We start from the raw sequence: 72,089 nt of genomic DNA on the forward strand, positions 1-72,089 counted from the left end.
GCGCCCAGCTCGTGGGCATGCCGTTGCTGCTCGGCTGAATATACTGCTGCTGCTGAAGTCTACTGTAGCTACTAGCAAGCTTTTGTATTTCTACAATGACTAGCCCTCTAAACAGCCCCTGAACAGCGATAAGGCAAGTCCTAACATGGGTAAAAATTATATGAGTGGAAAGTAGACGTAACAATCTTCATTTTGTTCCATTGGACCTGCTTCAGATAATGCATAGATTAATTCCTATGAAAGTCACAAAAGGCTATCTTTTCTTAATAGAAAACAGAATTTACCCCTAGCATTGTGTGTGCGGGTGTGTGTTCTGTGTGTGTGAGGCTGGCCCCATGTTCAATTAGTTTAAGGTTAATTACTAGTTAGAGTAACTACTAGCCTATGGCAGGTGGACCCCCTCCTCTAAATTTACACTTAAAAAGAAAATGCTAAAATATGTTTGAATGACACCTGGGTCCCACCGGTCCCATTGACCAGTCAAACTACTGACTCGGATAACCCAGTCAATGACATGCGGGTCCCCTGGGCCCTTTGACTAGTCAACGGTCTTAGTTGACTGCTTACTAGGCAGTCAACTGGACCCACCTTACAACCACTAAAACCACTCCTGTGTACAGTTAGCAATTAAGTATTAATTTATTTTTGAATTAAAATAATTCCAGAAAATTAAAAATCATTTAAAACTTTAAAAAAATTATAGTAAATTATCCGTAACACGGATGAAAAAGTTTTCTATATGAAAGTTGCTCAGAACGACGAGACGAATCCGTATACGCGATCCATTCTCCTGCCACACATCCCTACCATAGCGAACATGAAACATTCCCCCTCTGGTCTTCTGTCTCACACATGTCCGGAACCGGGAAAGCATTCTCGATTGCAATGCCCCTTCACCCATATCGTGTAGCCATACGTTAGGTCACACCCGGCACACCATATTCCCATGTTATGCTTGTGATTCATTTGTTTGCTTATATTTATCATTTCTCCCCCCTCCTCTCTCCGGTAGACTTCGAGACTGCCGCTGATGCTGCCCTGTGTTCGACTATATCATCGAAGACCCTCCTTCTCTTCTGAGCAACCAGGCAAGCCCCCCCCCCCTTTGATCATCCTGATATCGCCCATTCCATTCTCTCATGCTTGCATTAGATTTTGCTACTGTTATTGTTTGCTACTATTCTGATGCATAGCCTGCTTTTGTAACTTCCTCATTGTACCTTACCTGCTTATCCTAAACTGCTTAGTATAGGTTGGTTAGTGATCCATCAGTGACCCCCACCTTGTCCTAGTTGCCCCGTTTTATGTTCGATGACTCGATCAACGTGATCGATGTCCAGGCCCCAACACCGCATATCACCCCCCTAGTTGTACGACTCTACAGAGTTACTATCGAGTACCGAGGGTGACACCTCATACATCACTCCTGATGAGATCTCTGTAGTGTAGCTATTCGGTCGTGGTCATCGAGGGTGATTTCCTCCTTAACCACTTTCGATATGACTCTGTTGTGCAACCCCTCAAGTGTGAACCTCGAGGGTGGTTCCTCTTATGTTCACCTTGATGATTACATTGAGTGGAATCCATCGAGGGTGGTTCCTCAGGGTTTCCCTTGGTGTTAGACACACAGTTACTATGGTTACTATGACTTTACACTAAACCATGTTACTAAAGACGGGTCGACCCTGAGGGGTGCCCGCGCGAGCTTAATTGCGAGTGATGTGGAGTCGGGTTGACCTGGAGGGTGCCCGCGAGATAACTACGAGGCCTGGTCGGGCATTCTTAGCCCTTGCCGCAAGTCCTCGAGACGGGGCGATGGGGTCATATCTTTCGTGAGTCTCTGCTTGTTACCGCGCGTTCCTAATCCACTATGATTTGGATATTTGATCCGAGGGGCCTCTAGCCTGATAGCACTAACCATCACGTGGGCATTGTATGGGCGTTCTGCGTCGTATGCATCAGCCGAAGCTTAATAGACGCCAGTGACTGATACGTCTCCAATGTATCTATAATTTATGAAGTATTCATGCTATTATATTATATGTTTTAGATGTTTATGTGCTTTACTAAACACTTTTATATTATTTTTGGACTAACCTATTAACCGGAGGCCCAGCCCAAATTGTTGTTTTCTTGCCTATTTCAGTGTTTAGAAGAAAAGGAATATTAAATGGAGTCCAAATGGAATGAAACCATCGAGAGAGTTATTTTTGGAACGGAAGCAATCCAGGAGACTTGGAGTAGATGCCAGGGAAGCTTCCAGGAAGCCACGAGGCAGGGAGGCGCGCCCTACCCTCTGGGCACGCCCCCACCCTCGTGGCTCCCCTGACCGACTTCTTTCGCCTATATATGTCCATATACCCTAAAAACATCAGAGAGCAGAATAGATCGGGAGTTCTGCCGCCAGAAGCCTCCGTAGCCACTAAAAACCAATCTAGACCCGTTCCGGCACCCTGCCGGAGGAGGGAATCCCTCACCGGTGGCCATCTTCATCATCCCGGCACTCTCCATGAGGAGGAGGGAGTAGTTCACCCTCGGGGCCGAGGGTATGTACTAGTAGTTATGTGTTTGATCTCTCTCTCTCTCTCGTGTTCTTGAGATGGTACGATCTTGATGTATTGCGAGCTTTGCTATTATAGTTGGATCTTATAATGTTTCTCCCCCTCTACTCTCTTGTAATGGATTGAGTTTTCCCTTTGAAGTGATCTTATCGGATTGACTCTTTAAGGATTTGAGAACACTTGATGTATGTTTTGGTTATCAACTTGCGGGTTCCGCTCGTGAACTTATGCATAGGGGTTGGCACACGTTTTCGTTTTGACTCTCCGGTAGAAACTTTGGGGCACTCTTTGAAGTACTTTGTGTTGGTTCAATAGATGAATCTGAGATTGTGTGATGCATATTGTATAATCATACCCACGGATACTTGAGGTGACATTGGAGTATCTAGGTGACATTAGGGTTTTGGTTGATTTGCGTCTTAAGGTGTTATTTTACTACGAACTCTAGGGCTGTTTGTGACACTTATAGGAATAGCCCAATGATACGTCTCTGTCGTATCTATAATTTTTATTGTTCCATGCCAATATTCTACAACTTTCATATACTTTTGGCAACTTTTTATACTATTTTTGGGACTAACATATTGATCCAGTGACTAGTGCCAGTTCCTGTTTGTTGCATGTTTTTCGTTTTGCAGAAAATCCATATCAAACGGAATCCAAACGGGATAAAAACGGACGGAGATTTTTTTGGAATATATATGATTTTTGGGAAGTGAAATCAACGCGAGACGATGCTCGAGGGGCCCACGAGGCAGGGGGCGCGCCCCCGACCCTCGTGGCCACCCCGTAAGGCGGTTGATGCCCTTCTTTTTCCGCAAGAAATCTAATATCCAGATAGAGATCGTGTTAAAATTTCAGCCCAATCGAAGTTATAGATCTCCGGGAATATAAGAAACGGTGAAAGGGTAGAATCTGAGAACGTAGAAACAAAGAGAGACAGAGAGACAGATCCAATCTCGGAGGGGCTCTCGCCCCTCCCACGCCATGGAGGCCAAGGACTAGAGGGGAAACCCTTCTCCCATCTAGGGAGGAGGTCAAGGAAGAAGAATAAGAAGGGGGGCCCTCTCCCCCTCGCTTCCGGTGACACCGGAGTGCCATTGGGGGCCATCATCATCACCACAATCTTCACCAACAACTTCACCGCCATCATCACCAACTCTTTCCCCCCTCTATGCAGTGGTGTAACCTCTCTTTTACCTGTTGTAATCTCTACTTAAACATGGTGCTCAACGCTATATATTATTTCCCAATAATGTATGGCTATCCTATGATGTTTGAGTAGATCCGTTTTGTCCTATGGGTTAATTGATGATCGTGATTGGTTTGAGTTGCATGTTTTATTATTGGTGCTGTCCTATGGTGCTCTCCGTGTCGCGCAAGCGTGAGGTATTCCCGATGTAGGGTTTGCAATATGTTCATGATTTGCTTATGGTGGGTGGCGTGAGTGACAGAAGCACATACCCGAGTAAGTAGGTTGTTTGCATATGGGATAAAGAGGACTTGATACTTTAATGATATGGTTGGGTTTTACCTTAATGATCTTTAGTAGTTGCGGATGCTTGCAGAGTTCCAATCATAAGTGCATATGATCCAAGTAGAGAAAGTATGTTATCTTATGCCTCTCCCTCAAATAAAATTGCAATAATGATTACCGGTCTAGTTATCGATTGCCTAGGGACAAATAACTTTCTCGTAACAAAAAGCTCTTTACTAAAACTAACTTAGTTATGTCTTTATCTAAACAGCCCCTACTTTTTATTTACATGCTCTTTATTACCTTGCAAACCTATCCAACAACACCTACAAAGTACTTCTAGTTTCATACTTGTTCTAGGTAAAGCGAACGTCAAGCGTGCGTATAGTTGTATCAGTGGTCGATAGAACTTGAGGGAATATTTGTTCTACCTTTAGCTCCTCGTTGGGTTCGACACTCTTACTTATCAAAAACTGTTGCGATCCCCTATACTTGTGGGTTATCACCCAACGGATTGATCGGAAAGAATAATTTTCAGGTGGTTTCATACCTTACCATAATCTCTTCGTTTGTTCTCCGCTATTAGTGACTTTGGAGTGACTCTTTGTTGCATGTTGAGGGATAGTTATATGATCCAATTGTGTTATTATTGTTGAGAGAACTTGCACTAGTGAAAGTATGAACCCTAGGCCTTGTTTCCTAGCATTGCAATACCGTTTATGCTCACCTTTACCACTTGCCACCTTGTTGTTTTTATATTTTCAGATTACAAAAACATATATCTACCATACATATTGGGCTTGTATCACCATCTCTTCACCGAACTAGTGCACCTATACAATTTACCATTGTATTGGGTGTGTTGGGGACACAAGAGACTCTTTGTTATTTGGTTGCAGGGTTGTTTGAGAGAGACCATCTTCATCCTACGCCTCCCACGGATTGATAAACCTTAGGTCATCCACTTGAGGGAAATTTGCTACTGTCCAACAAACCTCTGCACTTGGAGGCCCAACAACGTCTACAAGAAGAAGGTTGTGTAGTATGCATCAAGCTCTTTTCCAGCGTTGTTGTCGGGGAGGTGAGTGCTTGAAGGTATATCTTTAGATATTGCAATCGAATCTTTTTGTTTCTTGTTTTATCACTAGTTTAGTTTAGAAAAGAAAACTACAAAAAAATGGAATTGTGGGTACCTCATATGCTTCATATTTTTAATATCTTTCATGAAAATAAGGATTTCGATAATTGTGCCAAAGTGTTAGAAGAAGAATGCATTAGAATGTTTGGCACTAAATCTTTGAATGATGAGCATGATTGCAATGTTATTAGTATGAACTCTTTGAATATCCATAGTATTAATGATGATTGCACTAGTCAGGATGAAAATGTCTCTTATAAGCATGTCAACTTTTGTGAAATACATAGAGCTTGCAAGCACACACCAAATAGGGAAGATAGATTTTGCAAGAGGCATAAGTATTTGGAAACTAAATGGTTGCAAGAAAGGCTAGATGATTGTGCTGAAAGATTCAATATTTATTGCCATCCTTGTGAACTTTGCAATGAACATGGTCATTTAAAGCTCCAATGCTATTTGTTTCATGATCAAATCGTGTCCAAAAATTGTGATAACTTGATTACCCTTGAGCATCATAAAGAGCTTAGTCTTCATTTGGGGTATGAAGAAATGGAACGTAGAACTGAGGGTATTCCAAAATTTAATCTTGATAGATTTCTGGATTTTGATCTAGAAGAATTTTTTATGTATTGTGCAGTGAATTGCATTGAAAATCCTTATATTGTCAATTACGTAAAGACAAGAAAACAAATAGAAGATGAAGATAATACTAACGAAAGGGAAGAGACTTCCCAATATCCTCCTATTATTTCTTATGATGAATCAGGTAACGAGGAGGAGCTTTCTATTCAACCAATCTCATTAATAAGGAGCCCAAAAAAGAGGGTTAAACCCACACATGATGTGAATAAGAAAAAGAAAAGACGGAGAAGCAAAGGTAGAAAGGTATCCCTCCCAAATGATGTTTCTCCTATTGCTCATTGTGATGATGATAATTGCTATACCATTGGTGCTATCCATTTTATTAATGATGAGAGTGATTATGCTTATGATATGAAAAGGCCCAAGCTTGGTGATGCTATGTTTGATGAGAATGACATGTTTGAGAATTATTTGCTGCAATTAATGTTTGTCCCAAGCTTGGGGATGCTATGTTTAATGAAGATGATATTTTTAGCCTCCCAAGTTTTGATATGCAAATTTGTTATGATGATAGCATGCCCCCTACTTATGATGATTATATTGATGAAAGTGGGTTTGGAAGAGTGTCAACTTTAGGAAGTAATGATCTCACTATTTTGGAGGGTGTTGAATCTTATTGTGATAATTATTAAAGTGTATTTGGAGAGGTCATGACTTTATTTAGTAATGATTCCACTATCTTGGAAGAGGTTTCAATCGATTATGATGAGAACAAAGTTGCTACTTATGATGATTATTGTGATGATACTTATGCTATAAAAAGTAGTGATGATTATATTTATAAAACTTGTCATGGTTATGATTACCCTTTTTCTGAACATTACTCCTTTAATGTGGAAACAATTTATAGTATTCGAGTTTCTTATGATACTCCCACTATTCCGAACGAGAAGAATTTTGCTTATGTGGAGAGTAATAAAATTTCTATGCTTGTAGATCATGAAAAGAATTCTTTATGTGAAAGTTATATTGTTGAATTCATTCATGATGCTACTGAAAATTATTATGAGGGAGGAACATATGCTTGTAGGAGTTGCAATGATATAAAGTTCCTCTCTATGTGCTTAAAGTTCTAAAGTTATGTTTGTTTTGCCTTCCTATGATAGTTGATTATTGTTCCCATAAATTGTTTGCTCACAAAATCCCTTTGCATAGGAAGCGGGTTAGACTTATATGTGCTAGTCATATTCTTCATGATGCTCTCTTTATGTTTCAGTTCTTATCTTTTATGTGAGCATCATTGAAATCATCATGCCTAGCTAGGGGCGTTAAACGATAGTGCTTGTTGGGAGGCAACCCAACTTCATTTTTGTTCCTTGCTTTTTTCTCCTGTTTAGTAATAAATAATTCATCTAGACTCTGTTTAGATGTGGTTTTATGTTTTAATTAGTTGTGCCAAGTAGAACCTTTGGGAAGACTTGGGTGAAGTCTTTGCGATCTTGCTGTAAAAAACAAAAACTTTAGCGCTCACGAGTTTTGCTGCCATTTTTTACTGGAGAGTGCGATTAGGTTGATTCTTTTTGCAGATGATTAATAGACAAATTACTCACGTCCACCAATTTATTTCAGAATTTTTGGGGTTATAGAAGTATACGTTTGATCCAGATTACTACAGACTGTTCTATTTTTGACAGATTCTGTTTTCATTGTGTTGTTTGCTTATTTTGATGAATCTATGAGTAGTATCGGAGGGTATGAACCATAGAGAAGTTGGAATACAGTAGATATTACACCAATATGAATTTATAATGAGTTAACAACAGTACCTAAGTGGTGATTTATTTTCTTATACTAACGGAGCTTACGAGTTTTCTGTTAAGTTTTGTGTTGTGAAGTTTTCAAGTTTTGGGTAAAGATTCGATGGACCATGGAATAAGGAGTGGAAACAGCCTAAGCTTGGTGATGCCCAAGGCACCCCAAGGTAATATTCAAGGACAACCAAGAGCCTAAGCTTGGGGATCCCCGGAAGGCATCTCCTCTTTCGTCTGCGTTCATCGGTAACTTTACTTGGAGCTATATTTTTATTCACCACATGATATGTGTTTTGCTTGGAGCGTCAATTTATTTTGTTAGGATTTTCTTTCTGTTATTTAGAACAATGTTTTGCATATTTTACTTCAATAAAAGTGGCATTGATAGCCTTTACTATGCCTATTTTACAAGTATAAATGTTGCTGTTTGAAAACAGAAAGTTTACCGCTGTTGCAAAAATTCTCTAGAAAAGTCAGAATGTGATAAAATTTTGAAACCTTTTGAATAATAAGATCTGATAAATTTACCACAGTGGTAATTTTCTTTCATAATTTTTGGAGCTATGTAAGTATGGATCTTGCTGCATTCTTCACAGACTGTCCTGTTTAGGCAGATTGCTGTTATGTTTGCATTGTTTGCATATGTTTGCATGTTTAATGATTCTATTTGAGGATAGGACTATTAAATATGCAGAAGCATTTAGTATGCAACATTGATTAATAATTTTAGTGATTTGCTACAGTAGAGTATGATAAGGTTTTTGCATTGGTTTATACTAACTTATCTCACGAGTCATTGTTGAGTTTTGTGTGGATGAAGCTTTCGAGATTTAGGGAGACTGTGATATGAGAGGAATTAAGGAGACACAAAAGCTCAAGCTTGGGGATGCCCAAGGCATCCCATGATAATATTTCAAGAAGTCTCAAGCGTCTAAGTTTAGGGATGCCCCGGTTGGCATCCCACCTTTCTTCTTCAACAACTATCGGTTAGTATCGGTTGATCCTAAGTTTTTGCTTCTTCACATGATGTTTGCTATTATTAGATGTCATTTTATTTTGTTTTTCTTTCTGTTTGAATAAAGTATCAAGATCTGAAATTATTAAATGGGAGAGTCTTCACATAGCTAAATAATCATTTAACTACTCATTGATCTTCACTTATATCTTTCGGAGTAGTTTGTTATTCACTCACGTGCTTCACATATATCCTATGAGTAAATGGTTGAATTAATTGAATATAATAAAACTGAAATTATATATGTTTCATATGCTTATCCCATGGGGATTAATGACTTCACATATAGGAAGTAGAAGTGGTAAATTTAGAAGGTTAGCAAACATTGTATTGGTCACTTGAACAATTCATGAAAAAATATTAAGGGAAGAGAGATTTCACATATAAATATACTATCTTGGACATCTTTTGTAATTGTGAGCACTCATTAAAAAAATGACATGTTAAAAGGTTGATGTTGGACAAGTAAGACAACATAATGGGTTATGTTTTCTTATATCTGAAATAAAGTACATTGTCATGGATCATTCAACATGCCGAGCTTGCCTTTCCCCCTCATGCTAGCCAAATTCTTTGCACCAAGTAGAGATACTACTTGTGCTTCCAAACATCCCTTAAACCAGTATTGCCATGAGAGTCCACCATACCTACCTATGGATTGAGTAAGATCCTTCAAGTAAGTTGTCATTGGTGCATGCAATAAAAATTGCTCTCTAAATATGTATGATCTATTAGTGTGGAGAAAATAAGCTTTATACGATCTTGTGATGTGGAAGCAATAAAAGCGACAGACTACATAATAAAGGTCCCTATCACAAGTGGCAATCTTTTGCATTAAGATTTTGTGCATCCAACTATAAAAGCGCATGACAACCTCTGCTTCCCTCTGCGAAGGGCCTATCTTTTATTATTGTCTTATACCTTATGCAAGAGTCATGGTGATCTTCACCTTTCCTTTTTACATTTTATCCTTTGGCAAGCACATTGTGTTGGAAAGATCTTGATATATATATATAGGGTCGCGCTATTTGTCACCCTGGTTGAGGAATAGTTATTCTTCACCCCCCCTCTATTTTACCATCAATGCACCGTAACTTTATGTTCTGTAAGTTTTGTCTTATTTCCGACGTAAAAAGAGACCGTAAGAAAATATATAATCGCCGTAAAAATATTTTATGTTATGTAAAATTACAAACGTAAAAGCATAGTCTAAAATACACATAAACTACAAATTTTCTTGTCTTATGACCTATATTTTTAATTTTTTATGTCAAATTTTATGTAGTGAATCAATAGGAATATAACTATTTGAATTCTAAACATAATTTAATTATGAAATGATCATAAGATTACCTCGGGTGAAGAAATACTTATTCTGCACCCCGGATGATGAATAGTAACACTATGTATATATATATATCCAATTGGATGTAAGGCATCATGAACTATTATTGTTGACATTACCCTTGAGGTAAAAGGTTGGGAGGCGAATCTATAAGCCCCTATCTTTCTCTGTGTCTGATTAAAACTTTGAACCCATAAATATCACGTGAGTGTTAGCAATTGGGAAAAACTAAATGATACTTGAGTATGTGAAGTTTGCTGAATCAAAGCTCTGACATAGACCCTTCCTGAAAATAAGATGAACTGTAATTGTTTGATGACTAATAACACGGTTTGTTAGTTTTCAAGAAAGTTTATGATATATACTTTAACATGTGAATAGTTTGTTACTTGATCATGAAAAGTTTTATGAGACGAGCTACTATTATGACATATGATGATGCTAGAAAAGGTGATTGAAATTATCATTGATCAAACTTGTGCACCTGCTAGCATTCACACTTCATAAATTATTTCTTTTATCATTCACCTACTCGAGGACAAGCATGAATTAAGCTTGTGGATGCTGATACGTCTCCAACGTATCTATAATTTATGAAGTATTCATGCTATTATATTATCTGTTTTAGATGTTTATGGGCTTTACTAAACACTTTTATATTATTTTTGGGACTAACCTATTAACTGGAGGCCCAACCCAAATTGTTGTTTTCTTGCCTATTTCAGTGTTTCGAAGAAAAGGAATATCAAACGGAGTCCAAACGGAATGAAACCTTTGGGAGAGTTATTTTTGGAACGGAAGCAATCTAGAAGACTTGGAGTAGTCGTCAGGGAAGCTTTGAGGAAGCCACGAGGCAGGGAGGCACGCCCTACCCCCCTGGGCGCGCCCCCCACCCTCGTGGGCCCCTCGTGGCTCCCATGATCGACTTCTTTCGCCTATATATGTCCATATACCCTAAAAACATCAGAGAGCAGAATAGATCGGGAGTTCCGCCGCCAGAAGCCTCTGTAGCCACCGAAAACTAATCTAGACCCATTCCGGTACCCTACCGGAGGGGGAATCCCTCATCGGTGGCCATCTTCATCATCCCGACGCTCTCCATGACGAGGAGGGAGTAGTTCACCCTCAGGGCTGAGGGTATGTACCAGTAGCTATGTGTTTGATCTCTCTCTCTCTCTCTCGTGTTCTTGAGATGGTACGATCTTGATGTATCACGAGCTTTGCTATTATAGTTGGATCTTATGATGTTTCTCCCCCACTGCTCTCTTGTAATGGATTAAGTTTTCCCTTTGAAGTGATCTTATCGGATTGAGTCTTTAAGGATTTGAGAACACTTGATGTATGTTTTGGTGATCAACTTGCGGGTTCCGCTCATGAACTTATGCATAGGGGTTGGCACACGTTTTCATCTTGACTCTCTGGTAGAAACTTTGGGGCACTCTTTGAAGTACTTTGTGTTGGTTGAATAGATGAATCTGAGATTGTGTGATGCATATTGTATAATCATACCCACGGATACTTGAGGTGACATTGGAGTATCTAGGTGACATTAGGGTTTTGGTTGATTTGCGTCTTAAGGTGTTATTTCACTACGAACTCTAGGGTTGTTTGCGACACTTATAGGAATAGCCCAATGGATTGATCGGAAAGAATAACTTTGAGGTGGTTTCGTACCCTACATAATCTCTTCGTTTGTTCTCCGCTATTAGTGACTTTGGAGTGACTCTTTGTTGCATGTTGAGGGATTGTTATATGATCCAATTATGTTATTATTGTTGAGAGAACTTGCACTAGTGAAAGTATGAACCCTAGGCCTTGTTTCCTAGCATTGCAATACCGTTTATGCTCACCTTTACCACTTGCTACCTTGCTGTTTTTATATTTACAGATTACAAAAACCTATATCTACCATCCATATTGCGCTTGTACCACCATCTCTTCGCTGAACTAGTGCACCTATACAATTTACCATTGTATTGGGTGTGTTGGGGACACAAGAGACTCTTTGTTATTTGGTTGCAGGGTTGTTTGAGAGAGACCATCTTCATCCTACGCCTCCCACGGATTGATAAACCTTAGGTCATCCACTTGAGGGAAATTTGCTACTGTCCTACAAACCTCTGCACTTGGAGGCCCAACAACGTCTGCAAGAAGAAGGCTGTGTAGTAGACATCAGCGACTGAGCGGCGCGCGCCGGGTTTGACTGCGTAAGCACCTGCCTTTTAAGGAGGTAGCTAGGTCTATTCACCGACCGCATTCGCAATGTGCAGGAGTTCCTGGGGCGATGGCCCATGACCCCTGGCGGCATAGGTTTAGTCCGGCGTGCTGACCTCTCTATTAATCCTAGGTCGGGTTGCGGCGTATTGTTTGGCCGAGGCCGGACATGACCCAGGAAAGTGTGTCCGGCCGGAGTTAATCGAGCATGGTGGGTAAGTTGGTGCACCCCTGCAGGGAAGAAAACATCTATCGATAGCCTGTCCTACGGTAACGGACACTTGGAGTTGTATCCCGATCGATACAACTAGAACTGGATACTTGAGATGATGAATGGATATGAGAAATGGATAGTATGGCTCTGGGATTGCTTTCTCCCATGGAGTCGAGAAAGGATCTCTGGCCGAGATTGATAACACTACTACTACTACTACTACTACTACTACTACTACTACTACTACTACTACTACTACTACTACTACTTTACATTATGTTGATATGTACTCTTCTAAATGCTGCAAAATGCTTGAAGATGCTGAAGATGTTAGTCTTCGACAGGACTAGGCTCTCCCCTCTATTCTGGCATTTCTGCAACCCAGTCCACATATACAGCCTTGCTTTGATAATGTTGCATATGTAGTGTAGATCCTAGCTTGCGAGTACTTTGGATGAGTACTCACGGTTGCTTTGCTCCCTCTTTCCACCCTTTTTCCTTTCATCTCGGTTGGCGCAACCAGATGACGGAGTCTAGGAGCCAGATGTCACCATCGACATTTACTACTACACTGAGGGTGCCTACTACTACGTGACGGCCGCTGACGACCTGGAGTAGTTAGGAGGCTCCCAGGCAGGAGGCCTTGCCTTTTCGATCGATGTTGATTTTGTGCTAGTCTTCTTAAGTCAAACTTGTTTAACTCATGTCTGTACTCAGATATTGTTGCTTCCGCTGGCTATTGTGTATTCGAGCTTATGTATTGGAGCCCTCGAGGCCCCTGGCTTGTAATATAAATCTTGCATTATTTTAATTTGTGTCTAGACTTGTGTTGTGATATCTTTTCGTGAGTCCTTGATCTTGATCATACACATTTGTGTGTATGGTTGGTGTACGATTGAATCAGGGGCGTCACAAGTTGGTATCAGAGCCGACTGCCTGTAGGAAACCCCCTTTCCAACTCCTTGGCTGAAGTTGAGTCTAGTCTTTGAAAAACTGATTTACTAACATGGCTGTGTGGCTTACGGGTCCACGTCGCCATTGGGTGGTATTAGGATCTTTTACTCCTTGTCTATACTCTGGGACTCTGATCTCTCTTCTATTCGAGTTAAATGATTTTGTTAACTCTAACTCTAGGTTCTCGTAATTACTTTCTCCCCAAGAGCCCCTCACTCCAGATGATTGCTTGGTGCACCAGAAGATTCCGAAGATACTCTCCGATGTTTCCCTGAGACCCTTGTACCCTTCGCCATTGCGATTCCTACCACTGATAAATCTTTATGTGTAACTACCTACATTTTTCATTCATACATTCATCCCCAGTTGCTCTTTTTATTACAAGATGCCCTAAAATACTCTCTGGTGTTTTGAGAATCCTTTATTCCTATTGCCTTACAGTTCCTTGTCTTGCTATTACACCTAAGAATAATTCGTCACCCTTACCGAGTATCAGTTCATCCCCAGTTGTTCATGTGTTTCACAAAAGCCTTTGAAATGCTATTCGATCTTCCAAAAATCCTCAGCAGCCTTTTGCTATTGAAATACTTGTCTGCTTGCATTCCAGTGGCGTTCCATAGGTCTAGGAATGTTCATTGGCATCCTTTGTCGTTGTCATTTTCATCGCATGATTCGGTATGTTTGCGGATGCCCGCAATCATCAGTTGACCCTTATAAATTATCCTTCCGGTGCAAACGTCATTCCGGACATGAGCTGGTTCTCGGTATATCAAACCTTGAATGATTTTCGATCTATGTCTATTCGACTTGCTTATCTTCTGATCAGAGCTTCTGCTTCTGATCCCTCATTTGGAAATCATAATTCCTTGCATTTAAGGTTTGAAATTATCCAGATGTTTCTATAATCTGATGCCTTTGCATTCTTCTTCCTCTGGTTGAGTACCGATACTCACATCAACTCCGTTGTGGACCGCTAGACCCCTTGTTGGATTTTATCCGACAACATCCTTCATATTCAGTAACCTTGTGAGCCTTTCCTTGGATACATAATGCCTTTGGTAAATTGTATCCTCTCCTTTTGTCAAACATGCTCTGCTCTCAAACTTGTGTTAATTACTTATTCCTAAAGTTTGTGGTATATGTTACTAAGATGCCCCGATGGGTTGAATCTATCTCCTCCCTAAATCCATGTGAACTCGAAAGTTATGCGGATCATACTCTACTGGCTTTCCGTCAGGTGAAATTTCAACAATACAACTTCTTCGAATGCGGGAAGTGAATGGAAAGTTGTGCATTAGAGAAGTGGGAGTCGACCTTGAACCTTTGTGTTCATGCCCATGGATCCGATGTGGAACTTATCATTGAAGTTTCTTGTTATAATAATAATCCCCTTGTGATAAGTTCATCTGGTATCTATATTTGGTCCTTTGCCACCATGTTTCCGACCATATAGTTCTATGTTGATCCCATTTCTCAGACAAGTTGAAGTACTTGACTCCCGTAGATCATTTCACCTGTCTAATCTCTATTCAACCCTCGAGTATTACCCTCTGGTATCTCGAGAATATCACGGAACTACATAACTTCTTATGAGTTCTTCATCAACTATTATTTCTTGCCGATTCCAAGTTCCACGGGTTCTGAGTTGTTGGACACTCGAAAGCATCGATAACTGATTCGAGTCTACACTTTCCCTTACATTGTTTTGTTTAACCTTTCTTGGAACCTATCATACCTGAGCAGTGATATTTCCCTGCTTATGTAAACACCTCGGTGCACAAACTCTGTCAGTAAGACCTTGTTACTATTGTTGTTGACATTCCGGTAGCCACCGATGGGCGAGAACTTTGCCTATTGGTCCGCCTCGTCTAACGAGTAGGAAAATGGTTCTCTTCGTCCCTCTCCCTTGGTACCAACGTTGTTGCCAACATAACTAATAGGCTATCCTCTGACATGCCTTACTATCATGACCGTGGAAGATGTCAGCGCCCTTCCTACTTTTGACCCGCATGGTGGGCCCATAACCCACAGTTCCACAAGATCGAAACCTGAATCTCCTATACAGCCTTTATTCTGAAATATTCTTTGCACTTGGCTTCTTATGTAATTCACAAGCTAACTTCCTCACCATATTTCATTCCGGTATCAGAGGCAACATTATTCTTCATTGCTCTGAACCCCTTCATCACCTGTTTTATGCATCAGCTGGATGCCTATGGTTGAAAATTGTTGAACCTTCTTATAGCACTCTCGATATGTTTCCTGGTGCTTCTTAAATCTTTTTCCTTGAGATAACTACCGGATGCCGATCTTTTCAGACATCCATCCTTATAGCTTCCCCCTTATTCCACGCCTTAAATCTCGGGACGAGATTTCTTGTAGTGGAGGAGATTTGTAACGCCCGGAAAGTTAAGCTACAGTAATCTCTCTTGTTTAATACCAAGTCATCGCAATTACTATGCTAATTGCCACTTAATTCAAATCAACTCCAAAAATCTAATGCAAATTGCAAGTGCGAAAACATTTATTCAAACTGTCAAATAAAAATGTTCGATGGGTTACAAATATTCCATAATAATTAACTGTTAAGGAAAACTACATCACCTGATTTCTTAATTGGGCTCTAGCATTTAAAACATTACCAAATCAGCATTCTTAAATGCTTTTCCATTTGTGAAAAATCCAAATCAATTCAAACTCCTCCCAAACTTTTTGTGGCAGTGTCAGTTATTGTAATGCATTTATGTTGCCAAGTTCCACATTCTAAAAAGAGCAATTGACGGCTCAAAATATTGCAAACAGATTCTGTAAAAGTAAAACAGAAAAGTTTATAAAAAAGTAAGAGAAATGATAGAGGAGGCCCAGGAAGGGCTGGGAGGCCCAACCCACCGCCAGGTCGTCCCCTTCCTCTGTTCATCGGGCGCTCGTGGATATCGGACGGCCGTACACGGCGCCGATGGCCATGGGGCGGCCATCCACGCCCCCTGGCGCCCTACAAGGTCGCGGTCGACCTCTCTGGCCAAACCCTAGCTCCCAAATCCCCTTTCCCCTCTCGGTTTCGTCCTCCCCTTGCAGACCCGAGAGCTCCATGGCCGCGTCGCTGTCGAACCCGTGGCCACCGAGGCCCATTCGCCGCTCCACCGTCTTCTGGAGTTCCGCCGCGTCCGTTTACGTCGACTACGTCCCTGGATCGACGAGGAGGACCACCAGCATCGTCGCCAATTTCGTCTTCTTCCTTGGATCACCGTCGCCCTTCGTCGTCGATCCGGCCGAATCCCTGCGCTCCTAAGCTCCCGCCGGCCGTCGTGTGCCTCAACGTGAGCTCTCCTTCGACTCCCCTGTTTTTCCCCCTTTGTTTCGTCACCTAAGTCGCCGTAGCCGCCGTAGACGAGAGCCCGCAGCGATCTGCGTGGACACGCTCACCGCGTGATGGTCGCGCCCCGAGTGCCTCCCTGCCGCGAGCCTCGCCGGCTGCGCCTGCTGCTCGCTCCCCTGATCTGCTTCTTCTCTTGCTGCTGATGCGCTGTCGCCGATGTTGCCGCTGCTGACGCCGCAAGCTCCTGCCCGCTGCTCCGCCCCGTGTCGTCCACGCGCTCGCTCATGCGCGCGCGCTGCTGCGCCTCTGGCCGCGCTTGCCGTGTGCCCTGGCGGCTGCCTACGCTTGGCCGCGTCCACGCGCACGCCGTGCAGCGCCGCGCCCCGCGCCCAGCTCGTGGGCATGTCGTTGCTGCTCGGCTGAATATACTGCTGCTGCTGATTGCTAATGTAGCTACTAGCAAGCTTTTGTATTTCTACAATGACTAGCCCTCTAAACAGCCCATATACAGCGATAAGGCAAGTCCTAACATGGGTAAAAATTATATGAGCGAAAAGTAGAGGTAACAATCTTTATTTTGTTACGTTGGACCTGCTTCAGATAATGCATAGATTAATTCCTATAAAAATCACAAAAGGCTATCTTTTCTTAATAAAAAACAGAATTTACCCCTAGCATTGTGTGTGCGGGTGTGTGTTCTGTGTGTGTGAGGCCGGCCCCATGTTCAATTAGATTAAGGTTAATTACTAGTTAGAGTAGCTATTAGCCTATGGCAGGTGGACCCCCCTCCGCTAAATTTACACTTAAAAAGAAAATGCCAAAATATGTTTGAATGTCACCTGGGTCCCACTGGTCCCGTTGACCAGTCAAAGTACTGACTGGGATAACCCAGTCAATGACATGCGGGTCTCCTGGGCCCTTTGACTAGTCAACGGTCTTAGTTGACTGCTGACTAGGTAGTCAAATGGAAACACCTAACAGCCACTAAAACCACTGCTGTGTACACTTAGTAATTAAGTATTAATTTATTTTCGAATTAAAATAATTCTAGAAAATTAGAAAATCATTTAAAACTTTAAAAAAATCATAGAAAATTATCCGTAACTCGGATGAAAAAGTTTTCTATATGAAATTTGCTCAGAACGATGAGAAGAATCCGAATACGCGGTCCGTTCGCCCGCGACACATCCCTAGCATAGCGAACATGCAACATTCCCCCTCCGGTCATCTGTCTCACACATGTCCGGAACCGGGAAAGCATTCCCGGTTGCAATGCCCCTTCACCCTAGGTCACACCCGGCACACCATATTCCCATGTTATGTTTAGTGATTCATCTATTTGCTTATATTTATTATTTCTTCCCCCTCCTTTCTTCGGTAGACTTCGAGACTGCCGCCGATGTTGCCATGTGTTCGACTACGTCATCGACGACCCTCCTTCTCGTCTGAGCTACCAGGCAAGCTCCCCCTTTGATCATCCCGATATCGCCCATTCCATTCTCTCATGCTTGCATTAGATTTTGCTACTGTTATTGTTTTCTCCTATTCTGATGCATAGCCTGCTTTTGTAACCTGCTCATTGTACCTTACCTGCTTATCCTAAACTGCTTAGTATAGGTTGGTTAGTGATCCATCAGTGACCCCCACCTTCTCCTAGTTGCACCGCTTTATGTTTGATGACTCGATCAACGTGATCGACGTCCAGGACCCAACACCGCACATCACCCCCCTAGTTGTACGACTCTGCAGAGTTACTATCGAGTGCCGAGGGTGACACCTCATACATCACTCCTGATGAGATCTCTGTAGTGTAGCTATTTGGTCGTGGTCATCGAGGCTGATTTCCTCCTTAACCACTTCCGATACGACTCTGTCGTGCAAACCCTCAAGTGTGAACCTTGAGGGTGGTTCCTCTTATGTTCACCTTGATGATTACATCAAGTGGAATCCACCGAGGGTGGTTCCTGAGGGTTTCTCCTTGGTGTTAGACACACAGTTACTATGGTTACTATGACTTTACACTGAACCACGTTACTAAAGATGGGTCGGCCCTGAGGGGTACCCGCGCGAGCTTAATTGTGAGTGATGTGGAGTCGGGTTGACCTGGAGGGTGCCCGCGAGATAACTACGAGGCGTGGCCGGGCATTCTTAGCCTTTGCCGCAAGTCCTCGAGACGGGGCGACGGGGTCACGTCTTCTGTGAGTCTCTGCTTGTTACATGCGTTCCTAATCCACTACGATATCGATATTTGATCCGAGGGGCCTCTGTCCTGATAGCACTAACCATCACGTGGGCATTGTATGGGCGTTTCGCATCGTATGCATCAGCCGAAGCTTAATAGACGTCAGCGACTGAGTGGCGCGCGCCGGGTTGGACTGCGTAAGCACCTGCCTTTTTAAGGAGGTAGCTAGGTCTACTCACCGGCCGCATTTGCAACGTGCAGGAGTTCCCGGGGCGATGGCCCATGACCCCTGGGGCATAGGTTTAGTCCGGTGTGCTGACCTCTCTATTAAGCCTAGGTCGGGTTGCAGCGTATTGTTTGGCCGAGGCCGGGCATGACCCAGGAAAGTGTGTCCGGCGGGAGTTAATCGAGCGTGGTGGGTAAGTTGGTGCACCCCTGCAGGGAAGAAAACATCTATCGATAGCCTGTCCTACGGTAACAGACACTTGGAGTTGTATCCCGATCGATACAACTAGAACTGGATACTTGAGATGAGAAATGGATAGTATGGCTCTGGGATTGCTTTCTCGCAGGGAGTCGAGAAAGGATCTCTGGCCGAGGTTGATAACACTACTACTACTTTACATTATGTTGATCTGTACTCTTCTAAATGCTACAAGATGCTGAAGATGCTAGTCTTCGACAGGACCAGGCTCTCCCCTCTATTATGGCATTTCTGCAACCCAGTCCACATATACAGCCTTTCTTTGATAATGTTGCATATGTAGTGTAGATCCTTGCTTGCGAGTACTTTGGATGAGTACTCACAGTTTCTTTGCTCCCTCTTTTCCCCCTTTTTCCTTTCATCTCGGTTGGCGCAACCAGATGACGGAGTCCAGGAGCCAGATGTCACCATCGACGTTTACTACTACACCGAGGGTGCCTACTACTACGTGACGGCCGCTGACGACCCGGAGTAGTTAGGAGGCTCCCAGGCAGGAGGCCTTGCCTTTTAGATCGATGTTGCTTTTGTGCTAGTCTTCTTAAGTCGAACTTATTTAACTCATGTCTCTACTCAGATATTGTTGCTTCCGCTGACTCTTATGTATGCGAGCTTATGTATTCGAGTCCTCGAGGACCCTGGCTTGTAATATAAAGCTTGTATTATTTTAATTTGTGTCTAGAGTTGTGTTGTGATATCTTTCCGTGAGTCCTTGATCTTGATCGTACACATTTGCGTGTATGATTAGTGTACGATTGAATCAGGGGCGTAACAATGAAGATGGCCACCGGTGATGATTCCCCCCTCCAGCAGGGTGCTGGAACAGGGTCTCGATTGGTTTTTGGTGGCTACAGAGGCTTGCGGCGGCGGAACTCCCGATCTAGGTTATTTTCTGGAGGTTTGGGGATTTATAGGAGAGATTGGTGTCGAGAACAAGTTAGGAGGCCCCACGGAGAGTCCACGAGGCACAGGGGCGCGCCCTCCACCCTCGTGGGGCCCATGGGACTCCCCTCCGGCAACTCTTAGTTTCGGTATTTTTTATATTTTCCAAAAAAATGTCCGTTGATTTTCAGCGCATTCCGAGAACTTTTATTTCTGCACAAAAACAACACCACGGTAGTTCTGCTGAAAACAGCGTCAGTCCGGGTTAGTTCTAACCAAATCATACCAAAATCATGTAAAAATATTATAAACATGGCATGAATACATCCAAAATTATAGATACGTTGGAGACGTATCAGCATCCCAAAGCTTAATTCCTGCTCGTCCTCGAGGAGGTAAATGATAAAAACAGAATTTTTGATGTGGAATGCTGCCTAACATATTTATTAATGTAATCTTCTCTATTGTGACAAGAATATTCAGATCCATAAGATTCAAAACAAAAGTTTAATATTGACATAAAAACAATAATACTTTAAGCATACTAACAAAGCAATCATGTCTTCTAAAAATAACATGGCTAAAGAAAGTTATCCCTACAAAATCATATAGTCTGGCTATGCTCTGTCTTCATCACACAAAATATTTAAATCATGCACAACCCTGATGACAAGCCAAGAAATTGTTTCATACTTTTGATGTTCTCAAACTTTTTCAATCTTCACGCAATACATGAGCGTGAGCCATGGACATAGCACTATAGGTGGAGTAGAATGGTGGTTGTGGAGAAGACAAAAAGGAGAAGATAGTCTCATATAAACTAGGCGTATCAACGGGCTATGGAGATGCCCATCAATATATATCAATGTGAGTGAGTAGGGATTTCCATGCAATGAATGCACTAGAGCTATAAGTGTATGAAAGCTCAACAAAAGAAACTAAGTGGGTGTGCATCCAACTTGCTTGCTCATGAAGACCTAGGGAATTTTGAGGAAGCCCATCATTGGAATATACAAGCCAAGTTCTATAATGGAAATTCCGACTAGTATATGAAAGTGACAAAAGAGGAGACTCTCTATCATGAAGATCATGGTGTGGAAAAAGGATAGTAAGATTGTCCCTTCTCTCTTTTTCTCTCATTTTTTTGTTTTTATTTGGGCCCTCTCTTTTTTTGGACTCTTTTTTTATTTTTTATTTTTTTCGTTCGGAGTCTCATCCCGACTTGTGGGGGAATCGTAGTCTCCATCATCCTTTCCTCACTGGAACAATGCTTTAATAATGATGATCATCACACTTTTATTTACTTACAACTCAAGAATTACAACTCGATACTTAGAACAAAATATGACTCTATGTGAATGCCTCCGGCGGTGTAACGGGATGTGCAATGAATCAAGAGTGACATGTATGAAAGAATTATGAACGGTGGCTTTGCCACAAATACGATGTCAACTACATGATCATGCAAAGCGATATGACAATGATGGAGCGTGTCATAATAAACAGAACGGTGGAAAGTTGCATGGCAATATATCTCAGAATGGCTATGGAAATGCCATAATAGGTAGGTATGGTGGCTGTTTTGAGGAAGGTATATGCTGGGTGTATGGTACCAGCGAAAGTTGCGCGGTACTAGAGAGGCTAGCAATGATGGAAGGGTGAGAGTGCGTATAATCCATGGACTCAACATTAGTCATAAAGAACTCACACACTTATTGCAAAAATCTATTAGTTATCGAAACAAAGTACTACGCGCGTGCTCCTAGGGGGATAGATTGATAGGAAAAGACAATCGCTCGTCCCCGACCGCCACTCATAAGGAAGACAATCAATAAATAAATCATGCTCCGACTTCATCACATAACGGTTCACCATACACAGGAATCACAAACTTTAACCCAAGTATCTCTCAAATTCTTAACTACTCTACTAGCATGACTCTAATATCACCATCTTCATATCTCAAAACAATCATAAATAATCAAACTTCTCACAGTACTCAATGCACTTTATATGAAAGCTTTTATTATATCCCTCTTAGATGCCTATCATATTAGGACTAAATTAATAAGCAAAGAAAATTATCATGCTGTTTAAAGACTCTCAAAATAATATAAGTGAAGCATGAGAGTTTGTCAATTTCTTCAAAATAAAACCACCGCCGTGCTCTAAAAAGATATAAGTGAAGCACTAGAGCAAATGGCAAACTACTCCAAAAGATATAAGCGAAGCTCAGTGAGTAGTTGAATAATTATGTAACTATGTGAAGACTCCTTATCATAAATAAAATTTCAGATCTTAAGTACTTTATTCAAACAACAAGCAAAACAAAATGAAATGGCATTGCAAGGATAGCACATATCATGTGAAGAAGCAAAAACTTAGGCTCAAGACTGACCGATAGTTGTTGAAGAAGAAAGGTGGATGCCTACCGTGGCATCCCCAAGCTTGAGATTCTTTTCCCTTAATTCCATTCATATCGCGGTTTCCCTAAATCTTAAAAACTTCATCCACACCAAACTCAACAAGAACTCGTGAGATAAGTTAGTATAAATCCATGCTAAACCTTATCATTCTCTACTGTAGAAAATCACTAAAATTATAATTTTAAATTTCATACTAAATGCCTCTGCATATTTAATACTCCTAATATCAAATAGAATCATTAAACAAGCAAACATATGCAAACAATCCAATCATAACAACAATCTGTCTAAACAGGATGGTCTGTAAAGAATGCAAGAAGAATCATACTTCTTTAACTCCAAAAATTATTAAAAAATTACCACACTGTAGATAATTTGTTTTTACTCAATGTGTAAAAATTTCAAGATTTTATCATATTCTGACTATTCACAAATATTCATAACATAACAGCAAACTTTGTGTTTTTATAACTGCAACATATAGACTTGCAAAATAAGCATGGTAAAGGCTATACTTGACCTTTTTCTTGAAGTAAAAGGTGCAAAACATTACTCTAAATGATCAGCAAGCAAATCCTAATGAAAGAAAAGGACGCTCCAAGATAAACACATATCATGTGGTGAATAAAAATATAGCTCGAAGTAAGGTTACCGATGAACGAAGATGAAAGAGGGGATGCCTTCCGGGGCATCCCCAAGCTTAGGCTCTTGGATGTCCTTGAATATTACCTTGGGGTGCCTTGGGCATCCCCAAGCTTAGGCTCTTGCCACTCCTTATTCCGTGGTCCATCGAATCTTTACCCAAAATTTTAAAACTTCAGAACAGAAAACTCGTAAGCTCCGTTAGTATAAGAAAGCAAATCACTGCTACCTCTTGAGCACTGCATTGGTTTTCCCCGAAGAGGAAGGGATGATGCAGCAAAGTAGCGGAAGTATTTCCCTCAGTTTTTGAGAACCAAGGTATCAATCCAGTAGGAGGCTACGCGCGAATCCCTCGCACCTGCACAAAACAAATAAATCCTCGCAACCAACGCGATAAGGGGTTATCAATCCCTACACGGCCACTTACGAGAGTGAGATCTGATAGATATGATAAGATAATATTTTTTGTTATTTTTATGATAAAGATGCAAAGTAAAATAAAAGCAAAGGAAATAACTAAGTATTGGAAGATTAATATGATGAAGATAGACCCGGGGGGCATAGGTTTCACTAGTGGCTTCTCTCAAGAGCATAAGTATTCTACGGTGGGTGAACGAATTACTGTTGAGCAATTGACAGAATTGAGCATAGTTATGAGAATATCTAGGTATGATCATGTATATAGGCACCACGTCCGAGACAAGTAGACCGACTCTTGCATGCATCTACTACTATTACTCCACTCATCGACCGCTATCCAGCATGCATCTAGAGTATTAAGTTCATGAAAATAGAGTAACGCCTTAAGCAAGATGACATGATGTAGAGGGATAAACTCATGCAATATGATGAAAACCCCATCTTGTTATCCTCGATGGCAACAATACAATATGTGCCTTGCTGCCCCTACTGTCACTGGGAAAGGACACCGCCAGATTGAACCCAAAGCTAAGCACTTCTCCCATTGCAAGAAAGATCAATCTAGTAGGCCAAACCAAACTGATAATTCGAAGAGACTTGCAAAGATAACCAATCATACATAAAAGAATTCACAGAAGATTCAAATATTGTTCATAGATAGACTTGATCATAAACCCACAATTCATCGGTCTCAACAAACACACCGCAAAAAGAAGATTACATCGAATAGTTCTCCACAAGAGAGGGGGAGAACATTATATTGAGATCCAAAAAGAGAGAAGAAGCCATCTAGCTAATAACTATGGACCCGAAGGTCTGAGGTAAACTACTCACACTTCATCAAAGAGGCTATGGTGTTGATGTAGAAGCCCTCCGTGATGGATACCCCCTCCGGTGGAGCTCCGGAACAGGCCCCAAGATGGGATCTCGTGGATACAGGAAGTTATGGTGGTGGAATTAGGGTTTTGGCTCCGTATCTGATCGTTTGGGGTACGTAGGTATATATAGGAGGAAGGAGTACGTCGCTAGAGCAACAGGGGGCCCACGAGGGTGGAGGGCGCGCCTTGGGGGGGTAGGCACGCCCCCCTACCTCGTGGCCTCCTCCTTTGTTTCTTGACATGGGGTCCAAGTCTCCTGGATCATATTCAGTGAGAAAATCACGTTCCCGAAGGTTTCATTCCATTTGGACTCCGTTTGATATTCCTTTTCTTCAAAACCCTAAAATTGGCAAAAACAACAATTCTAGGCTGGGCATCCGGTTAATAGGTTAGTCCCAAAAATAATATAAAAGTTGAAAATAAAGCCCAATAATGTCCAAAACAGTAGATAATATAGCATGGAGCAATCAAAAAATATAGATACGTTGGAGACGTATCAAGCATCCCCAAGCTTAATTCCTGCTCGTCCTCGAGTAGGTAAATGATAAAAACAGAATTTTTGATGTGAAATGCTACTTGGAATAATTTTAATGTAACTATTCTTAATTGTGGTATGAATATTTAGATCCGAAAGATCCAAGATAAAAGTTCATATTGACATAAAAATAATAATACTTCAAGCATACTAACAAATCAATCATGTCTTCTCAAAATAACATGGCCAAAGAAAGTTATCCCTACAAAATCATATAGTCTGGCTATGCTCTATCTTCACCACACAAAGTATTTAAATCATGCACAACCCCGATGACAAGCCAAGCAATTGTTTCATACTTTTGACATTCTCAAAACTTTTTCAATCGTCACGCAATACATGAGCGTGAGCCATGGATATAGCACTATAGGTGGAATAGAATGGTGGTTGTGGAGAAGACAAAAGGGGAGAAGATAGTCTCACATCAACTAGGCGTATCAACGGGCTATGGAGATGCCCATCAATAGATATCAATGTGAGTGAGTAGGGATTGCCATGCAACGGATGCACTAGAGCTATAAGTATATGAAAGCTCAACAAAATAAACTAAGTGGGTGTGCATCCAACTTTCTTGCTCACGAAGACCTAGGGCAATTTGAGGAAGCCCATAATTGGAATATACAAGCCAAGTTCTATAATGAAAAATTCCCACTAGTATATGAAAGTGACGAAATGAGAGACTCTCTACTATGAATATCATGGTGCTACTTTGAATCACAAGTGTGGTAAAAGGATAGTAGCACTGTCCCTTCTCTCTTTTTCTCTCATTTTTTTATTTGGGCCTTTTCTCTTTTTTATGGCCTCTTTTCTGTCTTTCTTTCTTTTATTTTTTGTCCGGAGTCTCATCCCGACTTGTGGGGGAATCATAGTCTCCATCATCCTTTCCTCACTTGGGACAATGCTCTAATAATGATGATCATCACACTTTTGTTTTCTTATAACTCAACAATTACAACTCGATACTTAGAACAAAATATGACTCTATATGAATGCCTCCGGCGGTGTACCGGGATATGCAGTGACTCATGAGTGACATGTATGAAAGAATTATGAACGGTGGCTTTGCCACAAATACGATGTCAACTACATGATCATGCTAAGCTATATGACAATGATGGAGTGTATCATAATAAACAGAACGGTGGAAAGTTGCATGGCAATATATCTCGGAATGGCTATGGAAATGCCATAATAGGTAGGTATGGTGGCTGTTTTGAGGAAGGTATATGGTGGGTGTATAATACCGGCGAAAGGTGCGCGGTATTAGAGAGGCTAGCAAGGGTGGAAGGGTGAGAGTGCGTATAATCCATGGACTCAGCATTAGTCATAAAGAACTCATATACTTATTGCAAAAATCTACAAGTTATCGAAGCAAAGTATTACGCGCATGCTCTTAGGGGGGATAGATTGGTAGGAAAAGACCATCGCTCGTCCCCGACCGCCACTCATAAGGAAGACAATCAATAAATAAATCATGCTCCGACTTCATCACACAACGGTTCACCATACGTGCATGCTACGGGAATCACAAGCTTAAACACAAGTATTTCTCAAATTCACAACTACTCAACTAGGATGACTTTAATATCACCATCTCCATGTCTCAAAACAATCATCAAGCATCAAACTTATCATAGTATTCAACACACTCATAAGAGAATTTTTATTATTAATCTTGCATACCAAGCATATTAGGATTTTAAGCAAATTACCATGCTATTAAGACTCTCAAAATAATCTAAGTGAACCATGAGAGATCAATAGTTTCTATAAAACAAATCCACCACCGTGCTCTAAAAGATATAAGTGAAGCACTAGAGCAAAATTATATAACTCAAAAGATATAAGCGAAGCACATAGAGTATTCTAACAAATTCCAAATCATGTATGGCTCTCTCAAAAGATGTGTACAGAAAGGATGATTGTGGTAAACTAATAAGCAAAGACTCAAATCATACAAGACGGTCCAAGTAAAACACATATCATGTGGTAAATAAAAATATAGCTCCAAGTAAAGTTACCGATAGAAGTAGACGAAAGAGGGGGATGCCTTCCGGGGCATCCCCAAGCTTTGGCTTTTAGGTGTCCTTAGATTATCTTGGGGGTGCCATGGGCATCCCCAAGCTTAGTCTCTTGCCACTCCTTGTTCCATAATCCATCAAATCTTTACCCAAAACTTGAAAACTTCACAACACAAAACTTAAAGTAGAAAATCACATGAGCTCCGTTAGCGAAAGAAAACAAAAGACCACTTCAAGGTACTGTAATGAACTAATTATTTATTTATATGGTTGTTATACCTACTGTATTCCAACTTATCTATGGTTTATAAACTAATTTACTAGCCATAGATTCATCAAAATAAGTAAACAACACACGCAAAACAGAATCTGTCAAAAACAGAACAGTCTGTAGTAATCTGTAGCTAGCGCAAGATCTGGAACCCCAAAAATTCTAAAATAAATTTGTGGAAGTGAGGAATTTATATATTAATCATCTGCAAAAATAATTAACTAAATATATCTTTCCAAATAAAAATTACAGCAGTTCTCGTGAGCGCTAAAGTTTCTGTTTTTTACAGCAAGTTCAACAAGACTTTCCCCAAGTCTTCCCAACGGTTCTACTTGGCACAAACACTAATTAAACATAAAAACACAACCAAAACAAAGGCTAGATAAATTATTTATTACTAAACAGGAGCAAAAAGCAAGGAATAAAAATAAAATTGGGTTGCCTCCCAACAAGCGCTATCGTTTAACGCCCCTAGCTAGGCATAAAAAGCAAGGATAGATCTAGGTATTGCCATCTTTGGTATTAGGAAAGAAAAGAGCAAACTTGCTATCTATAGAATTAATACTTCTATTTTGATAAAGCGCATGGCTGTTAATGGTAGAGGAAAGATTAAGTATGTTACAGAAATTTGTATCTAGGCTAGCCTTTATCTCTTTAATAGATTCATTTTGGTAAGAGAGCAAAATAGATGTAGATTCAACTTTCTCATTCATGGGGTGCCCAAATATGGTTTTAATTTTTTCATAAGTGTCTACGACATCCCCTTCAAGAAAACCTTCTTCAAATAGAATCTAAGACATGCTTAAAAGAGGAAGGAAGGGCAATATAAAAGCTTTTTAACTATACTTCAATTTGGTATTGAGGCACATAGCTAGGCCTGATCCTTAATAGTCTATACCAAGAATCTTTCAAAGATTCATCAAGTAAATAACGAAAAAAATCCAGAATCATCAAAATTATTAAGATTCTCATTGATAACTCCAGTAGGTTTTTCCATAGTATCCTTATTTATAAGCTTAGCGAGGATAGAAGGGTTGTCTAAAGTACTAAAACTTTGGAGAGAACCCCCAACCCTTCTTGATTCAGACATGGCGGAAGAAAGGCGAGCGAGAAGAGAAGGCGAATAAAACGGCAAGGGTGAAGTGGGGGAGAGGAAAACGAGAGGAAAATGGCAAATAATGTAATGCGAGAGATAAGGATTGTGATGGGTACTTGGTATGTTGACTTTTACGTAGACTCCCCGTCAACGGCGCGAGAAATCCTTCTTGCTACCTCTTGAGCACTGCGTTGGTTTTCCCCGAAAAGGAAGGGATGATGCAGCAAAGTAGCGTAAGTATTTCCCTCAGTTTTTGAGAACCAAGGTATCAATCGAGTAGGAGGCTACGCGCGAGTCCCTCGCACCTGCACAAAACAAATAAATCCTCGCAACCAACGCGATAAGGGGTTGTCAATCCCTACACGGCCACTTATGGGAGTGAGATCTGATAGATATGATAAGATAATATATTTTTTGTTATTTTTATGATAAAGATGCAAAGTAAAATAAAAGCAAAGGAAATAACTAAGTATTGTAAGATTAATATGATGAAGATAGACCCGGGGGCCATAGATTTCACTAGTGGCTTCTCTCAAGAGCATAAGTATTCTACGGTGGGTGAACGAATTACTGTTGAGCAATTGACATAATTGAGCATAGTTATGAGAATATCTAGGTATGATCATGTATATAGGCATCACGTCCGAGACAAGTAGACCGACTCCTGCATGCATCCACTACTATTACTCCACTCATCGACCGCTATCCAGCATGCATCTAGAGTATTAAGTTCATGAAAATAGAGTAACGCCTTAAGCAAGATGACATGATGTAGAGGGATAAACTCATGCAATATGATGAAAACCCCATCTTGTTATCCTCGATGGCAACAATACAATATGTGCCTTGCTGCCCCTACTATCACTGGCAAAGGACACCACCAGATTGAACCCAAAGCTAAGCACTTCTCCCATTGCAAGAAAGATCAATCTAGTAGGCCAAACCAAACTGATAATTCGAAGAGACTTGCAAAGATAACCAATCATACATAAAAGAATTCACAGAAGATTCAAATATTGTTCATAGATAGACTTGATCATAAACCCACAATTCATCGGTCTCAACAAACACACCGCAAAAAGAAGATTACATCGAATAGTTCTCCACAAGAGAGGGGGAGAACATTATATTGAGATCCAAAAAGAGAGAAGAAGCAATCTAGCTAATAACTATGGACCCGAACGTCTGAGGTAAACTACTCACACTTCATCGGAGAGGCTATGGTGTTGATGTAGAAGCCCTCCGTGATGGATACCCCCTCCGGCGGAGCTCCAGAACAGGCCCCAAGATGGGATCTCGTGGATACAAGAAGTTATGGCGGTGGAATTAGGGTTTTGGCTCCGTATCTGATCGTTTGGGGGTACGTAGGTATATATAGGAGGAAGGAGTACGCCGGTGGAGCAACAGGGGGCCCACGAGGGTGGAGGGCGCGCCTGGGGGAGGGGGGGTAGGCGCGCCCCCGTACCTCGTGGCATCCTCCTTTGTTTCTTGACGTGGGGTCCAAGTCTCCTGGATCATATTCGGTGAGAAAATCACGTTCCCGAAGGTTTCATTCTGTTTGGACTCCGTTTGATATTCCTTTTCTTTGAAACCCTAAAATAAGCCCAAAAAACAGCAATTCTGGGCTGGGCCTCCGGTTAATAGGTTAGTCCCAAAAATAATATAAAAGTGGAAAATAAAGCCCAATAATGTCCAAAACAGTAGATAATATAGCATGGAGCAATCAAAAATTATAGATATGTTGGAGACGTATCAATCACCACTTAGGTACTGTCAAGATAAGATTCATAATTTTTCTCACATGATTCCTACTGTGCCCTATCATTTCTACAATTTATATTAAGCAATATAAGCCATAGAAACTAGAAAATAAGCAAACTATGCATCGAAAACAGAATCTATAAAAAACAGGACAGTCTATAGTAATATGTAACTCTTGAATACTTCTGTAACTCCAAAAATCCTGAGAAATTAGGAAGTCCTAGGAAATTTGTTTATTTATCTTCTGCAAAATGAATCAATATTTTATCACACTTCTGTTAAAAATGAGAATTGTTTACCTGAGCGCAAAAGTTTATGTCTTTCAGCAAGATCAAATCAACTATCACCGTAAGCCCTCCCAAAGGTCTGACTTGGCACTTTATTCAAACAAAAGCTATCAAACATGATTAATACAGTAGCTTAATCGTGTGAACACACAAAAACAGTAGTGGTAAATATTGGGTTGTCTCCCAACAAGCGCTTTTCTTTATTGCCTTTCTAGCTAGGCATGATGATTTCAATGATGCTCACATAAAAGATAAGAATTGAAGCATAATGGGAGCATCATGAAGCATATGACTTGCACATTTAAGTCTAACCCACTTCCTATGCATAGGGATTTTCTGAGCAAACAACTTATGGGAACAAGAATCAACTTGCATAGGAAGGTAAAACAGGCATAACTTCAAGACTTTCAACATAAAGAGAAGAAACTTGATATTATTACAACTCCTACAAGCATATATTCCTCCCTCATAATAATTTTCAATAGCATCATGAATGAATTCAACAATATAGCTATCACATAAAGCATTACCTTCATGATCTACAAGCATAGAAATTTTATTACTCTCCACATAAGCAAAATTCTTCTCATTCATAGTAGTGGGAGCAAACTCAACGAAATAACTATCATGTGATTGAAAATTAAAATCAAGATGACAAGTTCCATGGTTATCATTATTCTTTATAGAATACATGTCATCACAATAATCATCATAGATAGGAGGCTTGCTTTCATCATAATAAATTTGCTCATCAAAACTTGGGGGACAAAAAATATCATCTTCATCAAACATAGCATCCCCAAGCTTGTGGCTTTGCATATCATTAGCATCATGGATATTGAAAGAATTCATACTAACAACATTACAATCATGCTCATCATTTGAAGACTTAGTGCCAAACATTTTTAATGCATTCTTCTTCTAACACTTGAGCACAATTTTCTTTTCCATCATTTTCACGAAAGATATTAAAAAGATGAAGCATATGAGGCAACCTCAATTCCATTTTTTGTAGTTTTCTTTTATAGACTAAACTAATGATAAAACAAGAAACAGAATGATTCGATTGCAAGATCTAAAGATATACCTTCAAGCACTAACCTCCCCGGCAACGGCGCCAGAAAAGAGTTGTACTCAACCTTCTTCTTGTAGACGTTGTTGGGCCTCCAAGTGTAGAGGTTTGTAGGACAGTAGCAAATTTCCTTCAAGTGGATGACCTAAGGTTTATCAATCCGTGGGAGGTGTAGGATGAAGATGGTCTCTATCAAACAACCCTGCAACCAAATAACAAAGAGTCTCTCGCGTCCCCAACACACCCAATACAATGGTAAATTGTATAGGTGCACTAGTTCGGCGAAGAGATGGTGATACAAGTGCAATATAGATGGTAGATATAGCTTTTTGTAATCTGAAAATATAAAAACAGCAAGGTAGCAAATGGAAAAGTGAGCGTAAACGGCATTGCAATGCTAGGAAATAAGGCCTAGGGTTCATACTTTCACTAGTGCAAGTTCTCTCAACAATAATAACATAATTGTATCATATAACAATCCCTCAACATGCAACAAAGAGTCACTCCAAAGTCACTAATAGCGGAGAACAAACGAAGAGATTATTGTAGGGTATGAAACCACCTCAAAGTTATTCTTTCTAATCAATCCGTTGGGCTATTCATATAAGTGTCACAAACAACCATAGAGTTCGTAGTAAAATAACACCTTAAGACACAAATCAACCAAAACCCTAATGTCACCTAGATACTCCAATGTCAACTCAAGTTTCCGTGGGTTTGATTATACGACATGCATCACACAATCTCAGATTCATCTATTCAAACCAACACAAAGAACTTCAAAGAGTGCCCCAAAGTTTCTATCGGAGATTCAAGACGAAAACGCGTGCCAACCCCTATGTATAAGTTCACAAGGTCACATAACTCGCAAGTTGATCACCAAAACATACATCAAGTGGATCACGTGAATATCCCATTGTCACCACAGATAAGTACATGCAAGACATACATCAAGTGTTCTCAAATCCTTAAAGACTCAATCCGATAAGATAACTTCAAAGGGAAAACTCAATTCATCACAAGGAGATAGAGGGGGAGAAACATCATAAGATCCAACTATAATAGCAAAGCTCGCGGTACATCAAGATCGTGCCATATCAAGAACACGAGAGAGAGTGATCAAACACATAGCTACTGGTACATACCCTCAGCCCCGAGGATGAACTACTCCCTCCTCGTAATGGAGAGCGCCGGGATGATGAAGATGTCCACCGGTGATGATTCCCCCCTCTGGCAGGGTGCCGGAACAGGGTCCCGATTGGTTTTTGGTGGCTACAGAGGCTTGCGGCGGCGGAACTCCCGATCTAGGTTATTTTCTGGAGGTTTGGCGATTTATAGGAGAGGTTGGCGTTGAGAACAAGTCAGGGGGCCCCACGAAAAGTCCATGAGGCACAGGGCGCGCCCTCCAACCTCGTGGGGCCCATGGACTCCCCTTCGGTAACTCTTCGTTCCAGTATTTTTTATATTTTCCAGAAAAAATCTCCGTTTATTTTCGGCGCATTCCGAGAACTTTTATTTCTGCACAAAAAGAACACCATGGTAGTTCTGCTGAAAACAGCGTCAGTCCGGGTTAGTTCTAACCAAATCATACCAAAATCATGTAAAAAGATTATAAACATGGTATGAATACATAAAAAATTATAGATACGTTGGAGACGTATCAATGGTCGCCTCATCGCCGGCATCGTTGCTTGCGCCCACATGCGACCGTCATGGCTACTGCTGCTCGTCCCCGTCCCCGCTGTTGCTTTCTCCTGGCGTCGCTGCTCACGCCCATGCGCGAATGGCGAGGCTGCTGCCGCTCGCAGTTGGCTTCGCTGCTCGCGCCCATGCCGCTGCTCTCGCCCACGCACGGCCGGTGTGACTGCTGCTGCTCGCCGCTGACTCCGCTACTCGCGCCCACACCGCTGCTCTCGCCCACGTGCAGCCGGAGTGGCTGTTGCTCCCTCCCATCGCCACTGCTGCTCCCTCCCGTGAGCGGCCGGCCACCCCCATGGCCAGCGCCGCCATGGCCACAAGGACCTGATTGATTTTATCCAAAAAAATGGCAAGGACCCGCTTGCTTTTTCTAAAAATGATACAGGGACCTGATTGCTTTTGTTTTAAAAGTTGTAGGGGGCTGATTGCTTTTTCTAAACAAGTTATAGGTCAAGTGACAAGCAGGATTGTGGGTAAAAATGTCCATAAAGTGGTTCAAAGACGGTCAAAGGCCTTTGACCCGACAGAAACGGTGCAGAGGGGTATTTCCATAACGCCATCTAATGTAAGAGGGGTATAGTTGAGCACTATTTTTTTAGGGGTAAAGATGAGCTCGGGACAAAGTTAGGGGGGATGGAATTGGCCCAATTATATATAGACTGGGTGTTTGGCTTGATTATTTTACTCTACACTTCTATCCGCTAGAGTAATGGAAGTGGTGCTTTGTGGTTATAACTTTCTATGATTCACTTATATTATTAGAAGGTCATAGGACTTGGTTGACACATTTTCTAATGATACATCTTGAGGCTATTATCTTGATTTTATACTGGACATTAAGTCTTGCATGCTTAGGATGGTAATTAACTTGATGGAAACACTGAAATAAGAGTTTATTTCAAAAGTGGTGGATTTTTGGCTTCAATTTTGAGAAATTGTTATCACTATGGATTTGTATGCAAAGTATCTATTGTTATTTAGAGATAGGATAATGTACTTAATTTTATTTTTTTGCATTTCTTTCACCTAATAACGAAAAATTGAGGATTCCAATGAAAAGTTAAACCACATAGTTTTATTTGCATCCAACCATCATAGATTTTGCCTAGAGCGAACGATGGTTCTAAACCTACCAATAAATTCGCATGTGATACTTGGCTTGTTGTGCTATGCTCTAGTAATGCCATGCGGCCCTTATTTGGTTGATGTATTCTTTGTGATTAATGCAAGTCTTTGAGCTCTAAGCTTCCACCCCCATAAACTCTTTATTTGCTAGCCTCTTTAGTACTGAGCATTTCCTAATCTCACATTGAGACATGGTGCAACATTCTCTATTACATACAAACCCATGGGAGGATTTCCTCTTGTTCTCCTACACATAAACTCAAACATCTCCTCAAAACAGCCACCATAGCACCTACTTATGGCATTTCCGTTGGCATTCTGAGTAAATTGCCATGCACTACCATTTACGTTACATGACTTGAGATATGTTGTCATTTTCATATGCTTTGCATGATCATTATGGCTAGATTTTTTTTCTTATGGCTAGGCTATTTGCTCATTCTGCTACGCTAGATCATTGCACATCTTGGTACACTACTAGAAGCATCACATAGAGAGATCTTTTCATGTTCATAGTAACAGATATGTTTGCATTTAGATGAAGTTGAGAAAGTGTCATCATTGTAAGGTGTTGCTTCTTCCTTGAGAGAAAATAAAATATGCACCATGGAGGTGCCAAATAAAAAGAAAAGGAAAAAGGTGCACAAAGGAGGAGCCAAATAAAAGAAGATCTACCAAGGAGGCGCCAAAAAAGTGAAAGGGAGAAATGAGCAATGCCATTATCCTTTTTAGAGTACACATGTAAAGTGATTGAAAGTAGCACTAAGTGTTCATGCTAGAAAAGTTTCATAAGTGCTTCAAAGTAGCACAACTTCATTGCATTTCATTGTTGAGAGTTCAAGAGTTTCATGTATACTAATGGAGAATTCCACATTATAGAACTTGGCTTGTATATTCAAAGAATGAGCCTCCTCAAATGAGATTTAGGTCTCCATGAGAAACCAAGTTGGATGCACCCCCATTAGTCCATATGAGATCTTTCATACACATATAGCTCTATCCGCACCCTAGTTTCATGGCAATTCTACACCTTCCACAATATCGATCATAAGGTCTTCCTCTTGTCCTAATGTTCAGATGTGTTGTTGCAAGAATTTCATGTTTTTCACTCCTTTCAACCCTGCCAACATAATGTTCTATTTTCCTTGATTAGGACATAAACTTATACTTGCACTCGGATTATGTATTCCTAAAGATTGCAAAATAGAGCAAACATACAACAAGTGATTTTATTCAGTCTAGTATCCTAGGTTAGCCTAGAAGTGATTACCATGTTAATATACTTTGCATGAGTGATTACCATTGTGCCAATAAACTCGACATTCTTTCTAAACCTTTGGAATTGATGATTTTGACTTGATGAAGTTGATTATAAAAAATATGTGAGAATTTCTTTTGTATGCATTGAGATAGGTGAATATTATTAATATAGATCTCTGCCAATTTTTTTTATTGCTTTAGACTCTTCGTAAGCATTAGATCAGTTGACCAAGAGCATGATTGGTAGCATTCATATCCAAAAATTATCCTTTGTTATCATCTACATGCTCGAGGGTGAGCATGGATTAAGTCTCGGATGCTGGTACCATCAAACATATTGATATTTTTTGCATGATTCATGCTATATTGCTATCAATTACATGCAATTTACTATGAGTGCATATTGTAATAAATAATGGAAGAGGTGTGCATTACTTGGGTTCAATCTTGCAAGTAATTTACCACAGTGACACGAAGTGAAAAATTCTTGTACTGAATTGTTGCCACTAAGTACATGATTCATAGCCCCCTAAGCATATTAGTATGTTATCTTGCTAAATGCAATCACCAATGTTTACACTTAAAATCCAGATGGTGCAGAGAGGATCTCAATCTATGGACATGCTACTTAGCTATTAGATGCAGAGACGGTCTTAGTTTAATAGTATTTGGATGTATTGCATATGTAAAACTTACACATTCATTAATATGGCATGCGCATAAGATATTCCATTTTGCACATTTTTACGTGATTATGTATTTATGTTACTTACCACACTTTTATGCCTTGGTGAGTTACACTTGCTGAACCTATGAACCATAGTCTAATTTTTGTCATAAGAATCGCCTTCCAAAAACTTCTACACGTTTCTTATTTTCAATTTTGTTTTACTCCATAAATATTCATCACACATTGCCTTCTAATTGCTTTGTGTAACTAGTAATACTATCATGGTTGGCACCCTTGTTAGAACTGTTGGGGACACAAGCGCAGTTTTATTTGTGTTACACAACATTCAATTGTCGTAGGATACTGATAACTCCATGGATTGATATCTTGGTTTCTTCTTGGTTTCTGACTTAGGAAAAACTCATTGCATATTGCAGCTCCTACAAGAGGGATCCCAACAAAGGCAATTTATTGTAGCTTGTAACACAAAATTTAAACTACATTGCATAAACTACTCGATTAGAAGGAAATAAAAACTAAAACGCCTAATCCTTCTAGTTTTCGAACTCATCCCATTCATGTCCTCCTCGTCGAACACAGACTCGGACCAGGAGTCATTGCAGCAAAGGTTAATGACCACCCAATGACGGCCCGGCCTCGTCGGTAGCCCCTTCTTGTATAGCTCGAGCCACTGGCTCTCCTCAGTGACGAGCTCCTGATTATTCCTATGGATCTAGGCAATGTACTCCTCATTGGCACGCGCCTCCTCGGGCCGGTCGAAGGCCTCCTGGTTCTCCTGGACCTTGTGGCTAGTGACCACTTGGTGGACGATGATGACGAACTCCGGGACCTCGTGGCTACCAAGTGGGAAGTTGATCTCTGCCCAGCTATCGTAGAGGCCCATTGCCTTCAAGTCGTAGGCCCTCGCTGCCTACTCCACCGAAGGAGCCAATACGGTAATAGCAGCAGTGTCCTGGTTCTTTTTCTGAAACCCACGCCCCCACGGTCGCTGCCGCACGTCGTGGTACCTCCTCTTCGACAAAGGAGGTGGAGGCACGTCGGTGAAGGATTAGGAGGGGGTACTCCGCCACGTGCTCAAGTCGGCTATGTGCCGCGAGGCGGATCCGCGCTTCAAATCGGCAGGAGTGACCTTTAACGACTAGATTCCACCATTTAGGGGGGAGTCAGGGGCGGCACCGGTCGATTGGAAGTGACGGCAGGGGTGCGAGGTGGCTATGGTGCAGGCAGGAGTGGTAGTGGGGGTAGTGGGGTGGATTCGAGCAACAGTAGCATCGATGCGGTGCAAGCGAGCGAGAGGGGCGGCACAAAGGGGAAGGGGAAGGGGAAAATTAATCCTAGGATTGAGCCACGGCCAAGTAAATATAAGTGAAGACCGACACAAGGAGTGAATTTATTGAGAAGTTAAACCAGATGATAGATCGGCTAGGTCCAGTTTTCGTTTGACTACTCAAAACACCCCGCAAAAAAAACTACTCAGAGCAAAAATTTATTTCTTTAACCGGTTTTGAGGGATCAACTAGAGATGCCCTTAGAGCGTCAGATTGATTCTTCCTGAGCACCGCTCACGTAGTTGCAAAGATAACTCACAAACATACAAGCAGATTGATTGATTTCTTGCCTGACCACACATGCACATTCTTGAAGGGCCATATGCCATTCTTACATAGATAGAAAAGGAAGTGCGGTACAGAAGGTCGAACAGTCTAGGCAGTCTAGAGCTGGTTGCCAACAGAATATCAACTCTGAAAATACAGAGCAGCGACTGGACCAATGATGACCCACAAGTATAGGGGATCTATCGTAGTCCTTTCGATAAGTAAGAGTGTCGAACCCAACGAGGAGCAGAAGGAAATGATAAGCGGTTTTCAGCAAGGTATTCTCTGCAAGCACTGAAATAATAGGTAACAGATAGTTTTGTGATAGGATAATTTATAACGAGTAACAGGTAACAAAAGTAAATAAAGTGCAGCAAGGTGGCCCAATCCTTTTTGTAGCAAAGGATAAGCCTGGACAAACTCTCATATGATGTAAAGCGCTCCCGAGGACTGAGGGAGTCCTGGATTAGGGGGTCTCCGGACAGCCGGACTCTATCCTTTGGCCGGACTGATGGACTATGAAGATACAAGATTGAAGACTTCGTCTCATGTCCGGATGGGACTCTACTTGGCGTGGAAGGCAGGCTAGGAAATACGGATATGTATATCTCCTCCTTTGTAACCGACCTTGTGTAACCCTAGCCCCCTCCGGTGTCTATATAAACCAGAGGGTTTTAGTCCGTAGGACAACATACAATCATACCATAGGCTAGCTTCTAGGGTTTATCCTCTCTGATCTCATGGTAGATCTACTCTTGTACTACCCATATCATCAATATTAATCAAGCAGGACGTAGGGTTTTACCTCCATCAAGAGGGCCCGAACCTGGGTAAAACATCGTGTCCCCTGCCTCTTGTTACCATCCGCCTTAGACGCACAGTTCGGGACCCCCTACCCGAGATCCGCCGGTTTTGACACCGACATTGGTGCTTTCACTGAGAGTTCCTCTGTGTCGTCGCCGTTAGGCTTGATGGCTCCTATGATCATCGATAATTATGCAGTCCAGGGTGAGACTTTTCTCCCCGGACAGATCTTTGTGTTCGGCGGCTTCGCACTGCGGGCCAACTCGCTTGGCCATCTGGAGCAGATCGAAAGTTACGCCCCTAGCCACCAGGTCAGGTTTGGAAGCTTAAACTACACGGACGATATCCGTGGAGACTTGATCTTCGACGAATTCGAGCCCCAGCCTTGTCCGTCACACGGTCACAATGAGTGCGATTTAGCTCTACCATCGGACAGTGTTCAGGAGATCGCATCGGCAGTCGCTCCGACCCTCAATTCGGAGCTAGTTGCACCGTCCATGGACGGGTGGATGGACCCCGCCACGGAGGCCGTATCCTCAGCGGCGATCGAGCCGAACATCGACCTTACCCTGCACGAGAGCCGTGTTGTCAAACTGTCGGATCCTTCTCCGGCCACGGATTCCGAACCGCCTGCGCCCGTTCCTAGCGAATCCGATTGGGCGCCGATCAAGGAGTTTACCTCCGCGGATATTTTTCAGCACTCGCCCTTTGGCGACATACTGAACTCATTAAGGTCTCTCTCCTTGTCAGGGGGATCCTGGCCGAACTATGTCCGGCAGGATTGGGATGCGGATGACGAAGAAATTCGCCTCCCACCCACCACCCACTTAGTAGCCGCTGTCGACGATTTAACCGAAATGCTCGACTTTGACTCTGAAGACGTCGACGGTATGGACGACGATGCAGGAGACGAACAGGAACCACTGCCAACAGGGCACCAGACGCCCACTTCATCATATGACGTATATATGGTGGAAACACCAAAAGAAAACGACGACGAGGAACGGAAGAACGCAACGAAGGATTGTCCCCTCGAGAAGCATTCAAAGCGGCGGCGTAAGCGCCGCCCCAAATCCCGCCTCGGCAGAAACAACGATCATATAGACCCAGCGCTAGAGCAGGGTGAACAGACGCCGGACCACGGCAACAGGGAGAATCAAACGGAACAACCCGACTCTGTCAAAGATAATAATCCGGACGACATCACACCAGACAGACACCCGGAGCAACAGAATGCCCATCAAAGGCTTGTTGCCACCGCGAGGAGTCTAAAAAAGCAGAAGCAAAGGCTCAAGGCTGCGCAAGACACACTCAGAATCAGATGGAGTAAAGTACTCAACACAGCGGCGAAGTACGGCGGTAATTGCCACATCAAGAGCTACCCGAAGCGGAAGTTGCTACCTGAATTCGATGAGGAGGCCTTAGATCCCCCGCAACCAAAAATTAAAATGGCCATCCGACCGGATAGACGACCTCACGGCCAACATAAAGCGGCAAACCACGCTGCACAGAAGACAATACGCGATCCACGCGAGGGCTCGCATCAAATGGACGGCGCAATCAGATCCATTTATGGACCACGCAAGCGCGCCAGCATACGATACAACACAACAAACATCCGAACACCATGGTACACCCAGATACAGGGGTGCCGCACACCCCCTATGTTTCACCGACGAGGTGCTGGACCATGAATTTCCAGAGGGATTTAAACGCGTAAACATAGAGGCATACGACGGAACAACAAACCCTGGGGTCTGGATTGAGGACTATATCCTCCATATCCATATGGCTCGAGGAGATGATCTCCACGCCATCAAGTACTTACCCCTCAAGCTCAAAGGGCCAGCTCGGCACTGGCTTAAAAGCCTCCCCGAAAACTCCATTGGAAGCTAGGAAGAGCTCGAAGACGCTTTTCGGGCAAATTTTCAAGGGACTTATGTCCGTCCTCCGGATGCGGATGATTTGAGCCATATAACTCAACAGCCCGGAGAGTCAGCCCAAAAGTTTTGGAACATGTTTCTTACTAAAAAGAACCAAATAGTCGACTGTCCAGACGCCGAAGCCTTGGCAGCCTTTAAGCACAGCGTCCGAGACGAATGGCTTGCCAGACACCTCGGCCAAGAAAAGTCGAGAACAATGGCAGCACTAACAAGCCTCATGACCCGCTTTTGCGCGGGCGAGGACAGCTGGCTAGCCTGATGCAGCACCAGCGACCCAAGTACATCTGAAGTTAGAGACGGAAACGGGAAATCACGACGCAGCAAAAATAATAAGCGCCGGAATAAAGAAGACAGCCCAAAGAGCACGGCGGTAAACGCCGGACTCAGAAGCTCTCGGCCAAGTCAGCAAAAGCCGCCCTCTAAAGGCGCCAGAGATGAACTGTCCAACTTAAACAAAATTCTGGACCAAATATGTCAGATCCATAGCACCCCCGATAAACCTGCAAATCATACCCACAGAGAATGTTGGGTCTTCAAGCAGTCCGGCAAGCTCAACGTCGAACATAAGGGGCGGGATACACCAAGCGAATACGAGGATGAGCCTCGCACGTAAAACACTGGGGAACAGAAGAAATTTCCACCAGCAGTCAAAACAGTAAACCTGTTACACGTGATAAAGGGGAGAAGCAAAGCGGCACTACCAGATAAACATGCCCAAGGGCCTATCACCGCGGAGTTCTGCCACTTGCCATCTCAGCCGATCACCTTCGACCATCAGGATTACTCAGCAAGTATCCGGAACGCAGGATGGGCTGCCTTGGTATTAGACCCAATAATTGACGGATACCACTTCACACGAGTCCTGATGGACGGCGGCAGCAGCTTAAACCTGATATATCAGGACACAATCCGCAAAATGGGGATAGACCCAACGAAAATTTGTTGCAGCAATACTACCTTTAGGGGAGTAACGCCAGGCCCAGGGGCTCATTGCACGGGTTCCCTGCTACTAGAAGTTATATTCGGCTACCTCGACAACTTCCGTTGCGAAAATTTAACCTTCCACATTGCTCCGTTCCAAAGTGGCCATCAAGCACTACTTGGACATGAAGCTTTCGCTCGCTTTAACGCAATACCGCATTACGCTTCCCTCATGCTTAAGATGCCCGGTCCACATGACATCATTACAGTAAATGGAAATATTGAGCGATCCCTGCGCGCCGAAGAGCGCGACTGCCTTGACAGCCGCACACTAAACGGCCTCACCAACTAAAGCATTCGATAGGTCGTAAAGACCACGGACACGGTTAGACGAGTCCGGCGCAGCTATATGTAATTCATACAGGTTTGATGACCACACCCCTATTGCAAATACAAGGGGCTCAACACGCGCAGACAAGTGGCAATTCTTACTCATCTTGAACTATACATGGTTTCTTTAAACCTACCTTTTTTGCACGACAACTTTTCACTTAAGTTCCTCTCTTTTACAGATGATCATCATGCTACACCCGTCCAGAATACGGCACACCGGAGACACAGGTGCAGACGTGCAGTAGGGACCCGTTCAAAGGATTCTTTTTAGATTAAGACCCTGCGTCAACCTTTTTTACTGTCTCTTATTGATACACATCCCTCGGATTCTTAGTACAATTGAGAAGGATGCTGACGTCTTGGCATGTGGCCACGTCAGAACAATGCACGTACCTGGACAACAAGGGCTTCTTACAAAGGGCACTGTTTAGGCCTAGTTTACACCATAAAGACCGAATACCTTAGGGAGTGTTCGGCGTCGCGAGTTTGGCCTTATATGCATCATCTCCAAATCATGTCTTTGGTCAAATGTTGGGTTTGCCCGGCTCCTGTGTTTTGGTGCCTTACGTTCCGCTCTATCGGCTAAGGCAGCACCAGGAGAACTACTGCGATTGTGCCCTGGTTCATCCGGACGAGCACCTCAGTAGAGAAAGCCGAAAACTGACTGTCATGATATAGCGCAAGACTGGTCAACCACTCGATGACCTATCGGAATCTTAGAATTCCTCCGCCTTAACGAAGGGCCGTTTCCCGGCCGGGCATGTACGCACCCCGAATTCGGGTGAGTGCGGAGCCACCAGGGGCTATATAGTAGCCCCACTGTCAAACTCCTATGGCTAAGTGAAAGTGTTAAAGCATTATAGTCCAGTTGCCTAGTTCGCTGCGCCATCACCTCCTTATTAGGACCAAGACATTGGATTAAGTGTGAATATATGACGCCCCCGATTCAATCGTACACTAATCATACACGCAAACGTGTACGATCAAGATCAGGGACTCACGGGAAGATATCACAACACAACTCTAACAATAAAATAAGTCATACAAGCATCATATTACAAGCCAGGGGCCTCGAGGGCTCGAATACAAGAGCTCGATCATAGACGAGTCAGCGGAAGCAACAATATCTGAGTACAGACATAAGTAAACAAGTTTGCCTTAAGAAGGCTAGCACAAACTGGGATACAGATCGAAAGAGGCGCAGGCCTCCTGCCTGGGATCCTCCTAAACTACTCCTGGTCGTCGTCAGCGGGCTGCACGTAGTAGTAGGCACCTCCCGAGTAGTAGTAGTCGTCATTGACAGTGGTGTCTGGCTCCTGGACTCCAACGTCTGGTTGCAGCAAACGGGTATAGGAAAGGGGGAAAATGGGGAGAAAAGCAACCGTGAGTACTCATCCAAAGTACTCGCAAGCAAGGAGCTACACTACATATGCATGGGTATATGTGTAAAGGGCCATATCGGTGGACTGAACTACAGAATGCCAGAATAAGAGGGGGATAGCTAATCCTGTCGAAGACTACGCTTCTGGCAGTCTCCGTCTTGTAGCATTTAGAAGAGAGAAGACTGAAGTCCTCCAAATAGCATCGCATAGCATAATCCTACCCGGCGATCCCCTCCTCGTCGCCCTGTTAGAGAGCGATCACCGGGTTATATCAGGCACTTGGAAGGGTGTGTTTTATTAAGTATCCGGTTCTAGTTGTCATAAGGTCAAGGTAAAACTCCAAGTCGTCCTGTTATCGAAGATCACGGCTATTCGAATAGTTTAACTTCCCTACAGGGGTGCACCACATTTCCCAACACACTCGATCCCCTTTGTCCGGACACACTTTTACGGGTCATGCCCGGCCTCGGAAGATCAACACGTCGCAGCCCTACCTAGGCACAACAGAGAGGTCAGCACGCCGGTCTAAATCCTATGGCACAGGGGTCTGGGCCCATCGCCCATTGCACACCTGCACGTTGCGTACGCGGTCGGTGAGAAGACCTAGCCTCCCTTATACAAGAGCAGGCTTTCCAGTCCAATCCGGCGCGCGCCGCTCAGTCGCTGACATCACGAAGGCTGATACCACGACGTCGAGTGCCCATAACTGTCCCCGCGTAGATGGTTAGTGCGTATAGGCCAGTAGCCAGACTCAGATCAAATACCAAGATCTCGTTAAGCGTGTTAAGTATCCGTGAACGCCGACCAGGGCCAGGCCCACCTCTCTCCTAGGTGGCCTCAACCTGCCCTGTCGCTCCGCCACAAAGCGACAGTCGGGGGCCGTCGGGAACCCAGGCCCACCTCTACCGGGATGGAGCCACCTGCCCCTTCAGCCCCCATCTCCGAACAGTATCATAAGTAATGTAACAGTATAAGTACATATCATATGCCCGTGATCACCTTCCGAGTGATCACGACCCAGTAGTATAGCATGGCAGACGGACAAGAGTGTAGGGCCACTGATGGAACACTAGCATTCTATACTAAGCATTTAGGATTGCAGGTAAAGGTAACAACAGTAGTAGCAAGGACAGACTATGCATCAAGATAGGATAACGGAAAGCAGTAACATGCTACACTACTCTAATGCAAGCAGTAGAGAGTAGGCGATATCTGGTGATCAGGGGGGCTTGCCTGGTTGCTCTGCCAAGAGAGAGGGGTCGTCAACACCATAGTCGTACTGGGTAGCAGCGACATCGGTCTCGGTGCCTAGCGAGAGAAGAGGGGGGAGAAACAATAAATATTAAGCAAACAGATGCATAGCGATGCATGACATGACAAGTAGCGGTGCTAGGGGTGCCCTAACGCGGTAAGAGGTGGTACCGGTGAAGGGGGGAAAACATCCGGGAAAATATCCCAGGTGTTTCGCATTTTCGGACAGACGAACCGGAGTTGCGTGTTCGCTATGCTAGGGATGTGTGGCGGGCGAACGGGCTGCGTATCCGGATTCGTCTCGCCGTTCCGAGCAACTTTCATGTACAAAGTTTTTCATCCAAGGTACGCTTTATTTTATATTAATTTTCAAAGTTTTAATTAATTTTCTAGAGTTTTGTATTTAGTTTTAATCCGAATTGACCAAGTTAATTTGACCGGTCAAAAGCAAAGGTGGTGGCCCACATGTCATAGGCTTAGACATTTTTAATCTAATTAATATTTTACCTAACAGTAGAGTCTAAATGTTATATACACTACACCGAACCATTAATTAGCCTAACTACTGATTAGCTACTAACCTAAATAGGGCCGGTCTCATCCAGAGACGCAGCCGGTCACGCACACACGATGCACACACACACACATCACACAACTACACAGGGTCAGCCAGATGCACACAGCCGTGGCACAGCCGGCCACACACGGCGCGCGCGCACACACACTAGACACACACTCACGCACACACATCACATGCCACACATGGCCATGGCCAGGCAGCAACCGGCATAACAAGCAGCAGCAGAGGCAACTTGCAAGGCAGCCCAGCGGCGGCGCTACCAAGCAGCGGCAACAGCATGGTAGAAGCATCATCAGCAAGCAAAAGCATCTGCATTATGCGACCAGTAGTGCAAGAGCAACAGCAGGCTGCGCCGCGAAGTAACAGCAGCAGCAGCGGGTACGCGCGAGTGGCGGCGGCTGCAGGCACTAGTGAGGAGCAGGGGCGCGGCAGCAGTTGGGCGCGGCTCGGGCGCGCGTGGAAGGGCATCACGCCCAGACGGGCGCTGCCAGGGGCTCGCGGGCGCACGCGTGGAGGTGGGCGCGGCCGCGGTGAGCGCGAACTCGCACAAGTCGGGGTGGCGGCGGTGCACGGCGGCAAACAATAACGGGAGGAAGGGGGAAAGCGGGGGAATCTTAAGCGGAGCTCACTGCGAGGCTGATGGAGAGCTTGGGGAGGCCGGAGGTTGCCGGGATGATGCGGATCGAACGACGGCGTCGGACGGCCATGGCGGAGGAAGAAGGCGCGAGCGTCGCGGGTGATGCTCCCCAGCCTCGATCCGGCAGAGTAGAAGATGCAGACGACCGCGATAGTGCTGCCGCACAAGCTCCAAGCCGGCGAGGAGCGCGGTGGCCGTGGCTAAGACGACGACCATGGCGGTTGGGTACTCGGGCGCGTCCAAATTGAAGATGGTGAGCGAGAGTGCAGGGGAATGGAGCTAGGGTTCGTGTACGGGGTGGGGAGGGTCTTATACAGCTTGGCGGCATGCGGGATGGGCGACGCGTGCGGTAGCCACGCCATGGACGACGCACAGGCGTCCACCACGCTCCTGTGAGCAGTAGGAAGGAGAGAACAGGGGGGTTTTGCTGGGCTAGGCTGCACTGCCCATTTTGCCAGATGGGCCAAGTGCCCAGTAGCTTGGTTTTTATTATATATTTTACATTTGGATTACTGTTTTCTTTTATAGCTATTGTTTTGTATTTAGTTTAGATATTAAATAATTTTAGTTACATTCTAAACTTCCCACATAATTACCTGCTGATATTTTGGTGTTGTCCAAAAAGTTTGAGGTTATTTGGAAATGTTTGAAAATAGGTTTATATTTAAATGGGCATAATAAGTGTTGCTTGTCCAATTAAATTATGCCTAGGGTAATTTAAAAATCCATTTAAGGTTGGTTCCTACATGTTAAATACTTAGTGAATATTTGCAAACCCTAGAACATTTTTATTTGACAGTTTGAAAAAAAAGAATTTGACTTGTTATTTGAAATTTGAATTTGAAGTCGGTTTGGAACAACGTGAGGATTAGCAAAATTTAATTATGATGATATGGCACCATTAACAGGAGTTTACTGTAGCATGACACCCGGGGTGTTACAGAATACGCGTCTTCTGCGAACACCCCCGCATTATATGCGTGGGGGCTGAAGCCGACGACTGCAATCTTTCAGATTATACACATGTATACATAAACGGTCGCACAGGAGACATGACAATACTTTCGAGCAAAAGAATAAACACAGCCTTGATAAATTTAAATAAAACATTGTTTTTACAATGGGAATACATGTCACTCAAACATAATATTCTTCAAGCACTGGGCCTCTAGCAAACGAGCACCCTCAAGAACTTCTTCAAAATAGTGCTCGGCAGCAACTCGGCCTATGGATGAACCCTACGCCGCAACAGTGGTAGCATCCATCTCCGCCCAATATGCTTTGACACGGGCAAGGGCCATCCGCGAGCCTTCTATGCACGCTGACCTTTTCATCGCATTGATGCGCGGCACCGCACCAAGGAACTGCTGCACTAAGCTGAAATAGTTGTTCGGCTTCGGCTTTTCCGGCCATAGATGATCTACGACGGACCTCATGGTGAGGCCAGACAATCTATTGAGTTCGGCTCATTCGGCAAGTTGATCAGTTAGTGGAAGCGGACGCTCTGGAACGTTAAACTGCGACCAGAATAACTTGTCCACTTCACGATCTGTTTGATCTCGGAAGTATTCGGCCGCATCGACGGCACTCGCCGTCAAATCCAGATATGCGTCTGCCGAACTCCACAGCCGATCCAGAGGGGCATACCACGGATCTCCGAACTTCCTCCGCAGCAAAAAGGGCTTCCCAGCCACAATATCACCGGCTTCACGCAGCTCCTCCTTCTTCGCTCTCATGGCAGAGCGGGTGTCTTTGGTCGCCACCGTGGCCTTTTCAAGGTCCGTTGCCTTCGCTCGGTTTTCTTCTTCAAGGAATTGGCAACGGTCGGCAGTGTCTTTTAACTTTACGGCCATCTTGGCCATCTTCACTTTGCTCTCGCAATGCGCGGCCTTCTCGGCTTTAAACTCTTCGGCCGCCTTCAAAGTAGCCACATTACTACTTCTTGCTTGTTCTTTGGCTCGGGCAAGTTCCGCCCGAAGGGTTTCCATGGTGGCAGCTCCATCTGCAGTCACAAAATATTAAAGATACTGGCATCACGCTCCTCTTACTATGTGACATTCACCAGAAAATATCACTTACCCTGTGCCTCGTCAAGCCTCTTGTTAACAAGCTCGATGTCGGCATCCGCCGCATCCAGTTGCCGCTTCAGTTCGGCAAACTCATGAGTCCGGCTAGCCACCAGAGCTCCCACTACCTGCACATTAAAGCGGTATGGTTATTACCTGGGACTACGACCCTCTGCTTGCCGCCGTTCTCGGTGACAACCAGAGTCTCAGGGGCTACTATCTACACAGGGCACACTTAAAAATGTGTGGTACTATTACAAAGGTATATCATCTCACGTACCTCAAAGCCCGTTAGTAGACACATAAAGGCGTCATGCAACCCGCTTTCGGCGGACGAAATCCTTTCCATCACCGTACTCATTAACGTACGGTGTTCTTTAGAGATGGTCGCTCGCTTCAACAGATCCCTCAGAGCGTCCGACCGCGTACCAGACGGCGCCGGACTCCCTTGTTCGCCCTCTTCGAGAGTCGGATGCTGGGGACTTTGTGTGACCATAGGATTATCTTTTGGCCTCACCGGATTCGGAGAGGCCCTCCGCGATGACACTTCAAGGTCGCCCGCTTCTTGAGCGGGGGAGTCCAGGGGAGGCGTTTCGCTCTCCATCATCTCCGGAAGAAGGTCCCCTGAAGACGAGCTCAATTGAGAAGGGCTAAGATCCGAACTGCAAGACAAACGCTTCGGTTATTTTCCTCGGAAGTAAGGTAAAATATCTTTACTATTAAGTATTTTTTGACCACTTACGGCTCGTTAGAGGGCTGTTCCCCGCGCGGACTTTGTGCGGCAAGAGCACCCCCAAGGCAGGACCCTCTGTTGGAGACTTCTTCTCCCGTTTGGAAGCCTTGGCTTCCGAATCCTCAGAGGCAGTCCTCTTCCTTCCCTGGAGCGAGAGAAGGTAAGAATCTTCCCCTTGGTTATCCTCCCTCATGGAGGCGCTAATTCCCTCGGTTGGAATTGGTAGCGATGGGGGCCCGCTTTCGCCCTCATTATTCTCCCCTTTATCTTCCTTTGAGGGCTCCGGGCAAGGTGCTAGCTCGAGCATCTTTTCCAGTACCGGATTTTCCAAACCCTCGGGAAGAGGGGCCGAACACCGAATCATCTTTGCCTTCGTTAGCCAGTCCTGGTCGAAGAGCGACTTCTCAGAATGACGTCATGATAAATGAAAGATGGGGTGTTCGGCTAGAGGATTACTTACCTGGTCGGCGGTGCGGTTGCTGCTCATGCCCACGTCCTCGGTAGTATCCGGACACTCTATTTGAGGTCCGAAGAATGACTTATACATCTCCTCGTGCGTCAGGACGAGGAAATTCTGAATAGCGTGCGGTCCTTCTGGGTTGAATTCCCACAAGCGAAGGGGCCGGCGTTTGGAAGGCAGGACTCGACGAACCAGCATGACTTGCATTACCATAACCAAATTAAAATCTCCCTCGAAGAGATCCCGGATGCGGCTCTGCAATATGGGCACATCCTTGGCTGGACCCTAGCTCAGCCCCCTGCTGATCCATGACATCAGTTGTGGTGGAGGGACTGAGCGAAAGGCGGGGGAAGCTACCCACTTGGCACTTCTGGGAGCGGTGATGTAGAACCACTCCCGTTGTCATAATCTAGACACCTTTGGAAAGGAACCTTTTGGCCACAGAGCTCCAGCAATCTTGCTTATTAATGTGCCTCCGCACGCTGCGTACTGTCCCTCGACCATCTTCGGCCTCATGTGAAAGGTCTTGAGCCACAGGCCAAAGTGAGGGGTAATGCGGAGGAAGGCCTCACATACGACAATAAATGCCGAGATGTGGAGAAAGGAGTCCGGGGCTAGATCGTGGAAATCTAGCCCGTAATAGAACATCAAACCCCTAACGAAGGGATCCAGAGCGAGGCCTAGTCCTCAGAGGAAGTGAGAGATGAACACGACGTCTTTGTTGGGTTCAGGAGTAGGGGCGACCTGCCCTCGGGCGGGCAGCCGATGTGAGACTTCGGCGGTCAGGTACCTTGCCTCCCTCAATTTCTTGATATCCTCTTTCGTGACGGAGGAGGGCATCCACCGGCCCTGGAGGCTGGATCCAGACATGATTAAAGGTCCGAAGCACTTGACCTAGACTTTGGGTGTTAGAACTCGAGGCGGGGAAAGGATTCGATTGAGCATGGGAGGAAAAAAGTAAAAGCCTTGACCCTTTATAAAGAGGGTGATTATCACGCGTCCTCCTCGTGGTCGTTTGGGACTTGCCTAAAATCTAGGAGTCCTAGACACAGTTGGGTTACCCACGCCCATATTGATGAGAATCCCGTGATAAGGGGAACACGATCTCTGCTTTCACAAGACATGTCAAGAAACTGCCTCGTGTTATGTGCGTGGCTAGTTAAAGGAAACGGTTTGAATAATTACCAGGCCATGGCATAATGTCATGTTGCCAAAGCGTTTCAGAAGATTAGATTTGTCGAAATATTATTCTCTCTACGGTGGTATGTGGAACTTATTTTGCAGGGTCGGACACTATCCTTGTATTCAAATTCTTCCGTGATGTATTCGGAGGGGGAACCCGCTTGCAATGCCGAAGACAATACTGCGCGCCGGACACATTGTCATTGAAGCCTGGTTCAGGGGCTACTGAGGGAGTCCTGGATTAGGGGGTCTCCGGACAGCCGGACTCTATCCTTTGGCCGGACTGATGGACTATGAAGATACAAGATTGAAGACTTCGTCTCGTGTCCGGATGGGACTCTACTTGGCGTGGAAGGCAAGCTAGGCAATACGGATATGTTTATCTCCTCCTTTGTAACCGACCTTGTGTAACCCTAGCCCCCTCCGGTGTCTATATAAACCGGAGGGTTTTAGTCCGTAGGAAAACATACAATCATACCATAGGCTAGCTTCTAGGGTTTAGCCTCTCAGATCTCGTGGTAGATCTACTCTTGTACTACCCATATCATCAATATTAATCAAGCAGGACGTAGGGTTTTACCTCCATCCAGAGGGCTCAAACCTGGGTAAAACATCGTGTCCTCTGCCTCCTATTACCATCCGCCTTAGACGCACAGTTCGGGACCCCCCTACCCGAGATTCTCCGGTTTTGACACCGACAAGCACACATGGGAATATCGTCAAGCTAGTTTTCATCACGTTCATATGATTCGCGTTCGGTACTTTGATAATTTGGTATGTGGGTGGTCCGGTGCTTGGGTGTTGTCCTTACTTGGACAAGCATCCCACTTATGATTAACCTCTATTGCAAGCATCCGCAACAACAACAAAAGTATTAAGGTAAACCTAACCATAGCATGAAACATATGGATCCAAATCAGCCCCTTACGAAGCAACGCATAAACTAGGGTTTAAGCTTCTATTACTCTAGCAACCCATCATCTACTTATTACTTCCCAATGCCTTCCTCTAGGCCCAAATAATGGTGAAGTGTCATGTAGTCGACGTTCACATAACACCACTAGAGGAGAGACAACATACATCTCATCAAAATATCGAACGAATACCAAATTCACATGACTACTAATAGCAAGACTTCTCCCATGTCCTCAGGAACAAATGTAACTACTCACAAAGCATATTCATGTTCATGATCAAAGGGGTATTAATATGCATATAGGATCTGAACATATGATCTTCCACCAAATAAACCAACTAGCATCAACTACAAAGAGTAATTAACACTACTAACAACCCATAGGTACCAATCCTAGACTTGGAGACAAGAATTGGATACAAGAGATGAACTAGGGTTTTGAGAGGAGATGGTGCTGGTGAAGATGTTGATGGAGATTGCCCTCTCCCGATGAGAGGAGCGTTGGTGATGACAATGGCGATGATTTCCCCCTCCCGGAGGGAAGTTTCCCCGGCAGAACAGCTCCGCCAGAGCCCTAGATTGGTTCCGCCAAGGTTCCGCCTCGTGGCGGCGGAGTCTGGTCCGGAAAGATGGCTTATGATTTTTTCCTCATCGAAAGACTTCATATAGCAGAATATGGACATCGGAGGGCCACCAGGGGGCCCACGAGGTAGGGGGCGCGCCCAGGGGGGTAGGGCGCGCCCCCACCCTCGTGGGCAGGGTGTGGCCCCCCTGGTGAACTTCTTGCGCTCAGTATTTTTTATATATTCTGAAAATGACTTCCGTGAAGTTTCAGGACTTTTGGAGCTGTGCAGAATAGGTCTCTAATATTTGCTCCTTTTCCAGCCCAGAATCCCAGCTGCCGGCATTCTCCCTCTTTATGTATACCTTGTAAAATAAGAGAATAGGCATAAGTATTGTGACACAATGTGTAATAATAGCCCATAATGTAATAAATATCGATATAAAAGCATGATGCAAAATGGACGTATCAACTCCCCTAAGCTTAGACCTCGCTTGTTCTCAAGCGAAAGCCGAAATCGAAAAATATGTCCACATGTTTATAGATAGAGGTGTCGATAAAAATAAAATACGGACATGAGGACATCATGATGTCGGTGTACAAAACGAGGCATACACTTTTTGTACCCCTATAACTGTGCACGCGCAGTCTGAGCCATGGATACCACCACACCAAGCAAGGCAAGGGAGGTGAGCCAGGGTAAGACCGAAGCTCAAGAGAACTAGAACGACGCCAAGGCCAAGACCACGAAGAGCAAAGGGGACGAAGCGGACTCCCCGGGCAAGATCCTTGCCGGGGGACAGTTCTAGCAGCCCCGGCAAGACCCTTGCCGCGGCGACTCGTCCCGCGCCTACGGAGCCAATCACCCTTGAGTCCACTGCCCCCAAAGGGCAAGGATTCGGGAGACATCCCCGTGGCGGCATGCAGATCTTTGTAAAGACATTCAACATCAGATACACACTAAGGAGACGATAACCCTTGGCGGGATCCCAGCCGAGGAAGACCACAAGGCCCCCGGCAAGCGCCTTGCCAGGGATGACAGCAGGCACCTCGGCAAGACCCTTGCGGGGCCCCGGCAAGGCCCTTGTCGAGGACACCCGTAGGGCCACCATCAGGCCCACACCGACTAAACCTCCACCACCGCATGCATGCAGCTGCCGACCCAACCAGCTGGGCACGCACCTGCATGGCGGCATGCAGATCTTCGTGAAGACCCAGCACTGCGCCACCTTAGCTGCCTGCCTACCTACATGGCATCGCAGGCGTCGCTGGCCAGGGCGCGTGTCGACACAAGAAGGAGCGGCGACGGACGAGATAGGTTTCTCCCCCGTCCCCGATAAAGCAAGGACACCTAAGCAAGACGCATTAAATGCGCCTTGTCATGTAATGCGAGGGATAACCTCGCATCACTGTACCCTTTCCACCTCCTGTGTGCCACTGTGGCAATCCCTTTTTCTATAAAAGGAGGCCCGAGGCGACCAGAGGAAGGATTCGGCTTTTTGGAGCTCCTCACGCCCCATAGCTAGCTCAAGAACCCAGATATACAATCCACCAAAGCAGGAGTAGGGTTTTACACATCCTCGCGGCCCAAACCTGGATAAACGAACCGTGTGCTATCTGTTTGATCCGCTCTTCTCACGACCCCGGGCCCCGCTAACCACAGTAGGGATTCTTGTGATCCCATAGGTGTCGTTCCCACCGACATCTTTGGCGCACCAGGTAGGGGGCGCAGTTGTGAGAATCGGCTTTAGCAGTTAGTTCGGCGCTTCTTCATCATCATGGCGCCCAAGAAGAAGACGACGGTGGCAGTTGGCCAGTCGGAAGCCGGACAGCCCGTCCCGATGCGGGCGAGCAGCGGACCGGTCGCAGAAAGGACCCGGGGCGCTGCTCGCGAACACTAACACCATCCCAGCAGCCGGAGCTTGGGTGGCGGCGATGTTTGTGCGCCTGGTAACGGGCCACACATCGCCAAATCCAAAGGCGGAGCCCAGCCCTTCGCGGGTGGAGCGGGGCCTTCCAAGGTCATCGCCGCCCCGCCCGAAGGCGACGCAAGGGCCTCCAAGACTCCCACGTCAGCGCCAACAGCGCGCTCCTCCCAGGCAGCGCGCGACGAACGGCGTAATCACGCCGAAGATCCCGGGCGTCGCCGCGGGAAGAGCCCTGAGCGCCACTCTTGGGACGTAGAAGACCTGCCCACTCACCAAGGCACTCGTGAAAACGGCATGCGACCGCGGGGTCGTGATAGAGCTCCTTCTGACATGGTCAGAAGTCGATGCGCGTCGCGATCCGTGCAGGTTTCGCTACCACCGACGCCAGCAGAGGCCCTGGCGCACGCGCAGTTGCTCCTCGACTTTCCTCCCACTACGGGGAAACTCGACGAATGGAGAGCCACTATCCGAAGCCTTGTTGCGGTGGCCAACAAATACGAACCAAGTCCGGTGGGGCCCTCGGGTCGACGCTCCGATGGAGTCCCGTGGACCAGTTGCAGAAAAGCCGGCGGCGCCGCGACCACGGTGCATTCACCTCTTCCCCATCCGGTACTGCGGATGCCGGCTCGTCGCGACGTCGCGGGCGACGACATCTCCATAGCATCGTCTGACCCGCGGACCCACTGTGACCAGCGCCAAGTTCTTCGGGAACGAGCCCATGAAGACGCTCGAACCACTATCGAGCGCCGGTGCAGAGCGCGCCACCAGTCAGACAGGCGAGCAGGGCCTGCTGTGAACCACCCGGCCCCGGAGAGCCCTAGAGGCCTACCTTACGAGGTAGGCTGTCCGGCTTTTACCCGTGAGCTGCGGCAGTTCCAGTGGCCCACTCACCGCACCTTCAAACCTGACGTTGGCGAAAAGTACAACGGCAAGACTCACCCGTCTGAGTTCCTCAGCATCTACACCATCGCGATGCAAGCCGCCGGAGCCCGCGACGATAAGGTGCTTGCGAATTACTTTCCATTAGCTCTTAAACCCAACGCCATGTCGTGGTTGATGCACTTGCCGGTAGACTCTATTTCCTCCTGGTCGGATTTGTGCCATGAGTTTGTGGGCGCCTTTACTGGAGGTCACCAAGCCCATGGCCAAGCAAGCGACCTGCATGTCATTCCCCAGAAGGGAGGCGAGAGTCTGCGCAAGTATATACAGAGGTTCAGCCGGGTATAGTACAATATCCCTGATGTTCACCCTGCCGCCATCATCAGCGCGTTCCATCAGAACGTGCGTAACCGCAAGATGCGCGAAGAACTGGCAATGAACAAGGTGAAAGATGTGGTAGAACTCTATGTTCTTGCTGACAGATATGCCAGAGCTGAAGAGGGAAGGAAGTATCCCGGCGAAGATGCCGGCATGGAAACCGACTCCTCAGATGAGGATACTGCCGCCCCGGCGAAGAAAGGCCGTGGCCGCAACAGGAAGCGCAAAGGTAAAGCTGTGCTTGCCGTCGAGGGATCTGACGAGCCGGCTCCGCCAAGAAAACCAAGGCAGATGACCCCGACAAGGAAATTGCCGGATGTGTCGCCTGCCGGGCCTTGGCGGCTGCCGAGAAGCCAGGAAACTCCGACAAGCAATACTGCAAGATCCATCGCACCAAAGGCCATGATCTCCAGAACTGCCGACAGGTTGAGCTCCTTGCTGAGAAGCAGAGGGCTGAATATGAGAGGCAGGACAAGGAGAAAGGCTGGGACGGTGCTGAGGGGTCCGGCAAGAAGCGTGACGGCCAGGCGGGCCGTCACGGCAAAGATAAACAGCAGGAGAGGCCTGCCCGGGGCCGTGACAAAAAGCCAGAAGACGATGATCACGAAGAGGACGATGAGTCTGGTGACCAAGGATTTCAGAAAGCTACAGAGGCCATGTGCGTCGATGGCGGCGCCTCGCTGCATACCTCTCACTGCCAGCTTAAACAGTGGGCGCGTGAGATTACAGCGGCGGAACCGTCGTTTGATGCCCAAAGGCCGCTGAAGTGGTCCAGCACACCTATCATTTTTGACACTGAGGATCACCCTGATCGCACTACTGCAGTCGGGTGCTTGCCATTGTTGGTTTCACCAACAATACGCAACCTCAAGGTGACAAAGATGCTAGTCGATGGCGGGGCCGGTCTGAACTTAATCTCGCCTGCCGTGATCGAGAAATTGCAGATTCCTGATGAAGACCTCGAAGAGACGGGCACGTTTCAGGGGGTCAACCCGGGAAGAAGTCAACCAAAGGGAAAGGTCATGTTGCCCGTGACTTTTGGGAGTGATCTGAACTACAGGACAGAAAGGATTGTGTTCGACGTTGCCAAGATCCCCTTGCCTTACAACGGGATCCTTGGCCGCCCAGCGCTGGCCAAGTACATGGCGGCGTCACATTACGCCTACAACACCCTGAAGATGCCGGGGCCTGTGATGATCATCACCGTCCCATCAGACAAGAAGGATGCGCTGACCAACTCTACCAACAAGCGGTTGCAGCAGCCGCCACTGCTAAGGCGCTTGCTCCTGCCGCTGGAGCCCCGGGAAGGCAAAAGAAGAAGACCGGTGAGACCTCAGGCACCCACTCCGGCAAGCGCACCTCTTCGGAGTGTAGCGCTCCCGTCGAGGACGTGACAGAGAGCTCCGCCGACAGAAACAAGAAGTCCAGGGCCACACCACGGGGAACCAAGAAGGTTTTTGTCAAGGAGGACGGCACGGGAGGAGCTTTTACCATAAGCTCCACCCTTGACGACAAATAGGGAGACGCGCTCGTCACCTTCCTGTGGGCGAATGTCGATGTGTTTGCATGGCAAGCATCCGACATCCCCGGTGTTCCTAGGGAGGTGATTGAGCACCACCTTGCTGTCTGTCCTCATGCGCGGCCCGTCAAGCAGAAGGTCAGAAAGCAAGCTTTGGAACGACAAGAGTTCATCACAGAGGAGATTCGGAAATTGGAAGCAGCGGGTTTGGTAAGAGGAGTGCTCCATCCAACGTGGTTGGCCAATCCGATGGTAGTGCGCAAGGCAAATGGGAAGTGGAGGCTGTGTATTGATTACACAGATATTAATAAGGCTTGTCCCAAAGACCCCTTACCGTTGCCGCGCATCGACCAGATTGTTGACTCCACAGCTGGGTGTGATCTGCTGTCATTCCTCGATGCCTACTCCGGCTACCACCAGATCTTCATGACAAGGGAAGATGAAGAGAAAACGGCATTCATCACCCCATGTGGTACGTATTGCTTTATACGGATGCCTTTCGGGTTGAAGAGTGCGGGTTCAACGTTTGCAAGGGCGGTCCAGATTGGTTTTGAACCCCAGCTCCATAGAAATATGGAAGCTTATATGGATGATATAGTGGTCAAAACCAAGAACAGGGCAACCCTCATATCGGATTTACAAGAAACATTTGCAAACCTACGCAAGATCAATCTCAAGCTGAACCCTGAGAAGTGCATCTTCGGCGTCCCGTCTGGCAAGCTTCTCGAGTTCTTTGTGTCACAGCGTGGGATAGAGGCCAATCCGGACAAGATCAAAGCTATAGAGCAGATTGAAGCGCCCAAGCGAGTCAAGGATGTGCGTCGGCTTGCTGGTTGCGTTGCCGCCATGAGCAGGTTCATTTCCAAGTCCGCCGAGCGCGCCCTTCCCTTTTTCAAGATTTTGAAAAAGGCGGGCCCGATGGAGTGGACGCCAGAAGCCGAAGCAGCATTGCAAGATTTGAAGAGGTACCTCTCCTCCCCGCCAATACTAGTTGCGCCTAGGCCACAGGAACCGGTGCTGCTGTACCTGGCGGCAATGAACCAGGTGGTCAGCGCTGCACTAGTGGCGCAGAGAGAAATTGATGATGAGGTAATAGCAGCGATGGAGCCCGATGCCACCGATGCCGAGACGACGCAGCCAATTGAAGTGCCGCCGAAGAAGAAAATGATGTAGCACCCGGTCTACTTTGTTAGTTCCCTCCTGCAGGGGGCTAGATCGAGGTACTCCGGTGTGCAGAAACTGCTCTTCGGCCTTCTTATGGCCTCGAGGGAGCTGCATCACTACTTCCAGGCGCACGAAATCACAGCCGTCACTCGCCTCCCTCTGCAACGGATATTGCACAATCGAGACGCAACGGGAAGGATCATAGAGTGGGCACTGGAACTGTCCAGCTTTGGCCTCAAGTTTGAGAGTACCTCGACGATTCAAAGCCGAGTCCTGGCGGAGTTCGTTGCAGAATGGACCGCGACGCCTGACGAAGAAACCCAAGAGACTGCTCTCCCCGGCAAGGGGGCAAGTTGCGACTGGATCATGTACTTTGATGGAGCTTTCTCCTTACAGGGCGCCAGGGCTGGCATACTGCTTGTCGCGCCCACAGGAGAGCACCTCAAGTACGTGATCCAGATGCACTTCCCCAGGGAGGTGTCAACAAACAATACGGCTGAGTACGAAGGGCTGCTTGCCGGTCTTAGGATCGCGGCGGACCTCGGAATCAAGAAACTCATCGTCAGAGGCGACTCGCAACTTGTCGTCAAGCAAGTGAACAAGGATTACCAGAGCCCGTTGATGAAGGCCTACATCGATGAAGTGAGAAAGTTGGAAGAGCGTTTTGACGGTATACAGGCAGAATACGTTCCCCGAGCGGAGAATGATATCGCCGATTACCTGTCAAAACGCGCTGCCCTCAAGCTACCTGTGGAACCAGGTACCTTTGTGCTTCGGCTAACTCAGCCATCCGTTGATCCATAAACAGAGCAGAACAAGAGGAGAAATCAGGGCCCGGCAGGTACTTTCCTGCCGAGCTCCCCGAAGCCGCCGGCAAGGATGTTGCCGGAGACACTGAGCCCGCCACTGGACGGCTAGCTCCGACAAAGCATCAAGCTCTTTCCATGGAGGCAGCCGCTCCGATAGCGGAGGAAATGCCTTTAGTCCTCGCCGTCGAGCCCCAGGCACCAGCGTGGGCACAACATACCGTCCGATTCCTCCAAACAGGAGAACTTCCTGAGGAGCAGGAAGAAGCGGAAAAAGTAGCCCGTCGCTCTACTATGTACCAGTTCGTCGATGACGCCCTGTACAGAAAGAGGCCGAACGGCGTGAAATTGAAGTGTATCCCTCGAGAGGATGGACTGGGTTGTTGGCGGAGATACATGGAGGCATATGTGGATCCCACATCGGGTCAAGGGCCCTTGCCGGCAAAGCGTTTCGGCAAGGCTTCTTCTGGCCCACCGCCCTCCAGGATGCGACGACACTAGTCACCAGGTGTGAAGCGTGTCAGTTCCAGTCAAAGAAGCTTCATCAGCCAGCTCAAGCCCTTCAAACCATTCCTCTCTCCTGGCCTTTCTCGGTCTAGGGGTTCGACATACTGGGCCCTTTCCCCCGCGCTGTCGGGGGCTTTGAATACTTGTACGTTGCAATCGACAAGTTCACAAAGTGGCCAGAAGTGGAAGCAGTGAGGAAGGTTACAGCACAGTCAGCCGTCAAGTTCTTCAAAGGACTGGTGTGCTGTTTTGGTGTACCCAATAGGGTTATCACCGACAATGACACACAATTCACAAGCCACACCTTCATGCAATATATTGAAGACCTCGGCAGCAAGGTCTGTTTCGCTTCTGTTGCTCACCCATGAAGCAATGGTCAAGCTGAGAGGGCAAATGCTGAAGTACTGCGAGGCCTGAGGACAAAGACCTTTGACAGACTGCACGAGAGTGGAAGGCACTGGATTGATGAATTGCCGGCGGTTCTTTGGTCAATCAGAACAACACCAAATAGAGCCACCGGCAAGACACCCTTTGCCCTGGTATACGGGGCAGAAGCAGTTCTCCCCATGGAACTCATATACGGGTCACCTCGAGTAGTCGCTTATGACAAGCTTGAGCAAGAGCAATTGCGGCAAGATGACGCAACGCTCCTTGAGGAAGATCGTCTTTGGGCGGCTGTGAGAGCAGCGCACTACCAGCAAGCCTTGTGCCGCTACCATAGCCGCAAGGTTCATGCCCGAAGCCTTGAGGAAGGCGACCTTGTTCTTCGGCGCGTTCAATCGGCCAAGAATTCCAACAAGTTGATGCCAAAGTGGGAAGGCCCTTATCGGGTAATACGAGTGACCAGGCCCGACGCAGTCCGCCTGGAGACCGAAGATGCCGTTCCGGTGAGTAACTCCTGGAACATTGAGCATCTTCGCAAGTTTTACCCGTGAGGCGCGGCTTGCAGGGCCCCCGGCAAGCCACCTTTTGTACGAGCCTTGCCAATGACGCATGTAACCCTTTGTATAAAGCCAAGCGCAGACCCTGAGCATAAGTAAACGAAGCGCTGGCGCCCTAAGTTATAGCATGCATGCTAGGTCGAGTCTCGTCCTTGGTTAGGGTTGATAGAGCTTAGCGGCGACTAACCCCTAGCTTAGAGGTCGAGTGTGCGTCTCTTTGTCTTTCTTTTGTCTTCTTTGGTTCACAGGACACACAGATATCCAAGCCGAACCACTTGGGGAGGAAAAAAAAGAGGAACAGACCAGCATCTAGCCCCCGGCAAGCCAGTATTGCCGGGGGCTGCAAGAGCAAAGATTCACCCACGGCGAACCAGGGTTGCCGGGGACTGCAACTTCAGATAAGTTCTTCATCCCTTATCATGCATTCCATTATGGACTGAGGTATGTGAAACCTCGTTTTCCCCTAAGCTACCGTGCTCCCATAACTCTAGGCCCTAGGACTCGTTCCTGGGACAAGTTTGGTCGTAGTCGCGGCAGCGAAAGGATGAAACAAGGAGCCTAAACCCGCCTGTAACGCCCTCGATGCGGCTATATCTCCCACGAGTCGAAGCACGACTTAGAGGCATAACCGCATTGAAAGCAATGTCGCAAGTGAGGTAATCTTCACACAACCCATGTAATACATAAGGGAAAGACATACATAGTTGGCTTACAATCGCCACTTCACACAAATACATGAATAAAGCATTACATCATCCAAATACAATCAGGGCCCGACTACGGAGCCAAAATAAAAGAAGACTACCCCAAATGCTACACAGATCCCCGATCAACCCGACTGGGCTCCACTACTGATCAACTAGAACGAAACAACACAAAGGGAAAGATCTTCAACGAGCTCCTCCTTGAGCTCTATTGCGTCATATGGACGGTATCCTCGGCACCTGCAAGCTGGTTTTGGAAGTATCTGTGAGTCACGGGGACTCAGCAATCTCGCACCCTCGCGATCAAGACTATTTAAGCTTATGGGTAAGGTAAAGGTATGATGTGGAGCTGCAGCAAGCGACTAGCATATATGGTGGCTAACATACGCAAATGAGAGCGAGAAGAGAAGGCAAAGCGCGATCGAGAAACTATGATCAAGAAGTGATCCTAGAACAACCTATGTCAAACATAACTCCAACACCGTGTTCACTTCCTGGACTCCGCCGGAAAGAGACCATCACGGTAACACACGCGGTTGATGTATTTTAATTAAGATCAACTTCAGGTTTTCTACAACCGGACATTAACAAATTCCCATCTGCCCATAACCGCGGGCACGGCTTTCGAAAGTTAAAAACCCTGCAGGGGTCTCCCAACTTAGCCCATCACAAGCTCTCACGGTCAACGAAGGATATTCCTTCTAGCGGGAAGACCCGATCAGGCTCAGAATCCCGGTTACAAGACATCCTCGACAATGGTAAAACAAGTCCAGCAAGACCACCCGATGCGCCGACATCCCGATAGGAGCTGCACATATCTCGTTCTCAGGGCAACACCGAATAAGCAATCCGTACAACTAAAACCAGCCCTCGAGTTTCCCCGAGGTGGCGCTGTAAGGGGCTCTAGTTTGGACCAACACTTAGACAAGCACTGGCCCAGGGGGGGGGGTTAAAATAAAGATGACCCTCGGGATGCACGACTCCCAAGGGAAAAAGGCTAGGTGGCGAATGGTAAAAACAAGGTTGGGTCTTGCTGGAGGAGTTTTATTCAAAGCGAACTGTCAAGGGGTTCCCATTATAACCCAACCGCGTAAGGAACGCAAAATCCGGGAACATAACACCGATATGACGGAAACTAGGGTGGCAAGAGTGGAACAAAACACCAGGCATAAGGTCGAGCCTTCCACCCTTTACCAAGTATATAGATGCATTAATTAAATAAGAGATATTGTGATATCCCAACAAAATATCCGTGTTCCAACATGGAACAAGCTCCAATCTTCACCTGTAACTAACAACGCTATAAGAGGGGCTGAGCAAAGCGGTAACATAGCCAAACAACGGTTTGCTAGGACAAGGTGGGTTAGAGGCTTGGTTCAACAATATGGGAGGCATGATAAGCAAGTGGTAGGTATCGCAGCATAGGCATAGCAAAAGAGCGAGAAACTAGCAAGCAAAGATAGAAGTGATTTCGAGGGTATGGTCATCTTGCCTGAAATCCCGCAAGGAAGAAGAACGAGTCCATGAAGAAGACAAACGGACATAGACGAACGGGTCCTCACAAACGCGACGTTATCGGAACCAACCCGAAGAAGGAAACACCGAAAAGAAGCACACAACATAGTAAACAACCAACACATGAACATGGTATGATATGCGGGATGCGGTATGCGATGCATATGCATGATTTGCAAAGGAATGATGGAAACTGGCCTCAACATGGAAATCCAAGTGTGCCATTGGAAAGGTGAGGTGATTTCGGTTGAAATCGATATAAAGAACACCGGAATCGGATGCACGGTTTGGAAATGGCAAGCAAAACAAATATGGCACCAGTCTGCGATAAACAGCAAGTAGCCACCGAAATGCATCAAGATAAATATGCTACGGCACTCAAACATGGCGAAAAAATACATGTCAGGGATCCACTCATGATGCTTGACAAAAGATTAACACTGAGCTATGGCCAAATCATCCATTAACAGGTTCAAACAAGCATGGCAAAAGTGCAAATGGTAAACAGGTTTCAGACTTAGTGAAATTAACACAAGCCTGGAATTTCAGATCAGGTAGCACACTTTGGAGCAATAAAACTATATGCTACAGGTACTTAACATGACAAAGCAAGGCGTGGCATGGAGATACTCAAAGAGCTTAACAAAAGTCCCTTAGTGACCTTGAGCCAAAATGGATCAGAAAATACAATTGCAAGCATGTGAACATGGCAAAAACATAAACAGATCACAGACTTAGAGAAAAACTGGAGCATGTAAATATGATAGCAAGTAGGCATGTTCATGAGCTCGATGCACTCACTACAGAGCAAGGCATGACAAACTAAGCATACACCCATTAAGAATACACATCATATCAGCTAGACATGGCAAGAACAACAATATAGCATGCACGGATCAATAACAACATCCTCGGCAAACTCGCTAACAAGTAGACAATCTGCCTAGATTCACGAAATAGCAAAAGTAGATCTCGGTTGACTCAAGCTAGGGTGCTCCATAATTGCAAACAAAGACATGGATGGATAGAGCACTACAAGATTAACAAATCATCCTTACTGATCATCCTCAAAAGAGGCACGGATCACTAGGAAACAACATGAACATATGGCATATTGATAAAAACAGATCAAGGACTTAGTGAAATTGCTAAGCCCCTGAAATCAGCATTAACGAATGCACCACTTGGCAAGCTTGTGCTAGTCACCACACACATCACAAAAATACATGGATGGCACCTCTGGGAAGATGACAAAGCATATAACAAAACTCATGTAGAGCTCAGGGGCATATCATGCACACAATAATCATGGCAAAAATGACAAATAGCTATTTGGAGCAGCAGATCTGACAATTAACTCAAATAGCATTCTTCCAACGGCATTTCGTGCATCAAGATGAACTCAAATGAAAATGGTGCAATTGGATGAAATGATGTACTCTCCGAGACGAACATTTTGATATGCTATATGCCCAAAACGGAGTTACCGATGCAAAGTTACGGCAGATCAAAGTATGCAAAATGAATCTGAGAGAAGGGAAGAAAGTCAACCCTAGGGTTTTCGTCCGGATCTGGATCTGAGGCGGCGCGCACTTCGAGGTTCATCGGAATCCTGTTCGCCAGAGGAGGGAGTCACCGGACTTGGAGGAGAGGGAGGTGCCGCGGTGGAGGGCCGGAGGTGGCCGGAGCGGGGCGACGCCGGCGGCGATGGTGGCGGAGGTCGCCGGGCGGCTCGGCGCCGGCGAGGCAGTGGGGCGGCGGCGAGGTCGGCGCAAGGCAGCGGCGAGGGAGGCGGGGCCGGCGCGGTGGCGGGCGGCGGCCGGCCGGGCGACGTGTGGCGGCGCGCACGCCTCGGGGCGGCGCGGAGACGGGCCGCGAGGGCCGGCCTTGGGCCCTGGCGGGCCTGGCGGCGGGGACGGCAGCGGTAGGCAGGTGGCGGCTTCTGATTCGCTGAGTGGCGGTGCGGACATGTCCGGCGGCGGGGTGGACATGTCCGTCGGTGGGAGGAGGACGAAGTTAGGGTTTGCACCGCGAATTTCGGGAGGGGAGCACATATTTATAGGTAGAGGGAGCTAGGAGAGTCCAAATGAGGTGCGGTTTTCGGCCACGCGATCGTGATCGAACGACTGAGATGATGGAGGAGGTTTAAGTGGGTTTTGGGCCACTTTGGAGGGGTGTTGGGCTGCAACACACACGAGGCCTTTTCGGTCCCTCGGTTAACCGTTGGAGCATCGAACGAAGTCCAAATGGCACGAAACTTGACAGGCGGTCTACCGGTAGTAAAACAAGGCTGCTTGGAAAGTCTCGGTCCAATCGGAAATGTTTAACACCCGCATACGAAAAGAAGGTAGAAAGGGACACCGGGTGACATAGGAGCGCCGGATTGCAAAACGGACAACGGGGAAAATGCTCGGATGCATGAGACGAACACGTATGCAAATGAAATGCACAAGATGAAATGATATGCAATGCATGACACGCAAGAAATGACATGGCAAGAACAGCGAATAACAGGAAGACATGTGGCACATGGGTCTCGGGGCGTTACACCGCCTCATCCCTGCCTCCGCCAAAGGCGTGAGGAAGGTCGAGCGAAGTGGGGAGACGGCAAGGCCTGTTGCCGGGCAAGGAAATGTTTATCTTGAAGATATCAAGGATTTATTCCTTGTCGTGGGTTCCACCCGCAAACAAATGACCCGGCAAGCATCCCTTTTTCATTAAAAAAACATTCCACTCAGGTACAGTCCATAGGGAATGAAAAACATGAATGATGGGATTACAAGTTTTAAATTCAACAAAGGCCCAAAGGCTTACAAACTAAAAAGAGATAAGGTGCCCGTAATCCCTTTCTTGTCCCTCTCCTCAGGAGGTAGGTCAAGGAGGCGAAAAAGACAAAAGGAGCGCCTAGGCGAGCTACGGGTGGCAGAAGACACCAAGAGAACATCTTGGTGGCCGTCCAAAGGCTGGATGGTGATGGCGGCGCTGGAAGCAGAGCTCGAAGATGAGGCGGCAGGACGTCAGCACACGTCGAAGGCATCAGTACCCGCATACTCCGACTTGACGGCCTTGCCGCCCGCCCTCTTCCTCTTCCGCAGGCTCCCAACGCCAGCCGCCCAAGGAGACGACCCCGAGAAGTTCAGGGAGCCGGCGACACGGATGATGGGGTCGCCGGTGCCGCACGGAGCGGCACCCGACACCTAATCGAACCCGACATCCTGCCGCCTACTACCCTCGTCGTTGCTGCCACTGTCCTCCTCGTCACTCCCGCCCGAGGAGGAGTCTTCACTATCAGAAGAGCTCTCCATGCAGCACCTTGCATGGGTCCCAAAGCACCCGAAGACCTTGACGGAGAGAAGGCCACCATCCATCAGCTTAAAATGGAGAGTGAGCCCCTCTGTCAAGCGGTGGATATGAGCAAACGTCTTCCATCCCCGACGAAGATACATCACGTGAGGGGCGGGGAAGTCGATGCGGACCCGCGTGCCACTGATCCCGCAACCCCTCATGTGCAGCTGCAACGATTCCGGCGGATCCAGCTCCATCTCCCGCGCAAATGGAGTCGGGAGACGAAGGCGACGGCGCGGCGGCCGACGCAGCCTGACGAAGAACTCACAAGGGTCATCCCCAACATGGCCCTCCATTGGAGGAGGAGCTGCTGGCGGAGGCGAGGTCGGCGCACCGCCCCGTCCTCCTCTTCCCCGAGCACCCCGGCCTCGCCCATGGCCTCGCCCCTCCCCCTTCCCCTCGCGGCTGGCCCTGCCATCGCAGGCGCAGGGGAAGGAGGGATGCGTTGTCGAGCGGCGACCCTCGCCGCCACTGTTGAAGGACCGGGATTCCCTCTCTCCATGACGGATGGAAGGGAGGAGCAGAAGTTGAAGGAAGAAGAAGATGAAAGAATGCGGGACGCCATCCCCCCTCCCACTCTTTATAAAGGATCGGGGTTGGGGCTCGGCCGCCCTGCTCGGCCAATCAAGATACGGAAGGCGCAGGGAGCCAGGACCGACCCGCCGCCCCAACCAGCGACGGCCCGGTTTCCCACCCCGTGATCATGGGGAGTGGACGCCTTGAAGACCGCGCCTCATCCCCATTCAGTCAATGGGCTGCGCCTCCACGCCTCCCTCCGTTTATGGGGAAGGCACGAACCGACCCTTTACTGCAATGTGACGCATGCCTGCGGGAACCAACACCACGCATGCCGCCCATGTCACACGCGCCTCCCCATGCCGCGCCATGCGCGGGAATCGTGGGAAGCGCAGCGCACGAAGAATCTTACCACGGTAAAAACCGTCCCGCCTGCCCGCGCACCATTTTTGGGTCTAGCCCAACAACGCGTTGCGCTTATGTGTGGCCCTGGCCCGGGGGCTCCTGTCGGTGTACAAAAAGAAGGGGTACACTTTTTGTACCCCTATAACTGTGCACGGGCAGTCTGAGCCGCGGATACCACCACACCAAGCAAGGCAAGGGAGGTGAGCCAGGGTAAGACCGAAGCTCAAGAGAACTAGAACGACGCCAAGGCCAAGACCACGAAGAGCAAAGGGGACGAAGCGGACTCCCCCGGCAAGATCCTTGCCGGGGGACAGTTCTAGCAGCCCCGGCAAGACCCTTGCCGCGGCGACTCGTCCCGCGCCTACGGAGCAAATCACCCTTGAGTCCACTGCCCCCAAAGGGCAAGGATTCGGGAGACATCCCCATGGCGGCATGCAGATCTTTGTAAAGACATTCAACATCAGATACGCACTAAGGAGACGATAACCCTTGGCGGGATCCCAGCCGAGGAAGACCACAAGGCCCCCGGCAAGCGCCTTGCCGGGGATGACAGCAGGCGCCTCGGCAAGACCCTTGCCGGGGCCTCGGCAAGGCCCTTGCTGAGGACACCCATAGGGCCACCATCAGGCCCACGCCGACTAAACCTCCACCACCGCATGCATGCAGCTGCCGACCCAACCAGCTGGGCAGGCACCTGCGTGGCGGCATGCAGATCTTCGTGAAGACCCACCACTGCGCCACCTCAGCTGCCTGCCTACCTACATGGCATCGCAGGCGTCGCTGGCCAGGGCGCGTGTCGACACAAGAAGGAGCAGTGATGGACGAGATAGGTTTCTCCCCGTCCCCGATAAAGCAAGGACACATAAGCAAGACACATTAAATGCGCCTTGTCATGTAATGCGAGGGATAACCTCGCATCACTGTACCCTTTCCACCTCCTGTGTGCCACTCTGGCAACCCCTTTTTCTATAAAAGGAGGCCCGAGGCGACCAGAGGAAGGATTCGGCTTTTTGGAGCTCCTCACGCCCCATAGCTAGCTCAAGAACACAGATATACAATCCACCAAAGCAGGAGTAGGGTTTTACGCATCCTTGCGGCCCAAACCTGGATAAACGAACCGTGTGCTATCTGTTTGATCCGCTCTTCTCATGACCCCGCGCCCCGCTAACCACGGTAGGGATTCTTGTGATCCCATAGGTGTCGTTCCCACCGACACATGATCATTCTTAGAACACCAACTTATATAATTTTTGTCATATGATCTCTTATGCTAGAGTAACAATTCAATCACAATTTCAAGTATGAATCATAAACTTCATTGAAAACTAACAAACTATAATCTCAGTCATTGGATCAATTGCAATTTATCCTAACATAAGAAAGAGTCAATATAAGAGCTTTTCAGCAAGTCCACATATTCAACTATCATATAGTCGTTCACAATTGCTAACACTCACACAATACTTATGGGTATGGAGTTTTAATCGGACACAGAGAAAGATAGGGGCTTATAGTTTTGCCTCCCAACGTTTTACCTCAAGGGTAATGTCAACAATAATAGTTCATGAAAACTCACATCCAATTAGCCATATATACCAGGATCTTTCCAACATGTTGTGCTTGCCAAAAGATAAAATGTAAAAAGGAAAGGTGAAGATCACCATGCCTCTTATGTAAGGTAGGAGAAAAAGGTAAAAGATAGGCCCTTCGCAGAGGGAAGCAGAGGTTGTCATGCGCTTTTATGGTTGGATGCACAAAATCTTAATGCGAAAGAACGTTACTTTATATTGCCACTTGTGATATGGACCTTTATATGCAGTCCGTCGCTTTTATTTCTTCCATATCACACGATCGTATAAAGCTTATTTTCTCCCACACTAATAAGTCATACATATTTAGAGAGCAATTTTTATTGCTTGCACCGATGAAAACTTGCTTGAGGGATCTTACTGAATCCATAGGTATGTATGGTGGACTCTCATGGCAAAACTGGTTTAAGGGTGTTTGGAAGCACAAGTAGTATCTCTACTTGGTGCAAAGATTTTGGCTAGCATGAGGGGGAAAGGCAAGCTCAACCATGTTGGATGATCCATGGCAATATAATTTATCTTAGATGTAAGAAAACATAACCCATTACGTTGTCTTCCTTGTCCAACGTCAACTCTTTAGCATGCCATATTTTAATGAGTGCTCACAATCATAAAAGATGACCAAGATAGTATATTTATATGTGAAGACCTCTCTTTCTTTATTACTTCCTATTAATTGCAACGATGACCAAAACTATGTTTGTCAAATCTCAAAAACTTTTATTCATCATACTCTTTCTATGTGAGCTCATTACTCTCCATAAGATCCATATTATCTCTTTTATTCTTTTTATTCTTTTCTATTTTCTTGTATTCACTCAAGGATCATGGCAAAATAATTAAGCCCTTGACTCAACACTAATCTTTATTATATATAGCTGACGAACTCGATTACATAGAAGGATCATAAGGCAAAACTCCCAACTAGATCATACTAAAAACTTTTATTCTACTAGATCAAGATATTACCAAAAGGATCGAACTAAGAAAAATGGTAAAGATAAGAGTGATGGTGATACGATACCGGCGCACTCCCCCAAGCTTGGCAGTTGCCAAGGGGAGTGCCCATACTCAATGCTCAGCTCTTCTTTGTTGGTGAAGAAGATGGTGGTTTTGTTGATGGCGTAGGCTTCTTCCTTAATTTGCGCTTGAGGACAGAATTTTGGTCCCTTAGGTCCTCGATCTCCTGCTCCAGGCTTAGTATCTTTTTGCATAGTTCCCGTTTGTTTTCCTGCAAGAGGCGAAAAGGGATAAACTCGATCTTAGGTTTCTTTACTCTATCAGGGAGGCTTGAATTTTTGAACTCCACATGCATGTCCCCAGGTTGAGGTAGTGGGACTTCATCTTCATCTGATCTCGTCTCCTCCTTTCCCTTAGGTTCATAGTCCTCTTCTTCTTCCGTAGTCCAACCACAATGCTCCACATCCCCATAGACTTTAGGATCTGCAAGGTAATTAGCCACATAGCTCTCTCCTTACGAATCCTGGGACGACATGTTGCTCAAATCTGCAGCAGGACAGCTCGAAACAAAGACATGAGATATTTGCGTGATATGGGAGTCAAAACCTCTGGGAGATTATATAATGAATTTTTACTGACCAAAATACGTAACGTGTAAGAAAACGGAGTCCGGAGAGCACACGAGGTGCCCACGAGGTAGGGGCGCGCCCAGGGGGGTAGGGCGCACCCTCCACCCTCGTGGAGCCCTTGTGTCCTTCCCGGACTGCTTCTTATTTTTCTATTTTTTAAATATTCCAAAACGGAATAAAATTGCCATTAGAACTGTTTTGGAGTTGGTTTACTTACCGTACCACATACCTATTCCCTTTCGGAGTCTGAAACGTTCCGGAAAGTGTCCCTTATGTATTCCTCTGGGGTTACGGTTTCAATAACATTGGTTTCAACATTTATAGGATTACCTGAGATATAATGTTTAATTCTTTGACCGTTAACCACCTTCGGATTTGTGCCTTTGAAGTTGTTGATTTTTATGGCACCAGAACGATAGACCTCCTCGATAACGTAAGGACCTTCCCATTTAGAGAGAATTTTTCCTGCAAAAAATCTTAAATGAGAGTTGTATAATAATACATAATCACCTACATTAAACTCACACTTTTGTATTCTTTTGTCATGCCATCTTTTGACTTTTTTTAAACAACTTGGCATTTTCGTAGGCTTGGGTTCTCCATTCATCAAGTGAGCTAATGTCAAATAACCTTTTCTCACCGGCAAGTTTAAAATCATAATTGAGCTCTTTTGATACGGGACGCCTCGGAAATGATCTTTCACGGTGCCAAAGAACGCACAAGGAGCAGCAACAAACTCACTCGAAACTTGTTTCAACAAACTTTGTTTCTCTCAAGTGGCAAGAACAAGAGGAAACACTCTCAGATAAATTGCAGCGGATAACTAGCTTGGTTTACAAGGATGCAACCCAAACCATGAAGCTTGTGAACCTATGAAGAATCACAAGAGGGAACCACAAGGATCCTATATGAATTGAGGACAGGCCCTCCAATCCACACACACACGAGCTAACACTCAACGATACTAGTGCTCACAGCACAACACAACCTCACCGGCTGTCTACAAACATAAACTCAGCAATCTCATCCCCCTTCACATGGAACAGCTGGGGGAATATTTATACTAGAAGCACCCACTAGTTAGGTGTGAAAACAACTCAAAATGAAGGGTAAATTCGTGAGCCCCAAGCTGTAGCAGGAGCAAACTTGTGAGCCTCGCGCTGTAATAAATTCCTGGACAGCTTGCATGGAAACTTGCACAACTTTTGACTCAAGACCTCAAATGATGCACCGTTTTTTTGAATGAAAGCTGACTTCAAAGACCAACTTTTCCAGCCTCTATAAAGTGCTAGAAACTTCCAGAATTAATTAGGTTTAGGTGGGAAGTTGCAGCTGGAAATCTGATGTGTCATTTCTCCCAAAATAGGCACCGGAAGCTTCCCAACTAAGATAATGGTTTTGCCCTTCTCTTCCTTTGGATGCTCTAATGGTTCAGCATTTGTGCTAGCATTAACCTCACTCTTGGATGCCTTGGTCATGATCTGGTCCACATCATCTTTAATGGCCCAATAAGCCTTATGTTCTAGTTCGAGAGGTAAGTGACATGCTTTTCCATAAACCATTTTATATGGAGACATACCCATAGGATTTTTATATGCAGTTCTATAGGCCCATAATGCATCATCAAGTTTCTTGGACCAATTCTTTCTAGATCTATTAACAGTCTTTTTCAAAATTAATTTGAGCTCTCTATTACTCAATTCTTACTTAACCACTAGACTGCGGGTGATAAGGAGATGCAATTCTAAGATTAACATCATATTTAGCAAGCATTTTATGGAAATCACCATGAATAAAATGTGAACCACCATCAGTCATTAAATATCTAGGGACTCCAAACCTTGGAAAAATAACTTCTTTAAGCATCTTAATAGAGGTGTTATGATCAGCACTACTAGTTGGAATGGCCTCTACCCACTTAGTAACATAATCAACAGCAACTAAAATATGTGTATAACCATTAGAGGCAGGAAAAGGTCCCATATAATCAAAGCCCCAGACATCAAATGGTTCAATAACAAGTGAATAATTCATAGGCATTTCTTGATGTCTACTAATATTACCAATTCTTTGACATTCATCACAAGACAAGACAAACTTACAGGCATCCTTGAAGAGAGTAGGCCAATAAAAACCGGATTGCAATACCTTGTGTGCAGTTCTATCTCCAGCATGGTGTCCTCCATAAGCCTTGGAGTGACACTTGCGTAGGATCTGTTCCTGTTCATGCTCAGGTACACAGTGTATAATAACACCATCTACTCCTTCTTTATAAAGATGTGGGTCATCCCAAAAGTAATGCCTCAAATCATAGAAGAACTTTTTCTTTTGCTGGTATGTGAAACTAGGTGGTATAAATTTAGCAACAATGTAATTAGCATAATCAGCATACCATGGAGCAGTGTGAGAAGCATTTATGACATTTAATTGTTCATCAGGAAAGCTATCATCAATAGGTAGTGGGTCATCAAGCATATTTTCTAACCTAGACAAGTTGTCCGCAACAGGGTTCTCAGCTCCCTTC

The 72,089-nt window shown here is 45.7% G+C and overlaps 1 long non-coding RNA gene across 1 annotated transcript; it reads left to right on the forward strand.

The window, feature by feature from the left end:
* The first annotated feature begins 16,011 nt into the window (after positions 1-16,011).
* LOC125556103 lies at positions 16,012-19,971 on the forward strand. Its single transcript, XR_007305005.1, has 2 exons — positions 16,012-16,628; positions 19,674-19,971. It is a non-coding gene; the product is annotated as an uncharacterized LOC125556103 (long non-coding RNA).
* Positions 19,972-72,089: the final 52,118 nt, after the last annotated feature.

This window comes from Triticum urartu, chromosome 5 (assembly GCF_003073215.2).
Source record: "Triticum urartu cultivar G1812 chromosome 5, Tu2.1, whole genome shotgun sequence".
NCBI classification, from domain to species: Eukaryota; Viridiplantae; Streptophyta; class Magnoliopsida; order Poales; family Poaceae; genus Triticum; species Triticum urartu.